Below are 72,089 nucleotides of genomic sequence, written 5' to 3'. Positions count from 1 at the left end.
TCTTTTTCTTTGGCAACTCTTCTTCATGCTGCTTCATCGTGAGCTCATGCGTCATCAATGAGCCCAAGAGTTGTTCTAGCCCCAAGGTGTTGAGGTCTTTGGCTTCTACAATCGCCGTGACCTTTGCTTCCCATGCTTTTGGCAGTGACCTGAGAATTTTACTCACAAGTTCGGGGTTAGTGTAAGATTTGCCCAAGCTTTTTAGACCATTAATAATTTCGGTAAAACGTGTAAACATGCATGTGATGGTTTCATTAGGTTCCATCTTAAACAATTCATACTTGTGAACTAGAATGTTCACTTTGGACTCTTTGACTTGATTTGTACCCTCGTGGGTAACTTCAAGCCTATCCCATATTTCCTTAGCGGAACTGCATGTAGAGACTCTATTGAACTCATTTACATCTAGAGAACAAAATAATGAGTTCATGGCTCTAGAATTGAGTTGAGCCATCCTATCATCATTCTCATCCCAATCCTCCTCAGGTTTGGGAACTCGAATGCCATTCACCACGTGTGATGGTTCTTGTGGTCCCTTGACTATAACCCTCCACAAGGCATAGTCTTGTGCTTGAATGAAAATTCTCATTCTCGTCTTCCAATAGGTATAATTTGTCCCATTGAAGAGTGGAGGTCTATTGGTTGCTTGCCCCTCGGCAGGAACATTGTTAAAGGGTGTTGCCATCTAGATCTTTGGCTAAGACGGTTAGGTCTTTCAAGAAATATACAGAGCACCCGCTCTGATACCACTTGCTGCCCAGAGATGGTCACCCAAGAGGGGGGTGAATTGGGTGTTTTAAAAACTTTTTGCCTAATTAAAAATAAAACACACAAATATATGAACTAAAATAAAGATAAAGAGATAAGAAGAGACAACCACAAACACACGATTTTATAGTGGTTCGGAGCCTTCACCGCTCCTACATCCACTCCCCAAAGCGCCTTTGGGAATTTCCACTATAATCCAAGATTACAGTACGGTAGTTTTGCGAGTTCACTACCCAACTCGTTGTTTTACACCGGGCTCACAACAAACCCTAAAACCCCCAATTTCTCTTAGGCTTGGGACGCCTTTCCCTTGTTCCAAGTCCCTTGACTGGAACAAGCACCACAATAAAAGAGTTTACAAAAGGAAATAAAAGCTCTAAGAAGCAAATATAACAATTATGAATAATGTAACCCGGAAGAATCCTTTTGCCGTTGGAAGCGTGGAAAATGTTGATTCTTCCGAGGTGGAGCGCGTAGGGTTGAGTGTGAGCTTCGAATCCCGAGCGCACAAGAGTGGTTGAGCTTGAAATCGCTTGGGAGACTTGAGAATACTTGATTTCCTTCCTTGAATGCACTCACTCCCTTGAGCTTTTCTTTCTAGCTTCTCTCTTGAATGATCTAGCTTTTTGGTTGGTGAAGAGTTGTTGAGAACCACTTAAGAGGTCCCTTTTTATAGCCCAAAAAGCAAATATAGCCGTTAGAAACAAAAAGAGAAGGATTTGAAATTCAAACCAAACCTGAAAAGCTGTCAGTCGCGTCCCAGACGCTCCGGGGACGTCTCCGCTACAACGAGGGACGTCTCGCCTACAGGATTTTACTTTTTATGTTGTCTGGGGTCGACTCGGCACTTTACGGGGACGTCTCGGCTTGTCTGCACTTTTTGAGTGGGGACGACTCCGCTGCCTTGGGGACGACTCCGCTTCTTTATCTCCGAAAGACATGTCCTCTGGAATTCCCTGAGAGAGTCGACTCCGCTCTTTCAGGGGACGTCTCGGCTCGTCTGCACTTTATGCATAAGGACGGCTCCGCTGTCTCAGGGTCGACTCCGCTGCCTTATCACCGAAAAAACCATTCTCTGGAAAACCCTGAGAGAGCCGTCTCGGCTATCTTGGGGACGACTCGGAAACTCTCCTTTTTACCTGCGGGGACGACTCGGCGTACAGTGGGGACGTCTCGCGCATATCTCTTGAAAACTGCCTTTCTGCCGCCACTGAGAGAGTCGACTCCGCTTCTGAGAGAGTCGACTCCGCTAACGCGGGGACGACTCGGCAGGTGCCGGGGACATCTCCAAGTGTGCCAGTTCTTCCTGTTTGTGCCAGAGACGTCTCTGAAACTATCAGGAGACGTCTCGGCTGTCCCTGAACTTTTTCATTAACTCAAAATGTTCTTCAATGAATTCATAAAAATTATGAAAACTTTCCTAGACATTTCTCAACAATATTCTAGATAAAACACATGAATTCCTTAATTAAATTGTTAAGATATAATGGAATTATGCTCTAGTGTTTTGTATTCATCAAAATCCATTAGGGGGTCAACAGGTATGCTTTTGAATATATGCACTATGAATACCAAGATTAAAGAAACCATCTTTGGCATATAAAATCAACTCATGCTAGTATGTACTTAATCTCAAAAGACCTTGCCATTGCCTTACTTAGATTATCTTCTGAAAGGTCAAAGTTTGCTATGCATGTTAACTAAGGAAACAAACAAGAATCAATTTCTAAATCTAAAGATGTTGTTTCCATCACTAAGTTTTCAAAAGCTTACATTGGATTTGTTCTTGGCAAATAAAATTGAAATATTTTCTGTATTTGCTAAATCTTGTAAAAGTGTTTCAAATGATAAAGGTTTCCAAACTGTGAAGGTATCATGGCACAGTGTTGAAAACCAAAATCCTGATAAAGTTTATACAGAAATTAATTATTTCAGCACCAAGGACACCTTAAGTAAAATAGGGTTAATAGAATTCTTGAAGAAATGAAAAAGACAATTGTGTATGATAGTCATCTACTTAAATAATTTTTAAAAGCTATAATCACTGCTTGTCCTACATATGATTTCTATTAGATCTATTTTTTTATGAAAACTCCTTTTGATCTTCTGAAAAATGGAAAATGAACCATTGCATATCTTTCATATTTTTCAGTCATACACGTTATGCTTGATATGTTCTTTTGAAAATAATGCCAAATCTGATAAAGATATTTCTATCTTTGGATATCATTCATCAAGCAATGCATATAGAACATTCAATGAAAAGATTCGAATTGTAGAAATATCAACTCATTTTATTCTTTATGAGACTAATGATTTATTATCAAGATACTAAAATTAAATTATATATGTATATGGTTAATCTTTTACATATAACAATCTGAAAACTTGTTAATAATTAGAACCAAATTGAGTTTTTCAGAAATACACTTAATGAAGTAAAATTGATGATTACTAAAAGACTAAATTAAGAAAAGATGAAATAGATCTTGATGAAATTCTTGCATGATTAGAAGTAAAGATCACCATTATCATTTGCTTGCTTTATGAGCTTTATATTCTATCAAATGAATGTGTAGAATGCACTCCTAGGTGCTTATTTTATTAAAGAAGATATATGTTAAATAACCACCATATTTGAAAACACTCATTACAAATATGATAAAGCAATATATGATTTGGAACAAGCATCAAAAGCATGATATAAAAGTTTGAGTAACTTTTTGATAGAAAGTAATAGTGATAAATCTATGCATCAAAAAGAAGAATTTGTGATATCTTATTTGCTCAAAGTATACATTGATGATATCACTTTTTGGTTCTACAAACGAGGATTTATATGAAGATTTTACTAAGCTCATGCAAGGTGAGTTTGAAAAATGTATGATGAATGAATTAACATCTTCTCTCAAACTCCAAATTAAGAGAAACAAGAAAGAGGATCTTCATTGACCAAAGTTAGTCCACAAGAAAACTCTTATAGAAGATTGGCATGAAGAAGGTATTCTATGACCTCATCTTGTAGAATTTGAAAAGAATGAGCAAGGTAGATCTATTGTTTTTAAAGCTGTATTGAAGCATGATAGAATACTTATTTTATCATACAGCTAGTAGACCAGATTTTATGCTCATTATGAGCAAGATTTCAATCTAACTCTAATGAATCATAATTTATTGATAACAAATAAATCATAATCTGAATTTTGATAGAAACAACTGTTTAAGATAAGTTGATTAAAACTTAGCTAGCGTGTCTTATTGATAATTATCTTAAGCAAATAAAATCTAAACTAAATTGATTTTGAAAATAAGAAATTGGTTTGACCTTGATAAATCTTCATATTGCCTCACATGCTTGTCCTTGAACCATCTTGGTTAATGAAACTATCTCTTTAGTTCAAGTGATATGTGCTTGCTTATACTTAGGCAATCTCTTGAGTAAAGTGACTCAACATTCAACTAGTGTCATATCTTGTATTGAGTCATCTAGTTAAAAATATGGTAGATGAATGTTTTGTATCTTGAAGAAACTAATGACTTTCTTTCAAGAAAGAAAAGGAGTTTGCAGGATCCTTGAGCAAGAAAATGGGAGATTTCAACTTGAAGGACACCTCCATAAAAGGTACAATAAACATTCACATGCAAACACGAGAGAGAACTTTCTTTAGCCAAAAGGTTACACATAAGAAATCTAGTAGGTATTTGACTTGAAGAATGCAGAATGATTCGGTAATTTTAGATACCTCTCTCATAAATTAGCTGAGCAAAGTCATTAACTTAAATCTTACTATGGCATGATTAAAGTCTTTAATTATTAATTTCTTGATATCATGTCTATATATGTATTGATTGACTTGTGCTTTTAGAAATTGTTTCATGGTTTGCCCAAACTAAAATATATCTTTACCTATGTCATAACCATGAACTACACAAGTTTATACTTAGAATTTTGATTTAAAATGACTTGTGAGAAGCTATGAATTCTTGAGCATAATGAAAATGTGTTTGCATGATATACCTCTATATGATACATTTGATTATTTCTTTATTCTGCTCTTTCAAGAAAATTACTTGAGAATAACAAAAAGAAAGAGAGATAAAAGAGAGATAATGGATATTATTCAAGAAAAGTAAAATCTAAGTAAAGGCAAATACTCCAATCTTAAGAAAAAGCAAAACAAGCGTAATATATTCACCACATTTGTAAGACTTGTGTGAGCATTCTTTTGGAAGGATAAAATCCGTGATGAATTATACTTAAATAGAGGGAGAGTTTAAAGTAAATATTTTAACCTTTCTATATTGCTCATCATAGGGATGGTGCCAATGGGGAGGCTAGTGGTAGTACCCGGCACTATTTGACCCAACTATTCGGTGTAGGGCATATTAGGGACGGCACAAGAGGGAGGCTAGTGGTAGTACCTCGTGCCCCTTCCAACTCCACCGGATAGGGAGCAAATAGAGTATAGAGAAAGTAAAAATGAATAACAAAGTAAATGAAAGTATATAAGAAGAATCAAGTCAAGCTTTAATCACTTGAAAACACATTTCAAGGACGAAATCAGTGCAAAATTATATTTAAATAGGGGGAGTTTATTTGAAAAGAATTGATTTTGATCCTTGACATTCTTTTTCTTATTATTTTAATGCATGACTTAACACATAATATATTTTGCATGTGGCATGATGTCTTGAATTATGAGTTCTCAATATTTTGTAATGCTCCATGCTTGGATAATTTGATTGAATGTTTGAAATACTATATGAAGTTATTTTATGGTATTATTGAAAAGAAATTTTAAATTTGTCGTTCACAATCATTTTTGAAATCTGAAAGTTGAATAAATTTGTAAAAAGGAGAAGAGAAGTATATCTCTAATTAGGCAAAATGAATTGATTTTGTTTTATCTTTCAACTTGCCTAACCTTGGTATATAATGTTCTAATTCATACCAAAACTCAACATAAATACAAATATTCTGAATATGCTCTTATATGTTTGAAATATGTATTTTCAATAGTAATGATTTAAGATGAGCTACAATGTGGAAGATACATATCTCAAATTATGATTTTGAAAGCCTCTATTGAAAATCTTTATGAAATTCAGAATCTGATTTTGTATAAAAGCTTAAACTCAATATGATTTATAGATAAAAACTACAGTTTAAGAAAAATAGAGAAATTCTAATGCCTTGATTGTTTGCCCCGATACGCATCTGAAACATATCATTTCTTATCTTTAAAGTGTACTAATATTGGTTCAAATGATGTGTCTTTCGATGATCTTGATTGCAAAAAAAATTTCTAAATATATGATTTTATTTTGATATTAAGAGAGTTATTGTGCTTCATGTATACATTGCTGAAAAACTATGATTAAGAATTTGAGCTCTATAAATATATATACCTCAATGGTAATCTATATGTTTTTCTCTCCTACATTCTTAAAGACTTCCATCAGAATTTATATATAGAGTGAATGATCTTAAAGCTAGAAATATTTCAGCTCACTCAAATGATTCTTAAAAGAAAGAAAATGTAAATGCTTTTGAAAGAAACTGAGCTTCAAATGAATCATTTTCTGATTAATATTTCTATACATTTTCTCTAAGATTAAGAGAAAGCATAACTTGTTCTTGAAGGATTAGAAAGAGTAATTGCTACAAATTTTGAATAATGCTAGATTACTCTACATTCTCGATATCATAGAATTTCAGTTTTATTCACGTTTATCATTAAAATCTGAAATTCAACAATAGAAAAGAATGATTAAAGAAGAATGCATCTTTTGAGGGGGAGCTTTAGATATTCAGTATCCTATCCTAAAGTTACTTTAATTTGAAGCATACCTTGATTTTTATGGATTGATTTTGATGAACCTCCTTATATTGCAAGACTTGCTTTAATTATATAATAAGTTTATACCTTGAGATGAGTTCTATAAAGGTTGTCTTATCTCAAACCTTGAGTCTTATGAAAATAAGCTGAAACTTATAGAAAATATATTTTTGAGATTGACAATTTTATTGAACATTATCTTCAAATTCTAAACTCTTAAATGGAATGATCAATTGAGGGGGAGAAAGAAAATTTCAGAAGGAGAGATCTTATGGAACTTAATCGCATAAATCTATAACTAAAGGAGAGAGAAAGAATACTAAATGAGAAGTGATCCTAATACTCTCCAATATGTATCATTTGAAATTTAAATCTGAAAATCTTTATGATACACCTTGAGGCTTGTTATTTGGTTAGTATATCTTATGCATCAATTATGAACCAAATTACAATTCAAACAGTTGATCTTAAGAGCCTCTAGTTCAATGAAATAGGGGAAGAATAATGTGTTGAATTTTCTTGAGTGTCTCTCAGAAAATCTATTTTGGAATTCACTAATGAGTCCTAATTGGCTTGCTCTTTAGAACTTCAATTTAGTGCCAATTCATATTCTTATATATCAAATTGTGCTTATTTTTTAAGGAATAAAAGAAAGTCTTTAAAAGAACTCTAAAAGAACTTTCAAAGCCTTGCATTTTATGAATGCTCTAAGATATATCATAAATTTCATGAATTCATATTTTGATATGTATGCCACAATATTTTTGTTCTTATATTCTGAAAATTAGTTCAATTGCTCTCATGTTGCTAAAATACTTAATATATTGGGCAAAAGATCTTAAATGAACAAGCTTTCATACTTATTATTGAAGAAAAGTTAAATTTCCATTCGTGCTTTCCTTGAATATCATTCTTGGTACTTCTTGAATTAACTTGAGAAAGATTCCACCTACACTTGATTTGAAAACTATCTTTGGAACCACATTCGATGTGTTCTCATTATAATTGGCTCTGATCTATGCTCATTAATTTTTTTCTAATATTATTGCCTTGAGTTATATGATTCATATTCTTGCAATAATTTGACATGCAAATCAGAGTACAAAAAGAAAAAGAAATATTTGAGTATTCTTATCTTTGTGCTTAATGTTTCATTATCTTGCAACCTTTTTGATGTTGTCAAAAAGGGGGAGAAATATCTAAGTATATGCTCATAATGCTGTATGTTTTGAATTGAATACAAATCAGCTTAAATTGAAATATGTTGATTGTGTTAATTGAAATATGTTGATTGTGTTAAGCTGGTTAAATCGAAAGCATTATCATGAAGTATGTTTTAAATATATATGTTTTCTAATTCATGCAACTTAGCTATGCATTAGTCCTAGAACACAATATATTTTATATTGCACATACTCCAAGTTTTGTCATCATCAAAAAGGGAGAGATTGTTGACCCTCTAATGGATTTTGATGAATACAAAACACTAGAGCATAATTCCCTTTATCTTAACAAGTTATTTGAGGATTTTAGTTGGTTAATTAAGAGTATTGTTAAGAAATGTCTAGGCAAGTTCCCATATTTTTCATAAATTTATTGAAGAATTTTTGAGCTGAAGAAAACAGATCAGGGACAGCCGAGACGTCTCCGGGTTGTCTCAGAGACGTCTCTGGCACAAACAGGAAGAACTGGCACGTCCGGAGACGTCCCCTGAAAAAGCGGAGTCGACTCTCTCAGAGAGTTCCAGAAGACTTGTTTTTCGGAGATATAACGGCGGAGTCGTCCCCGAAGCAGCGGAGTCGTCCCCATGCAAAAAGCGCAAACAAGCGGAGACGTCCCCGTAAAGCGCGGAGACGTCCCCGGAGCGCGGAGTCGTCCCCGAAGCAGCGGAGTCGTCCCCATGCAAAAAGCGCAAACAAGCGGAGACGTCCCCGTAAAGCGCGGAGACGTCCCCGGAGCGCCTGGGACGCGACTGACAACTTTTTCAGGTAGATTTGAATTTCAAACGGTCATATCTTTGTGTCTAACGGCTATATGTGCTTTTTGGGCTATAAAAGGGACCTCTTAAGTGCTTCTCAACAACTTCTCACCAACCCAACACAAGATTATTCAAGAGAGAAGAAAGAAAAAGAGGTTCAAGGGAGTTAGAGCTTTCAAGAGGAGAAATCAAGTGCATTCAAGCTTTCCCATCTGATTTCGAGCTCATCTACTCACTCCCACTTGGCAATCAAAGCTCGCATTCAAGCCAACGTGATCCACATCAGAAGAACCACCATCATCCACGCTTCCAACGGCAAAATGGGTTCTTCCGATTTTATTGTTTCTCATTGTTATATTTACTTCTTAAGAGCTTTCAAATCTTTTGTAAAACGTTTGAATATTGAGCTTGTTTCAGTCAAGGAACTTGGAACAAGGGATAGGCGTCCCAAGCCTAAGTTAAAATTGGGGGTGTTAGGGTTCGTTGTTAGCCCGGGGTAAAACAACGAGTTGGGTAGTTCACTCGAAAAACTACCGATTGTAGGGTTCGTTGTTAGCCCGGTGTAAAACAACGAGTTGGGTAGTGCACTCGCAAAACTACCGGACTGTAATCTGGAGGATTATAGTGAAATTCCCAAGAGGTCTTGGGGAGTGGATGTAGGTGCTGGGGTGCACTGAACCACTATATATTTGTTGTGTTTGTGATGCTTTTTGTCATTGTCTAACTTGCTCACTTACTTACTTAGATAAATTGCTTGCTTAACTCTTATCCGCGCATCCTTTAGTTGCAAGCATATTCAATTTACTTAATCAAGTCTCACTCAATAAATCAAACTGTTGCTAAGTTTAAATTTCACTGTGCATCTATACAACTTAGCATAATTAATTGAAAAGTGTTAGAAGTAGCCTAAAAGTTTTAAAAGACCCAATTCACCCCCCCTCTTGGGTTGTATCCACTGGGCAACAAAGCCCAATCCAATTGGATTAAGTCCCATCAATTGGGTCAAGCTCAATCTACTTGGGTTGAACCCATCCAATTAGGTCAAACCCTGATGCAGCCCAAATTGAATCCTATTCAATTTAGCTCAACCTAAGCCCAATTACTCAATCAAATTGAGTTCATTAGCAATCTAATTGCTAATTAATCCTCCAATAATTCAATAATTATTTTAATGCAACTTTTGCTTAGGATAATTTGTCAATCGAATTGACCAAATTACCCCTGAATGATTCTTAATCATCAATCAGCCATTTGATCAATCTAGAAACTTCTATGCATGTGACCTCATAGGTTCGAACCTAAGCCGGTAGTATAGGAACGTCTTCCTCTACTAATCGATGTGACCATTTAGCAATGGTATCCGACGTCCGGATAGGCCGAATGATCGCAAAGCAACATTCAAGAATTCTTGGACTATGGTTACCGTATAATTTATCCCTATGACTCCTAAATGTCAAGATGACTTCAGAGTTCTGTTAACTCTGTAATATGTGCATCCATGATGTGATTCAACTTTAGAAATCCTGTGACTTCTCACAAGGATTATCCTGGCCAAGGTTTTGCTAAATTGAACACAAGACATTATCTCCTGTTTCCAGGAGGGGTCAATTCCATCTTGACTCACAACTGACTACGCAAGTACTTGACTATACCCAGTGACCTTCCGTCACTGAATTAGAAATTCAGGTAGTCCGGTACTAAAGTACAGTAAGTTGCTTGCTAGTCACAGGTTGCGGTCTCAGGTCAGAGGGCCAAACTTATACCCATATCCACTCAGAACATCTTTTGACAGTAGAGCATTCCGAAATTGGTCACGTTTAGTGAAATGTACTCCTACACTTCACCTGTATGGCATACCAGTGTCTCCACACTCCTTGGTTAAGAGGACAACCAACGTATATATCACACAACGACCTAATCTCGATAATGTTGTCATCCTAGTAACAACATATCATTTGGTCGCGAACAAGTTTAAGGACTCAAAGATAAATCCTCCTTTATCATAACATAAGTCCTAAGGACTTCATCATATAAGAGTTCATTTGAAGATGAAATGATGAATAATGCCAAATAATACTTTATTAATTTGTCAATTCATTTACAAAATTCAATCATCAATATGCTGACGATTGACATTTAGGATACAATTCCCAACAAAATGTACATAGAGGAAGTGCTGAAAAGTTCAGCATGGAAAACTCTAAGAGAGGATTGTTACTCCTAAGGCATGGGATAAATCTCTCCAAAAGGTGTGCCCCAAAACATCTGAAGAGATTCAGCGCATGAGTAGGATTCCTTATGCATCGGCAATAGGGAGCCTCATGTATGCTATACTATGTACTCGACCTGATATAGCACATACTGTGAGTGTCACGAGCAGATATCAGTCAAATTCAGGCGAGGAGCACTGGATAGCTGTGAAAAATATTCTTAAGTACTTGAGAAGGACTAAGGATATGTTTTTGGTCTTTGGGAGAGGCACAGAATTAAAGGTAGAAGGATATACTGATTCAAACTTCATGACTGACCCTAACGATAGAAAGTCTACATCAGAATATGTATTTTTATGCAATGGAGGATCGATGAATTGGAAGAGTTCCAAGCAACTGATTATTGCAGATTCTACCATGGAAGCAGAGTACATAGCTGCATCGGATGCTGCGAAGGAAGCATTCTGGTACAAGAAGTTTGTCGAAGAGCTAGAAGTCATGTCATCAGATGCCATAACCCTTTTCTGCGACAACAATGGCACCATAGCACTGGCTAAAGAGCCGAGGTCTCACCAGAAGTCCAAGCACATAGAGCGGCAATTTCATCTAATTCGCGACTACCTCGAAAAGAAATATGTAGAGGTCAGAGAGTAGACTCCACTGATAACATGGCAGACCCATTCACTAAGCAGCTTAATCAGAAAAAATTAGAAGTCCATCTTGAGAAAATGGGACTTAAATACATGTCTGATTGGCTTTAGTGCAAGTAGGAGATTGTTAGAAGTATGCCCTAGAAGCCAACGTGGCTAACGCATATTTGTAATCTGGGGCACAAATTTCTAATTTGACACTTATTAATAAATAAGATTGGGCAATTTATTTTTCATTCATATTTGTATGTGTCCATGAATCGTCCAAGAAATTAATAGATGATGACACATATTCTCAAGGAGTTGAGAATTTGAGGCATGTGTCATAGGGATTAATTTCTAAATGCTCCTGATCGATGGATCCATCACGAGGGACGGTGATCGATCCGCTGAGATTAGTACACAGATCACTTAGTCAGATAGACGAGTCTCGAGTCCACGGTATAGAGACACTGGAGTGATTGTGCAAGTACTTGTTAGAGAACAAGGTACTGAGCGTGACCAAAGATAGTAGTCACATGGATGTCTATCCATTCGTCAGTTACTACTTATGCTGTAGTTGTATGACTGGTCCTTTGACCTGCGATGCCTCAGCTATTCACTGTGAGGTTGCTGTAGTTTGACGAGCATGTGAACTTGGGCCCTAGCCACTCGGGTTCTTGTAGAGCGGATTGGCTACAGTAGGTTCATTTTGGAATAGGGTTGTATCTAGATGGGATCTATCGACCTTGATAGAATAGGAGTGATCATATGTGATTTATGAGATTAAGTTCGATAAATTTCTGGCCAGGTATTTTGGAAAAAGAGTTTTTCATATCTCGAACTGGAAGTCGTATAAATTTGACATATGACGGACGATGGGGTTTGACGAGATATCCATGACCTCCGTCACGTCGGGATCTATGATAGAGGGACTGTATCATATGCTAACTGCACCTAGAGGTTCAGAAATTCCATTCTGCTGGGTTGCCACCACATACTGCTAGGTGTCACTAGTGGATTGTGAGACTCGAAAGCATTTACTTGGTGATCAGTGAACTCTTAGAGTAGAGCTGAAATCGTTTCAGTCTACTGAAAGGAGTTTCAGTGATATTGAGATGGAGATCTCAATATGTCTTACTACCAGTCAGAATAGAACCTACGGGGTCACACACATAGAGGATTTAATTAGTCAGACTATCATAATTGTGATTTGGAATCACAATAGAAATCAATCATCAATATGATTGGTGATTGAATTAACCCACTTAGTGTGTGAGAACCCAGATCAGAAAAGAGAGAGAGAGAGAGAGAGAGAGATTGATGGGCCGGACTGAAGAAGCTGGGCCCATCTACCATTTACAATCGTTCCCTAGGCACGATCGTGGAAAAAGAATCACGAGAGGGGGGGGGGAGTTACAGCCGGAGAAGACAGCGATCATGGGGGAAGGCGGCGGATTTCGCGAGCCAGCCGGTCAAGGAAGATACCATAAATCCTCCTTCCTTCAACGAAGATCCCCACCAATTGCATGAAGAACCTTGGATCCGTGGGCTTTGATCCGAGCTTACTCAAAGATTCCTCCTCCGATTTCTCGCCGGAAAGATCGCCGGAGCACCCTGTTGGGCGGAGGTAAGCGGGGCACTTTCCCTTGCACTTCATTTGCTAGGTTTAGGGCTGCTTTGGTTGGGGTTTGGCCGGTGAGATCCGCGGAGAAGAGTCCGAAACAAGGTACCCCTGTTTCGGCTTTTCTCTTCAGGATCTTGCCGCCGCCGGCCGCCGGTTGGCCGAGATTCATGGCAGATGGAGGGTTGATCGGGACTGTGAGGGGATTGGTGAGAGATTTCTAGGGTTTTGTTGGGGATGGGGAGTGGTGGATCGAGGTTTTCTCCTCGTGGTTCCTTCTTCCTCTCCTCTTCCTCTCGTTGGTTGGTCGCCGGCCGGCGACGGCGGTGAGATCAGAGCCACTGCAGCTGCCGTCAGGTGAAGGCCGAGCCACCAATATGAAGTCCTTCTGTTGATGTTGGAGGAGGGGGAGGGAAATCATGCCGGTTCTTGGAAGGAAGAAGAAGAAGAGATCTCCTCTTCTTCTCTCTTTCTCTTGGCCGGCCACCATCACCGGCGACTGCAAAAGTGGCGGCCGGCGATGGTTCGGCCAGTGGTGGCCGAGGGTGGGGAAGGTGAGGGCACAGCCACCATGGTTGTTGCCCTTGGACCAAAGAGGTGGAGGATGGGAGATGTACTCCCATTCGTGAAGGAAGAAGGGAAGGAAAGAACCCTTCTCTCTCATCCACCCTTCTCTTAGTCTCTTCGCCGAGACTGGCCATCGTCGCCGGCATGGTAGCGGCCACGGCTAGCGACGACATTGTCGGTGGTACAAGGGTGGGAGTCGGGCCACCCCAACTGCCCTAGATCTGGAAGGATTGAGATGTTTGGGGACCTGGTGATGGACCCCATAGTAGATGTGAATTATGGTTTAGAATATTTAAATATTAAATGATTTAGTTTGTGATTGTAACTGATGTTGTAGGGGAGGAGTCAGCGGTGCCAGGAGGTTTTGATCAGGGGACTTAGCATCCCAGCTCGTAGGTTGTGATCCGGATCCGTATTTGAGTCAATCTATAAATTTCTGTAAGAATTTCTACATCTGAGCACCTCTATTTATGCATTTATTGGATTTATCGTTGGATATATTTTTATCAGTATGTTGTTATTAATTTTATGAGCTTATATGACACATATGAGGTGTGCATGTTAATTGCTATGGAAATATTAAATAATTCAATTGGGAAGAATATTCATATTTTTGAGAATTTATGAAAATATGTGATGTGATTGAAATGTGATTAAACATGTAAAGCTAGACATGTAAAATGGGTTGGACTAACCTTGTCATGAGATAGCCTCTACGAGCTTATGCGTAGGATAGCTGCTACGAGCTGATGCATGGGATAGCCTCTACGGGCTTACGCGTGGGATAGCCTCTACGAGCTTATGTGTAGGATAGCCTCCACGGGCTTACACGTGGGATAGCTGCCATGAGCTTATGCGTGGGATTTATGCAGTCTTGGACTGGGTCATGAACTTGGTTAGTCCAAAGCCAGAAGTGAAAAGTCTTAAAACTTGGGGATCAGAGTAATACGAAAGTGAATCACATAATGTGTAAAGAGGATTTATGTATATATATTGGTTATATATACTTGTTGTTTGTTGAGCTTTTGAAATGATGAAATGAAATTTATTTGTTACTTTGATGATTTTACCATTATTACTGTATGTGGCTGTTGGGATTCTTACTGGGCTGGAAAAGCTCATACTACTCTTACTTTGTTTTTCAGAGGCACTGGATTTGTAGAGTCCATCGGGTGGGATGAGAAATGAGATCAGCATGGAGTCTGACTGCTAGATAGATAGAAATTAATTTATCTTTTGCTTGTGGACATTTGAAATTATATAATTAATCAGTACATTTTGGTTGGATTTGATTTAATTACATTAATCATTAATTTTGGTATTTATGTGAATATTGTACCTTCTAGGCCTTACATGATCTCTAGGATTCTACTTTAGGGATTATGTGGCCGTGTCACATGGTCGACCCGAGTGATGGGTTTGGGGCATGACAGATTTGGTTTCATAGCTTAAGGTTAAGGTATCCTAGGGTTTAGGTTCAGGTGAGTGTGAGTAGGGAATTATGATAGAAAAACTATCAGAGATTTGGTTTATAATCACTTGAGATTGTAACAAGAATGATATTATAATCTAAGGTTTAAAACCACTAGGGATTGTGGCCTTAGTGGCATCATAGTTTGAGGTTTAAGATCATTGAAAATTGTGACAAATTGGAATCTGAGCATATGTTTATGATCACTAGGTATTGTGACAGAAATATATCATAGCTTAAGGTTATGATCACCTGGAACATGACAATTAAATTCAGTGCTTAAGGTGTAAGATCACTGGGCATTGTGATAAAATGTATGCATCGGATTTGGTTTTCGATGAGTGTAGAAGGAAAGTATAAATTGTCTTTAATCATGATAAGAGAGGTTTGACCTAAGATAAATGTAGGAAGGTCAACAATGGCATATCGGTTATACGATGTTTAGATATTATTTAAATGACCTAAAAATTCAAAATTGATATAGGTTTTGATGTGATCATACTTTTGGTTTTGCTGCTAATTATTAGAGTGGGATTTGTACGTTGATTTAGTATTGGAGTGAGCTAAGAAGATTTCATAATATTGAAAAGAATATTTTTCGAGGTTAAATCTGTATGTGAATTATATTTGGAATTGACATGTTTGAATATTGTAAATTTGCGTATTTCTATTAGTGGATTAAATTCTTAAGGCCATATAGTATGCAAATTGGTGGAGTATTCTAATTATTTGAATTTGTATATCTGGATTGGGCTCCTGAATATTTCTTATAATTGTTGGAGATTATTGGATGTGTTAACTTGAACTCAAGTCTAGGTTTATGATCTAACCAGAAATCTTTGTCATTGTAAAATAAATATTGAGTAGAGATTTCGATTTTGAGATGCTTATGTGAGTTATTATGTGTAGCATTGATCATAGACATTAAGAGTTTTGGTGAAGAAGGATTTGGAGTTTGATAGAGTTAATTCCTACCCATAGTGATATAGGCTCAACAGTTCTAACCTATTGAATTTGAAGTAATTTCTGTTGGAAGGAAAATCAATGTAGATTTTCTAATTAAATTGCTAAGAGAATACAAGAATTACCCTCTTTAAATTAAACCTAGATATTTTTGGATTCTAAGAAGGTTGTGGAGATCACGTAGTGACCTTAAACTTGACTAAAGAATTGGGGGTTAGTTATGGTAAGTATACTCTATATAAATCGAGGACAAAAAGATCTAGAGGTTTTGCTCTAGTTCTACTTGAAAATTTAAAATTTGGATTTTCTTAGTCTCGATGCAAAGTGATACTTTGGTCAGAAATTATTTTGTGACTTTAGAGAATTTGATGAGTTAAGTGCGCAGCGGAAGTGTAGTGGTTTGAGTTATTTTGAAACCGATTAGAAAAAGAAAAAATAATAATAATAATACATTGATATGAAAGGTATTATTATGGAAGACTTGAGTTAGTTTTCTAGTAGAGGAGAATGTCGTTGATTCTTTGCCTACTGGAAGTAGTTATGGGCTCTCCTATTTTTGATAATTCTAAGAAGAATTTTGGGGCATCTCAAATTTAGCGTTAACGGATTGATAGCTCTGTGATTAAGCTTGGGCTGGAATGATTTAACATAGTTCTTCGACTCCTAGCTCTGACATTGTTAATATACCTATTTGAACAGCTTTGCGGTTTTTCTAGGATAAAGGTTGATCATTTAATCACAGGCAAAGTTAAGAAAAGAAAAATGATTATAGAATATTAAGAGCATTTGATACTAAAGATTTCTCCTATTTCTGTTAAGCTAATTATGATCTCTATGTAGAATCAAGAGAAATTAATTATTTTGGGATATAATTATGGCATTTTAATCCAAGGTTGGGAGTTTGGAATTCTTTTGAAGGAGATCAAAAGAACTTACTACATGTGGTAAATAGAAAGGATCAAGTTTTGAGATGCTGTGATTTTTGTATGTCAAAATCTTGTGAGTAGGTACTCCAAGAGGGAGACTATTTGAGATCTCAAGGATGATATGATGGATGTATATTTTTAAAGTTTGAGACTTCAAGTACGTTAATTTCACGGACGAATTTTTTTTTAGGAGGGGAGATTGTGAGAACCCAGATCAGAAAAAGAGAGAGAGAGAGAGAGAGAGAGAGAGAGATTGATGAGCCAGACTGAAGAAGCCGGGCCCATCTACCATTTACGATCGTGCCCTAGGCACGATCGTGGAAGAAGAATCGCGAGGGGGGGAGTTACCACCAGAGAAGATGGCGATCGTGGGGGAAGGTGGCGGATTTCGCGAGCCAGCCAGTCAAGGAGGATACCATAAATCCTCCTTCCTTCAACGAAGATCCCCACCAATCGCACGAAGAACCTTGGATCCGTGGGCTTTGATCCGAGCTTACTCAAGGATTCCTCCTCCGATTTCTCGTCGGAAAGATCGCCGGAGCACCCTATCGGGCAGAGGTAAGCGGGGCACTTTCCCTTGCACTTCTTTGCTAGGTTTAGGGCTGCTTTGGTTGGGGTTTGGCCGGTGAGATCCGCGGAGAAGAGTCCGAAACAGGGTACCCCTGTTTCGGCTTTTCTCTTCCGGATCTTGCCGCCGCCGGCCGCCGGTTGGCCAAGATCCATGGCAGATGGAGGGTTGATCGAGACTGTGAGGGGATTGGTGAGAGATTTCTAGGGTTTTGTTGGGGATGGGGAGTGGTGGACTGAGGTTTTCCCCTCGTGGTTCTCTAGATCTGGAGGGATTGAGATGTTTGGGGACCTGGTGATGGACCCCATAGTAGATGTGAATTATGGTTTAGAATATTTAAATATTAAATGATTTAGTTTGTGATTGTAACTGATGTTGTAGGGGAGGAGTCAGCGGTGCCAGGAGGTTTTGATCAGGGGACTTAGCACTCCAGCTCGTAGGTTGTGATCCGGATCCGTATTTGAGTCAGTCCACAAATTTCTGTAAGAATCCCTACATCTGAGCACCTCTATTTATGTATTTATTGGATTTATCGTTGGATATATTTTTATCAGTATGTTGTTATTAATTTTATGAGCTTGTATGACACATATGAGGTGTGCTTGTTGATTGCTATAGAAATATTAAATAATTCAATTGGAAAGAATATTCATATTTTTGAGAATTTATGAAAATATGTGATGTGATTGAAATGTGATTAAACATGTAAAGCTAGACATGTAAAATGGGTTGGACTAACCTTGCCATCAGATAGCCTCTATGAGCTTATGCGTACGATAGCTGCCACAAGCTGATGCGTGGGATAACCTCCACGGGCTTACGCGTGGGATAGCCTCTACGAGCTTATGCGTAGGATAGCTTCCACGGGCTTACGCGTAGGATAGCTGCCACGAGCTTATGTGTCGTGACCCCCACCCATTCCCAGCGGGCCGCCGCGACGGTCCTAGGGTGCGAGTAGGCATAAGGCCACCAGCCACCACGTAGAACCCTACTACCTATCAATCATCAATAAATTCTGAAAAATTTTGACATGATGCATGCACAAAATGATCACCTTTCCTATGGTGACCTGTCAGGATTATCGCAACACATACAACAACACTATCTGTCAGAGCAGCAATCACATAATCTGTCACATAATAAACCTGGACAATATATAGCAATACATTATCACAGGCACACAACTGATCTGCACATATATATATATATATATACCTGCTTCCCAATCTATCCATGGTCAACCCATATCCACAACAGGATCTATGACTGTAACTATACACTACATACAATAGAAAGTTTATAATATACCAAAAGGTATAAACCTCTATCTACATTATACTATGGAGCGGCACAGCTAGCAGGCAATCTCTAACCCTGCTCCTCTCTATACAACATCTGTCCTGCAACAAAAATATCAAATGGGGAGTGAGTATATGAATACTCAGTGAGTGGAGTAGTGAGTACTATGCATATGAGACAAGATATAATCATGGCTCGAGATGAAATCTCAAGATCAATAACACGATGAACATGAACTCAACATAGAGAATATGGAGTAAATCATCAATATCACCACAATCACAATCAACTCATCTGAAGCACATATGGAATAATCAAGTAAACATATATGCTACTCATGAATATGCTCGACAAATCATAATGCTGGAACATACAAATCGGGTGTCAATATGTTGAAACATTGATAAATAGCATCGGGAGGTGGGTCTTACGCCCCAGGCAAACCACAACAACTTCCTACTGTCACATGCATATGCAGGATAAGACACCATACTGATCATGTAAATGCGGGCCAGTATCCAGAACAGAATTCCATAGAAACATTTCACATCTATATACTAAACGATACCTCGCGGGAATTCTACATCCGCGGAAAGCCATACTGCACCTCGCGGGGTCTTACTATGCTCGGCGGCAAACAAAATATAAGTCGTAGGACCGGCCGATCCTACGCCTAAGGCCGTGTCCCCCCCAAGAAGGGACTGGGCTCCGTCCACCCAGAAGGCTACTATGTGCACACAGGCCGATGTCTAACCCCATCGACTATAGGTGTCCTGTAGATACTGCCAAGCCATGCATAATACCATAATGCACCCTCCCAATACTCTACTAAAAAGGAGCATAATCGAGACTACCACTCACTCAACTCCGACCCAATCATAAACTAACATCAGGATTGGGAGTGAGAGGTCAAGGAAGAGCAATGCAACTCAATATGCCATAAAAAAGGGCTCTACAAGTCTTTGAAATAGAGAAAATAAAATCAATTTACAAAAGAAGTCATTTCACAACTCGGAACCAATTTAACTACTCATAAAAGAGTATAATCAAGACTACCACTCACAAGTCTTTGAAATAGAGAAAATGAAATCAATTTACAAAAGAAGTCATTTCACAATTTGGAACCAATTTAATTACTCATCTACTCCTCATAATTCCTCTCAATGTTCCCTCAAATGCATGTACAGAATAATCAAGTATGGAGAACAAAACATAGAGGAATCTACCACAACAATTAATCAATAAGCTCAGGTGGAATCAAGTCATACTTGGCAACATTCATGAAAATGAATAAGGAATGTGCTCATAATGCAAAGTACATAACTCCCACTCACCTGCCAATCTGGCACAGCCCTGATACGTCTCCAAAAATCTACAGTAGGCAGTAGGGGACTTCCTCCTCTTGTTCCCTAACTTCTTGCCCAACTGATACATGCATTTACAATACATTTAGTCTTGTATCAAGGGCCATAATCTACGTGCCAATCATAAATATAGAAAACTTTAATTGATTCAACTCCCCTCTTTTCTAAATTCTTTCCTTTTTTTCTTTTTTCCTATCAATTAATCTTCCCCTTATAAGTATTATGATGCAAGAGTATCCCACACACACCTTGGACCAATGCTATAGGGTCAAGATGTGCGAGAAAGAGTCAAAATCCTCCTTCACTAAAAATTTCACTGAAGCATGAGTCGACCCCAACCTCATGAGTCGACCCCGACCACAGAGCCGCAAAACTTCATTTTTTGGACTCTCAGAGAGAGTCGACCCCCAACCTCGTGAGTCGGCCCCTCTGAGGCATGAGTCGACCCCAATCTGCCCCGAGTCAACTCCAGTGACCTCGAGTCGACTCCGACGCATTTTGAGGCGACTCCCACCACTTTCTCACTTTTTTTCCTCTCGGATGAACAGTAATCTGGACTGACAGTGGGTTATTTCATCCCGATTTTGATCCACTTTCCGAACTCCAATTTTTATAAAATTTATACCCAATGTTCTACACTCATAGAGGTTTCCAAAATGGTAAGATACATCATCATCGGAGGCCGATTGCCCTATGAAATAATTCACCAAAGTTGAGACTTCAACATAGTTTTTCCGTAGGAAAAACTTGTCGAAATTCGATTCTTCCTCTTTTAACCACCTCTACAACCCTTATCCGACCCCTCTAGACTACATCCACCCTTTGTATAGCCTAATTTCATCAAAAGACTAGGTAGGGATGGGTATTTACCTTTTTCTCTACGAAAAATCGAGGTCTTTGAGTAGAGGGGAAGGAGATCTACGCTTTTTCCTTCAGTTGGTAGCGCAATCAGGGCTCCCTTCCCTTCTTCTTTCTTCTTTCCTCTTCCTCTTCTTTTCTTCCTTTCTTTTCTTCTTTTTCTTTTTCCTTCTCTCTGTGTTTCCACCGCCTGAGACTCCCCCCCTTTTTCTTCTCTGTTTCACTCCACGGACACAGCACCAACCCATGAATTAAGTCACATCAAGCACTATTCACCCTTTGTTTAATATTATTAAATTTCCATTTTGCCCCTAACACTTCAACATATCTACTGTTATGCCATTAACTTTTATTTTCTTTCCATTTTACCTTTGCCACTTCAACGCATCTACAATTATGCCATTATCTTTTGATTCCTTCCAATTTTACCCTTTATATCAATTTTAAAGGACTATTTTATCCCTTTATATATATATATACATATATACATATATATATATATGTATATATATATGTATATGTATATATATATATGTATATATATATATATATATAATTTGGGGTTATTACATTATGCGTGGGATTTATGCAGTCTTGGACTGGGTCATGAACTTGGTTAGTCCAAAGCCAGAAGTGAAAAGTCTTAAAACTTGGGGATCCGAGTAATACGAAAGTGAATCACATAATGTGTAAAGAGGATTTATGTATATGTACTAGTTATATATACTTGTTGTTTGTTGAGCTTTTGAAATGATGAAATGACATTTATTTGTTACTTTGATGATTTTACCATTATTACTGTATGTGGCTGTTGGAATTCTTACAGGGCTGGAAAAGCTCATACTACTCTTACTTTCTTTTTCAGAGGTACTGGATTTGTAGAGTCCATCGGGTGGGACGAGAAATGAGATCAGCATTGAGTCTGACTGCAAGATAGATAGAAGTTAATTTATCTTTTGCTTATGGACATTTGAAATTTTATAATTAATCAGTACATTTTGGTTAGATTTGATTTAATTACATTAATCATTAATTTTGGTATTTATGTAAATATTGTACCTTCTAGGCCTTACATGATCTCTAGGGTTCTACTTTAGGGATTATGTGGCCGTGTCACGTGGTCGACCCGAGTGATGGGTTTGGGGCGTGACAAAGTGTTAGTGAGTTAATGGAAGAAGAATTAAGTGGAATTGATTGCAATTGGGCTGATTTAATGAGCCAAATCAAATTGGGTTCGACCCAAATTGATTTGGGTTCTTGATTGGGTCAATTTGATTAAACCAAGGTTTGTGCAGATTTTAAAGACCACATATCGTCATAGGATGAATATGACTTAAGTCATGTTCACACTATGCGGACTTTAAAGTCCACATGGCGTCGTTGGATGCATGCTCCCAAATCAATTAATTCTCCTAATAAGATTAGGAATCCTAATATGATTAGAAAATTAATCAATTGATTAAGTGGACACATGTCATGCATCTATGAGCACAAGGATTGGACACTTGGCATTAATCCAAGGGTGGGTTTTAGTCCCATACTCCTAGTAAGATTAGGAGAAGCCCTAAACCCAATCTATAAAAGGGGAGGCATGTGCATTGAATTGATAATCCCAGATCCCCACGCCTCCTCTCTCCCTCTCTTCTTCCTTCCTTCTCCACGGTAGCAAGGGGACCTCGTCTTCGTCTTTATCCACGGGAGCAAGGCAAGGAAGATCCACGCTTAAAGCTTCATCCCTCATCTTTCTCCATTGCGAGCAAGGTTGAAGAAGGAAGCGTTCTTCTTCAAAGAGGTATGCTGCAGATTTTTATATTCCAATATTATGATAGTCATGAGAGATCTTTGCAAGATGCTAGCACTCCGGTAAGACCTATTTTCAGATGATTAGTCCTCGTGTGAATACCTGTAGAGGCCGGACAATTGTGCGGCTCAAACAGGAACCTAGAATAGATCATCAAGCTGCGGTGTTCTACACCTGCAGAATTTTTGAAGATGAGATATTCAAATTTATAACTTATGATTTTTGTTTCAGTTTTATAAATCTTAATCAACCCTCCTCAGATCCTAATCTCCCCTCCCTAATGAGTTCAAAGATCTTCTGGATTTGGATCCAGAAAATTTTTTGAATTCTACGATCCGAGGTGCGTTCATACGATGAACGATGTTCCGTTCGAATTTCGCTGTGAACGTCGCATCGCACGGGACGTAACTCAGCATCCGGCGACAGTGGCGGTGGACCTTGCTCTCGAATCACTGCCTTGCCGAACTCGATCTTTCCATCTCAACTGCCGTCGATCTCGGCCTCACCCTCTCCGCTGAGATCCAAGGATTGCCGCCCCCGACCTCGTCGCCGCTAACTTCAGAGGCGCCATCTCAATCGGTATGCCTCACTCCCTCTATCCTTCCCCCACCCCACAAACCCCACCACCAAACCCTCCTCCGGTGCCACCACCACCTATCCCCCTCAAGCCCTAAGCTCTGAACCAGGCCTGATTTATCGAAGCAGGCACCTCTCTCTCTCTTCGTCGAAACCTCCACCTCTCTGTCGAACCCCCCACCTCTCTCTCTCTCTCCGTCAAACCCCCCCACGGCCCCACCTCTCCATCGAACCCCCCACCTCTCTCTCTCGCCCCATTGAACCCCCCATGGCCCCACCTCTCTCTCTCTCTCTCTCTCTCTCTCTCTCTCTCGCTAGAAGCAACCCCACCGGCGGCCGAGATCAACGATAGGGTGACCGGCCCACCCTCCCTTCTCTCTCTCTCTATTTGGTTAAACGGGTTAGAAGAGTAAACCCGACCTATTTAATCAACCTGTTTACTAAATAGGTTAAACAGGTCGGGCTGGGTTACCTATTTAATAAATAAGTCGGGTTCAGATTTATATTTTTCTGACCCGTTTAACATCTAACCCGACCCGTTTATGTCCGATCCGACCCGATTGCCACCCCTATGCGCAGCTTGTCTTGCATATTATGTGCTCGTGGATATAGACTTTGCTTGACATGTGTCCGCACAACGTGATCAGATGACTGAATTAGGGTCTCATCAATTAGCACATTTGTAGCCAAATTAATATGGATAAATATCATTTGATCTCAAATAAAAAGCTTTTGTCCATCTAAAAAACAAATTTTTATCATCTAATTACTAGATGTTTGCTTAAGATTCGCAATTTGGCTAATTGATAACTGAATGCACTGCATGCAGCAATTTCATAATATATTAGTATGATTTTTTATTTTCATTAACTTTTAATGTTCAAAATTTTCATTAACTTTTAATGTCATGATTAATTTTGTTATGTTGATCTTTAGATGGGAACTATATTTGAAATAATTCTAAATGATTTTCTGAGCTGTAATAGGACTAAAATTGCTACACATCACGTGGATCCAGCAAAATTAAAGATTAGCTTAGATGATACCGCTCCTTTTTCATTTCACTGTATTCCCTTAATAATGGCAATTGCTATATTTGCCCAGGATCCTACGTACGTTGTCTCTCTATCCCATAAATATGATATTCAATCTAAATTTGATTGAGACCTGACCGGAACTTGAAGGGTTGGATATGGAATCAGAATCAAACCTATCAAAACTCCGGGTTAGGTCTGGTTTGAGGTTTTTATGCCCGACCTAAACCCATATAAATTATTTAGTTTATTATATACATATGTACAATATGTATGTATGTATCTGTGTATGATGTGTGTATATATATATATACATATATATATATATACATACATACATATATATATATACATACATATATATATATATATATACACATATATACATTGTTGCTGGTGGTCCAAACCGAGAACGATTGGCACAGCGGTGTGAACGGGATTCCGTCTGAGTTACCTTGGTTGGTGTTGATTGCGCTCCACCTTCCACCGGGAAACCTGCAAGCAAGCCTCGCACCACCACTGGGGTAGTGGGGGCCCTCCGACGATCAAGTCAGAGGAGATTGGAGGAGAAGGAGAGATAATAGTAGCAAGTAGGAGAATGCTCTGGAAGTTCTTGCTCACCCCCCTTCTCCCCCCAGCCGCATATATACCAGGCTGGGGGGTCCTTTTGGGGGGTTGGTCATCGTGTGGCATGATGGAGTTGCCACTGACATGGCCGTTACAGGGCGTCGTGGGGCAGCGCTGGGTACGGCCATGACAGGGCGTAGTGGAGCTCCGCTTTGTACGGCTGTTACAGGAGATTGTGGAGCAGCGCCGGATACGACCGTTGCAGGGACTAGTGGAGCAGAGGGTCGCGGCGTGCTTCAGGGGAACAGCCTGTCGTTGTCGAGAGATTGCCGACTCGGGGTCGGATTGCTGGATCAAGGGGCAGCCGACTCGGGGTCGGGCTGCGAAGCCGAAGATATCCGACTCGGGGTCGGACTGCTGGATCAAGGGGCAGCTGACTCGGGGTCGGGCTGCGAAGCCGAAGATATCCGACTCGGGGTCGGGTTACTGGATCAAGGGGCAGCTGTAGTCTTCTTGGGCGCGCGTGCCGGTCACGTGGGGCATGGTGGCTGAGTTCCCCCGTAACAGTAGCCCCCCACTTCCGAGCCTGGAACCAGAAGGGGAACGGGTGAAGGAAGTGATGCTTCGAGATTGCCGCCATCCCTCGGAGAGGCGCGCGCGCTTCGAGCTCCCCGCCTTCTTTATGGCGTATGGCGGTTGTTGCTGACCTGGCAGTCTGAGGATTTCGGCGGACATCCTTCCTTAATGGCGTCGATTCGCCTTTGGGGCGCGAGCGACCCTTCGGCAGCCAGGCGTCCTCCGGCGTCACCGAGGCGTCACCCACTTTTCCGCCTATTTAACCGGGGGTCCTCCTCCGTCCGCCTTTCTCTTTACAGACATCTTCGAGTTTCTCCTTTGCGCTGCCGTCATCGCCGTCGGACTGTTCGCTTGCTCCTCCTTTGACGCTCTCGGAGCCGTTCTTCCTTCTCTTCCGGTGAGTTGCCCCATTCTTTAATTTAGGGCTCTCCATACTCTCCTTTTGTATTAGTGTACTCCAGTCGTTCCGGTCCTTTCTCCCTTCTTGACCCTGTCCTGACCGTAGATTCACTGGCCATTAGGGATGGGCGAAGTGAGAGCAGACCGCATTAAGTCGGAGTTGGTCGCCGAAGACCTAGATAGGTTCGTGGCTCGATACCACCTTCTCGAGGCCTGCAATGTTACACTCCCGGGGCCTGAGGAGAGGATGTCCCATCCTCCTCCAGGGAAGGTTGCCATCAATGAGGGCATTCTTCAGGCCGGGTTCCGCTTTCCCCCCTCGGACTTAGTCGTTCAGGTGCTTCGGGGTTTAAGAGTGGCGCCGACGCAACTGGTGCCGAACTCATGGCGCGCCCTGACGGCCTTTCAGGTTCTCTGCCGTATGCACGAGGTTCCCGCCACCCTGAATGTCTTTTGGGAATGCTACGGCCTGAGCGGCCACCCCCAGAATAAAGGGTGGTGGTGCTTTGCGGCGCGGCGAGGGTGCGGCCTCGTCAAGGAGGCTCCTACCTCCATTCACGGCTGGAAGGGGCGCTTCTTTTTCGTTGACGCAGATCCCTCTTGGGGAATCAGGGCAACCTGGGAGACGCCGATGAAGTCCCCGATTGGCCTATCGAGGTTGTCGAGGGAGGAATCCGATGGCGTCGCCGTCTTGAAGGAGTTGGTTGCCGAGGGCCGGCTCCCCCCGGTGGCTCGCCTTATTTCCGAGGATACCTTGGTGAACGTCGGTCTGAGCTCGGTCCCCGCTGACCGTGAGCCCGCCACCATTTCTTTTTTAGCTCCTTTCTCCTCTTTCGTCTCGTTCTTTCCTTCAGTTTCTCAACCTCCGACCACCTCGTCCTTTTTGCAGAGATCGACGACGTCATGCGGTCGGACAAGGCAACGGCTGTTGGTAGGACGTCCCTACTGGAAGCAGTCCGGAGGAAGAAACGAGCTCCTCCGAGCGGGGCCCCACCGGCGAAGAAGTCCCGCCGGCAGGCGACTCCGACGCCGACAGACGGGTCCGGACCCGCCGATCAGGGGGACGCCGCGGGCGCGGACCGGCAGTTGATGCTGTATCAGCCCTCCGACGCCAAGACTACCGTTTCTCCGGAGGCATCACCCGGGCGCGCCCGGGATGGACGGGTTGGACGTGATCGGTCCCCAGCCCAGCCTTCGACTCGGTCGGCTCCGGATGATACGAGGAGGGACGCGCCGAGGCCCCGGCCGAGTGGGACCCTGTCATTTCCAGGGGCGGTCCCCGCCCCGAGCATGGTCAGCATGACTCTTCCCCAAGCGATGGGTAAGGGTAAGGCTGCAGAACCACCGTCCGACTTCGGGGAGAAGTCGGGGTCGGCCTTCACTTTCGCCGGCGCCCGAAACCTCATCGAGACGGTGCTGCTGGAGAAGGACCGCAGGCGGGTCCGGGAGATGAGGGTCCCTGACGTTGGGGCTGCCAGCTGCGTCTGTCTCATGTCGGTGAGTGTTCTTTTGGTCGCTTTCATCATTTATAGGCTCTGTTGATCCCCGCCTGACGCCCCCGTTTTTCCTATCTCTTAGCTCGCCCAGTACATGATCCGCCTGGAGGAGTGCTACGAGGAACAGGCGAGGCTTCTGGCGAGGGCCGAGAGCCAACTGAAGGCAGTAGAGGAGGGAGGTCAGGCTGCGGCGGGGAGGACGACCAGGGACCTCGAGACGAGGCTCCAGGTGGCCGAAGAGCGGGCACTCGGCTTCGCCACCCTCGAGAAGCAACTGTTGGAGGCTCGGGAGCAACTCAAGGTTGCCTCGGGTCTCGAGGGCGAGATCAAGAAGGCGGAGGAGCGGGCCGAGAAGCAGTCCCGGAAGGCTGCCGACTACCGGGAGAGGTGGGAGAAGGCCCAGCGGTCAGCCGACAACGCCCGCAACCGGACCCGGTCTCTTGAAGCCAAGCTGGGCGAATTGGAGTCGGCCTTGGAGAAGTCCCGCGCGAGCGACCAGGAGCTTCATTCGCGCCTGGAGGAGGCTGAGGCTGCTCGCATCGCTGCCGAGGCGAAGCACAAGGAGGCCCAGGCTGATCTGCTGAGGGTCTCCTCCGAGGCGGATGACCGGATTGTGGCGAAGGTCTTGGAGGCAAAAGCTCAGATTATGGAGCGAGCAGAGGCGGCGCTGGCCGAGAAGAGTGCGGAGATCGGGCGTCAGGCGGTACAGGCTTATCGTCAGTCCGCCGAGTTCACCCGTGACATGTCGGGGGCGGTACAGGCCTATCGTCAGTATGACGAGTTCGTCCGTGACATGTCGGACGCGGGGTCCGACTCCTTTGTCTTAGGCTTCGAGGAAGGCCTGGCAAGGGTGTCGGCTAAGTACCCCGAAATTGACCTGAGTGGGATCTCCCTTCTCGACTCCCCTCCGGCGCCATTGCCTGTTGATTCTCCAACCGTCTCCCTACCCCTTGCAGACGTGCCGGGCGTTCCCGACCCGGGGGTTCCTCCAAGCTGACCCTCTGTACTTTTCTTTGTGTGTTGGCGTTTTGCCAAGTTGTATGGGTCTCGGCCCTGAAACAATGAAAGTTAATGCAAATAGAGTTTCTTCATTTCACTTTCGTCCTTCTTCTTTCTAACTCTTGGTAGCATCTCGCTGACTCCCGACTCTTGAAATTCTTCTGGCGCTAGGCCAGGTATCTGAGGGTTAGGCCTCAGGAAATTCTTCCGGCACTAAGCCAGGCATCCGAGGGTTAGGCCTCAGGAAATTCTTCCGGCGCTAAGCCAGGCATCCGAGGGTTAGGCCTCGGGAAATTCTTCCGGCACTAAGTCAGGCATCCGAGGGTTAGGCCTCAGAAAATTCTTCCGGCACTAAGCCAGGCATCCGAGGGTTAGGCCTCAGAAAATTCTTCCGGCGCTAAGCCAGGCATCCGAGGGTTAGGCCTCAGGGAATTCTTCCGGCGCTAGGCCAGGCATCCGAGGGTTAGGCCTCAGGAAATTCTTCCGGCGCTAGGCCAGGCATCCGAGGGTTAGGCCCCAGGAAATTCCGCTCGTTGGTCGGCCAAGGCTGGCGCAAGCCGAGGCGACCGGTCGGGGCTTCAGGCTAGTCTGCTCCCGGGATGATCATCGGGTTAGCCTGGCATCCGAGGGCCGAGCCTCGGGAAATTCCGCTCGTTGGTCGGCCAAGGCTGGCGCAAGCCGAGGCGACCGGTCGGGGCTTCAGGCTAGTCTGCTCCCGGGATGATCATCGGGTTAGCCTGGCATCCGAGGGCCGAGCCTCGGGAAATTCCGCTCGTTGGTCGGCCAAGGCTGGCGCAAGCCGAGGCGACCGGTCGGGGCTTCAGGCTAGTCTGCTCCCGGGATGATCATCGGGTTAGCCTGGCATCCGAGGGTCGAGCCTCGGGAAATTCCGCTCGTTGGTCGGCCAAGGCTGGCGCAAGCCGAGGCGACCGGTCGGGGCTTCAGGCTAGTCTGCTCCCGGGATGATCATCGGGTTAGCCTGGCATCCGAGGGCCGAGCCTCGGGAAACTCCGCTCGTTGGTCGGCCAAGGCTGGCGCAAGCCGAGGCGACCGGTCGGGGCTTCAGGCTAGTCTGCTCCCGGGATGATCATCGGGTTAGCCTGGCATCCGAGGGCCGAGCCTCGGGAAATTCCGCTCGTTGGTCGGCCAAGGCTGGCGCAAGCCGAGGCGACCGGTCGGGGCTTCAGGCTAGTCTGCTCCCGGGATGATCATCGGGTTAGCCTGGCATCCGAGGGTCGAGCCTCGGGAAACTCCGCTCGTTGGTCGGCCAAGGCTGGCGCAAGCCGAGGCGACCGGTCGGGGCTTCAGGCTAGTCTGCTCCCGGGATGATCATCGGGTTAGCCTGGCATCCGAGGGTTGTCAGGCCTCAGGAAATTCCGCTCGTTGGTCGGCCAAGGCTGGCGCAAGCCGAGGCGACCGGTCGGGGCTTCAGGCTAGTCTGCTCCCGGGATGATCATCGGGTTAGCCTGGCATCCGAGGGCCGAGCCTCGGGAAATTCCGCTCGTTGGTCGGCCAAGGATGGCGCAAGCCGAGGCGACCGGTCGGGGCTTCAGGCTAGTCTGCTCCCGGGATGATCATCGGGTTAGCCTGGCATCCGAGAGCCGAGCCTCGGAAAATTCCGCTCGCTGGTCGTGCGCCTGTCGCTTGCCGCCCGACGGGATTTCTCCGTGGCCAGCTGCGATCGTGTTTCTCCTCCTCCCCAAGCGTTGCCTGGGGAACACCAGATGGGCATTAAATGCTAATTGAGGGGTTACCTGGGAAATCGGATCGCCAGTTGCTGCTTGCGAGGAGTGTCAGTTAAGCGGCCGCGATACGCGCGTTCTTCGAGGCGGATGCGGCCTGGGCGCGAGCGGAGATACGTGGACCTAGGGGTACAGGCCACCCGGAGTGTCCTGCACAAAGAATGCGATTAAGGAGAATGACGCTTAGGAAATCGCGGGAAGATACGCCTCGAGAGCCGGATCGGCTCCGGATTCAATGCGCCCGCATTTATTGGAGCCACCCGCATCGGAACGACCGGGGGGCCGCAGTTTGGCTATAAATATAGGTGCAGGTGCGATGGAGCCTGCCAAGCCGGAGCTGTTCAGATTGCCATGGATCGTGGGCCTCCTCTCCGGCGCATGGTTGAGAGACCCCTATCGAAGGAACGGGAGGCGCGCCCTTCGCGACTTCCGCCAACTAGCCGTTTTATCTGGGATCAACAAGGAGGTTCTCCCCGGCGGAACTCCGCTCTAGGCGTTTCATCCGGGATCACGTCTCCCCTCCTTGAAGTTCGGCCTCCCGATTGAGCTCCGCACCAGACGCTTGATCCGGGACCGCGCCTCCATATGCTCTTCTCCCTTGTATTCCTTCTCTCCCCTAACACTGGGGAGGACCGGAATATCCCTTGGAGGTGGCGTTCCCCTGGAGGCAGCGGGAGCTTCTTCTGCGGCGGCTCCTCGTCTTTTTCGTGAGGCGTGGATGGCACCTCTGGGTAGGAGCAGTGTGGACTTCTCCTTCGTCCACTTCTTCTTCATCCGCGCCGGCTCTTCGTCTTTTTCGTGAGACGCCGATGGCGCCTCCGGTTGGAAGCACCCACTTCCGGCGGGATTGCAGCCGCTTCAGATGGAGGTTTCGGGATCCCAGATCTTCAGCTCCTCGGAGTCTCCACCTCTTCTTTACTTTCTTTACACCCTAATTCCCCTCTGGGAATTCCTTGTAATCATACGAGCACGCCATTGTAACCAGAAATTATTGAAATGAAAAGTGTTATACATTTTTGAACTGTCTTTCTGGCATTGTCGTTCTACTGGTAATACATCCGCAGGTTAGCGGAATTCCAGCTTCTTGGAATTTCTTGACCATCTAGGGCCTCCAACTGGTAGGAGCCAGGTCGGTTTACCCAGCGAACCCTATACGGGCCTTCCCAATTTGGCGCTAGCTTCCCACCTTCCGCAGGTTGAGATGCTTTAGCTCGCCTTAGCACCAGATCTCCGATTCTGAAAAGCTTCGGTCGGACCTTGGAGTTGTAATATCGGGCCACCCTCCGCTGATACATCGCCATCCGAACCTGCGCCATTTCCCTCGCTTCTTCCAAGAGATCCAGGTTCCCTCGGAGTTGCTCCGAATTGGCCTCGGGTCGGTGCGCGGCCACCCGAGGTGAGGGGAGTCCGAGCTCCACGGGGACAACGGCTTCCGTGCCATAGGTTAGGATGAAAGGCGTCTCCCCGGTAGGGGTCCGATGCGTGGTCCGATACGCCCAAAGGACATTCTCGAGTTCTTCGACCCAAGCTTGCCCCGTCCAACCGATTCGCGCTTTGATTCCTTGGAGGATTGTCCGATTTGTGACCTCGGCCTCGCCGTTGGTTTGGGGATGCGACACAGATGTGAACCGATGCTCGATCCCGAACTCCTCGCAGAAGTCACGGAAATGCTTGTTGTCGAACTGTCGACCATTATCCGAGATGAGGACCCGAGGTACCCCAAATCGGACAATGATGTTCTTCTTCACGAACTTCCGGACTTGCGCCTCCGTGATAGTGGCCAGCGGCTCTGCCTCCACCCACTTGGTGAAGTAGTCAATTGCAACAATCAAAAATTTCCGCTGAGCTGAAGCGACGGGGAATGGTCCGAGGATATCCATTCCCCACTGGGCGAAGGGCCAGGGTGCAGTGATTGGTACCAAGGGGACAGAAGGGACTCTCTGGACGTTGGCGTGGCGCTGGCAGGCGTCGCATTTCCGTACATGATCCTTTGAGTCCTCCAACAAGGTAGGCCAATAATAGCCTTGCCTCATGATCTTGTGCGCCAAGGACCTAGCCCCCAAGTGTGATCCGCAAACGCCTTCGTGGACTTCGCCGAGGACGTAGGCCGCTTCCGAGGGGCGGAGGCACTTTAAGAGGGGGGCGGTGAACGAGGTCCGATACAGCCTCCCTTCATAGTGTACGTAGTGGGCGGACTTCATAACAAGTCGCCGAGCTTGATCTTCGTCTTCAGGGAGGATCCCTTCGGTGAGGTAGGCGACAAGCGGGTCCATCCAAGACGGCTCCGGATCAATCGCCATCACCGCTCCAGCCTCGCCGATGCTCGGGGCATCCAGGGTCTCCAGGTAGATCGCCCTCGACAAGTTGTGCACGTCTGCGCCCACTAAGCGGGACAACCTGTCGGCCCTGGCATTTTTACTTCTCGGGACCTGCTGGATGTCGACACTGCCGAGGTCGGGAATGAGTGCTTGCACCTTCCGGACGTAATTCTGCATGGTCGGGTTCCGGGCCTCGAACTCCCCACGGACCTGCCCGACCACCAGCTGGGAGTCGGTGAAGACCTTCAGGCGCCGGATGCCGAGCTCCTTGGTGAGTTTGAGTCCCGTGACTAGGGCCTCGTACTCCGCCTCGTTGTTGGTCACTGGAAATCCGAACCTCAAGGCATACTCGGCTATCACTCCATCAGGACTGGTAAGGACCAGCCCGGCCCCTCCACCTTCGGGGTTCGACGACCCATCGATGTGAAGCGTCCAAATCGGGAGGTCGAGGCTGGGTGTTTCCGGCGACCTAGGTTCCGCCTCCTGCACCGTGCACTCAGCGAGGAAATCCGCGAGCACCTGGGCCTTGATGGCGGGTCGGGGCTGGTAGCGGATGTCGAACTCACCAAGTTCTACTGCCCACTTCACCAGCCGTCCCGCATTCTCAGGATTGCTGAGGATCTGCCGCAGCGGTTGATCGGTCAAGAGGGTGACAGAATGGGCCTGGAAATAGGGGCGAAGCCTCCTGGTCGCGGTCAGCAGCGCGAAGGCGATCTTTTCAGCCTTCGTATACCGCATCTCGGCATCCCGTAGGACCCGGCTGATGTAGTACACAGGCTTCTGGAGCTTTGCCTCTTTCCGAACCAGTACCGCACTGACTGCGGTTGGGGAGACCGCCAGATAGAGGTAGAGCATCTCCCCTTCTTGCGGCTTGGACAGCAGGGGAGGAGACGCCAAGTATTCCTTGAGCTGGTCGAATGCTGCTTGACATTCGGCCGTCCAGAGGAAGTCTTTCGGGCGTTTCAACACCTTGAAGAAAGGTTGGCAGCGTTCGGCCGATTTTGCCACAAATCGTCCGAGCGCGGCGACCCTCCCAGCGAGCTCCTGAACCTCCTTCACTTTGGTCGGAGGGGACATATCTTGGATGGCCTTGATTTTGTCCGGGTTGGCTTCGATCCCCCGCTGGTTGACAATGAAACCGAGGAACCTCCCGGCCGAAGTGCCAAAGGCGCACTTCGCTGGGTTCAGCTTCATGCAAAACTTCCGCAAGGTGGCGAAAGTCTCCTCCAGATCCGCGATGTGCTGGTCTGCATGGCGGCTCTTCACCAGCATATCGTCCACGTACACCTCCATGTTCCGGCCGATTTGCTCTTTGAAGATTTTGTTGACGAGGCGCTGGTAAGTGGCGTCAGCATTCTTCAGACCGAAGGGCATTACCTTGTAACAGTACAGCCCCCGGTCTGTTATAAAGGCAGTTTTCTCCTCGTCCTGTGGAGCCATCATTATCTGGTTGTAGCCGGAGAAGGCGTCCATGAAAGACAGCAGCTGATATCCGGAAGTCGCGTCGACCAGTTGGTCTATCCGCGGAAGCGGAAAGCTATCCTTGGGACACGCCTTGTTCAGGTCGGTGTAGTCAACGCACATCCTCCACTTCCCGCTCGCCTTCCGGACAAGTACGACATTTGCCAGCCACTCGGGGTAGCTCACCTCCCTTATGAATCCTGCCTCCAAGAGTTTGTCTACCTCCTGGTCGACCACCCGGATCCGATCCGGGGCACAGTGTCTCTTCTTCTGTTTTACTGGTCGGTGGGTCGGGTCGACGTTGAGGGCGTGAGAAATGACCTCCGGGTCGATCCCAGGTACATCGGCCGCCGACCAGGCAAACACATCGACATTGGCTCGGAGGAATTCCACCAACCGGGCCCGAGCTCCCAGGTCGAGATTGGCGCCGACCCGGATCGTCCTGTCCGGGCGACCTTCCTCGAGGGAAACTTCGATCACACCCTCGGCCGGCTCCCCGTGCCGCAAGGCCACCTCGTCTCTGGCGTCGAGGGACTCGACGCTTAAGGCTTCTATGGGCTTCTTCCCTTTGAGAGTTGCTAGGAAACATTGCCTTGCGGTCGGTTGGTCACCTCGGACCTCTCCAATCCCGGCCGCCGTGGGGAACCGCATGAGCAAGTGGTACGTAGAGACCACCGCACGAAGGGCGTTCAGTCCGGGTCGTCCGAGGATAGCGTTGTAGGCCGAGGGAACACGGACGACCAAGAACCCGAGCCGCACCGTGGCTTCTGCGGGTGCAACGCCCGCAGTCACAGGCAGCTCAACGACACCTTCGGCTGAGATAGCGTCACCAGTGAATCCTATGAGGGGGGTGGATGTTTTGTGCAACAATTGTCTGGACAAGCTCATCTTTTGGAAGGCCTCGTAAAACAAAATATCAGCTGAGCTTCCACTATCCACAAGAACACGCCTTACATCATAGTTTGCCATAGTGAGGGAGATCACCATGGCGTCATCGTGGGGGGTCTGGGAACGCGCCCGGGCCCGCCTCTCGTACCCCGCGCAGCTCCGATGGGAAGGTCCCGGCAGAATGGACCGTGCTCGAGAATCTTCCTCGCGCCGGCGCTCCTCCCCATGGGAGAGGAAGGAGCGCGGGTTGAGGAGGACAGGTGAGCGCTCAGGGAGCAGCGGCTCCTGGGCCCGCTGCGGCGCCCGAGACATCACACCCTGCAGGTTCTGCACTGCCTCCGCGAGGGTGCGAACCTGCTGGGCTAACTGGTCGAACTGAGCGGCTTCGACCATCTGAATGGGAGGTGGAGCGGTGGAGTGTTGCTGAGAATGTGTTGGAGACGCAGCGGCCTCCCGGCCGGAGGCGCGAGAGGCCCCGCGACCGGAGGCATTGGAAGCTCCACGACCACCTCGCCGTGCCATTACGATCGCTCTGAGATTCGGGCCCTTCCTCTAGCGCCAACTGTTGCTGGTGGTCCAAACCGAGAACGATTGGTACAGCGGTGTGAACGGGATTCCGTCTGAGTTACCTTGGTTGGTGTTGATTGCGCTCCACCTTCCACCGGGAAACCTGCAAGCAAGCCTCGCACCACCACTGGGGTAGTGGGGGCCCTCCGACGATCAAGTCAGAGGAGATTGGAGGAGAAGGAGAGATAATAGTAGCAAGTAGGAGAATGCTCTGGAAGTTCTTGCTCACCCCCCCTTCTCCCCCCAGCCGCATATATACCAGGCTGGGGGGTCCTTTTGGGGGGTTGGTCATCGTGTGGCACGATGGAGTTGCCACTGACATGGCCGTTACAGGGCGTCGTGGGGCAGCGCTGGGTACGGCCATGACAGGGCGTAGTGGAGCTCCGCTTTGTACGGCTGTTACAGGAGATCGTGGAGCAGCGCCGGATACGACCGTTGCAGGGAGTAGTGGAGCAGAGGGTCGCGGCGTGCTTCAGGGGAACAGCCTGTCGTTGTCGAGAGATTGCCGACTCGGGGTCGGATTGCTGGATCAAGGGGCAGCCGACTCGGGGTCGGGCTGCGAAGCCGAAGATATCCGACTCGGGGTCGGACTGCTGGATCAAGGGGCAGCCGACTCGGGGTCGGGCTGCGAAGCCGAAGATATCCAACTCGGGGTCGGGTTACTGGATCAAGGGGCAGCTGTAGTCTTCTTGGGCGCGCGTGCCGGTCACGTGGGGCATGGTGGCTGAGTTCCCCCGTAACATACATATATATATATATACACATATATACATATATATATATAGACATATATATATATATATATATATATATATATATATACATATATATATATACATATATATATACATATATATATATATACATATATATATATATACACACACGCACACATACATACATATATATATATATATATATATATATATATATATATATATATATATATATATATATATATAGATACATACATACATATATATCTATATATATACATACATACATACATACATACATACATATATACATACATACATACATATATATATATATATATATATTATTGCTACACATAAAAATCTGGATAGAAAATATTTTGATTGTAGAAATACCATTAACTCTATGTGTGTTATCAATATCTCTACGTGTGATTCGTTGGAACATGAACTTTTACCTCTTTCCTAGAAATAAATAAAGAAAAGAGGTTGAATGTATTGAATAGATATTTTTTTTTTATTCATCGATGAGTTAAACCCGATAGTTATATGAGTGAAACAAAACTGCTTATAAATTTGCAGAAGATATATAAATATATATATATATATATATATATATATAGATATATGCATATATACATATAGTCACATAAATATTTAAATGCACACACCTGTATACAATATTAGATTTATTCATATATCCTTCAATTTAAAAAATATAAAAGTAATGACATGTAATAACATGTTTGAGTATTTATCCTTTAATTTAAATAAGGTATATCCTTTCAATTATTAATTCATTGTTGTTACGCAGTTAACTGTCAAGTGCTTGTCATTCATGAATTATTTTTATTGGAAATTTAAAACCTTTTTAAAGCATGAATTGTTTAGCTTAATTAACTCTTCTAGATATGGCATTTGATATCTGATTTCTACTTTCATCCGACTTTCATCCAACTTGAGTGTCACCTCACACTTTTATTAGTCCAACCGACCAGACCCATCCCTTAATAAATCCAGTAAGGAATGAAAGTTGTACCCAAAACTTCAATAGGTACGAGTCTAGGTTTGGTAAAACTTAGACCCAATCTGACCCAATAAACTCCTAATCCTACACTTCCTTTATTTTTTGACAAACTCAATGGATCCTGATGATTTCATATGCTTGCATCTTTGTTTTGATAAATAAATATGCAGTCATGTAGGCACCTAGAAACAATTTTACTTAAAGAATAAAAAATTAAAAAGATAATATTGACTTGACAAATATGGACTTTCACCTTAGAGATAACTAAATAAAAAAAAATACACTCATTAGAGAAATAGACATGATCACCTTAATATCACATAAAGTTGGTAGGTATCAATGACCATATATACTTACAACTTAGGAATCAACTAATAATTAGGGAAACTAAAAGTATTTTTCTCTATGATTTCCATACCATAGGCAGATGCTAATGGTGGAAATTGCACCTTATAGACCCATAAATATTTATATAGCAACATAGGAATCTAGAAACAATATGCAATATTATAAATCTGCATTAAGACCGTGGATCATTGCAATCTCTATTGCAATTTAGTGTCTTAGTGACTCCTAAGTAACTAAAGTTTTTTAAGGAAATTTAAATAGTTTGCTTTTCTACTTTGAGTCTAAAGAAGATCATATGAAAAAGACCCCAAATAACTTGAAGCCTTTAACTACATGGATCTTGTAAGTTAGAGATTCTCTTTAGTAATTAAAATTTTCATCAGGGAATTGTATACAATTTTCTGCTTGCTCATCCTCTTGGGCTTGAGCAAGAGGCTATTGAACTTGGTCACCTTTGGCTTGTTGAAGAGTACTACCCCTCACCAGTCCATTTCGTGCTTAGATCACCAATTCTTTGCGGCAGTCATAGATTGGTGTGATATATATGGGACACTTGTGGTTCAATTGGTCCCTTGTGTACTAGTCGATCGATCAATCATGAGCTTTCAAAAAAGAACTTGTGCTCTAAGGAACAATATACAAACTTTCACATAGAACCGGTACTCGGTATGTCAAACTAACCCCCCCTATATATTGGGTGCAACGACAATATATAAACATGGTACCTGTATAGGTCCAATGCCTAGATTGCAAACCTTGATGTTTGTACCATCTTAGTTTGCAATCCATATCATTTATTTATTTTAGTCTCAGTCGGTGGAGCCCCTTTATTTTTTAACTATAAAGTCCTAATTTACTACTCTGATGCACATAAAACATGTTTTACTTATATTTCCCACTTAAGTTAATCCACAAAAATTATAGTTATTCTATGGACATGGATTGTTCTTGCTATACACACTCCAGCAACCTTCTATTTCATCCAATGAAGCCAAATTCTATTAGTGTGTTGTCCATTCCTCTATAGAGCTTAAGAGCAACCCCTTGGTCACCATGCTTGGAACTTTCTCTTGGCCATATATTCCCATGCATGCTTTCTCATATGAAAGGTTTAAAGTGGTCGATGAGACCTTATGATAGACTTCCTTTTGCTTAAGATAGTATTTCCTTTGGTGCCTCCAATATTGGCATGCTTTCTTTTACACATCTTTAAGTATAGACTTTAGACAAGTATCATATCTAAAAAGCATGTTGATTATCTACAGGGCTATTTGTTTGAATAGAGCTCCCAAAAGCAGAACTTAAGTTTGATGAGTTTGTCGAATACAATTCATGTTGTAGTTCCAATGAATGTTTGCTTGAAAGTAATGAATGTGAAATCTTGTTGACCATGGTGAGGTAGAAGTTAGCTTTGGTTCACTTGGTTTGGTCCTGCTTTGATTGGGTTGGGTGAAGTTGTGTTTGACTCGGCCAAGTTATGTTAGGGCAAGACAGCTCTAATCCAGTTGAGTTTCATGATCAAGTTGGGTGAGGCAAGTTCAGTCAATTCTAGATAACTGGGACTTCCTGTTTCGTGGACTCTTTCATCCAGTTTCAAGAATTTGTGTAAGCTACTACATAATCCAAAACAAATATGCGTGAGACACTTGGATACCTACTTGATTCTTTGGTTATCACGTCAAAGGCATATTTCAACAACGAGTTTGATACGCTGTAATGCTGTCAGAAACAAGCTTTTGTTCTACTATTAGAAATTAGTCAAGGATGTAGGTATTGAAGGAATCATGCAAACTGTTATTTGTCTCATATTTTTAAGCTAATTGGAAAGTTTGGATGATCTTTTAGTGTTTTCTTTTAGCAAAATTTAACGTATAAGATATAGTTAAAGTTGCTTTTGGCTATGGTTCCCATATCTCCCTTGGTTTTCCTCGTCATGTCAGACTTTTAGCACATGTCTGAATCTGATTCGTGTGTCCGTGTCCACAAGACATGCACCACCATTAGGCTCCTTGTTTTTATTCTCTCCCAGTCTTTAAAGCTTGAAAAAACAAGATGGTAATTTGGAAGTCCAAATCTCGACCTTGGTCCTAATCACTTAGAAGAAGGTAATAAGTTTCGGTTGAAAGTTGCAACTTCAGGGTTAAGTCTAGTTTAGGGTAAGCAAGAAACAAATGAGCCCAAGAAGCTAGTCTTGATGGTTGATCATTTTAGAATCAAGCCAAAGCTACCATTGGGATGCCCTTTTATCTTTGATCCATCAATCTTGGCTAATAGCTTTATAATTAATTTTTCACAAGTAGTACCATTTAGCCTTTTAGTCTCTTAACATTTGTCATATTCTATGCTTACTGAATTAACAACTTACTCAAATCAACTTGTTTTCTTCCATAATTTCTTATAGTTCAGTTGGTATATCATCTTATCCTAGCCCTTTATCTTTTATATACATTTTAAGCTGCCTTAAGTATAATTATCTGAATTGTTTGGCAGGACATTCACATACTCCATAATTGTTGCTCCTCTTATACTATTCCCTTAGTGTGCTTCAATAAAATTGGTCCCTTTCTTTTCTAATATCATTATAAACTATTTTGTAAATTGCCATCACTTTTTTTTTTTGAGCTCATCCTTTAATAACCATTTACATTATGTATTCATTCTTTTGATTAAACTTATAAATAATATTTGAAACTGCAATAAGACATGATGTATGCTACAGAAACTCTAATTTTGATATATTTCCCCATTCTCATGTATTTTTCAATATTCATGTATGTAATTCTGATTGATGTATATTTTTTCTGGCTATTGTCTTAGCTAGTTTCATTGATTTGGTGGTCTGCCTTCTTCATAAGCCACTGTATCATACATTCATTTTTTGGGCATGCATAAGACAATGCTACATATAATCCCAGAATATTGATAAGAGATCAAACTTATCTTAATGGAACTTGCAATAATGTTTTCTTACATGAACCAAGAATTAAGAATAACAAGTGTCCCCTTTGCAACCCCAAATATGGTTCCTGTTATTCTGCAACCTCTATTATAGTCCTCATTTACAAATATTGCTGATAATTTTTCCTTGACTCTCACCATCTTTCATCAAAGGGTGTTACCCTCCCCAAAACAGTGCATTAGTTATTAACTTTTCTGTCCATCTTTTGAATATATCTTGGCAGAATGTGTGCTTTTAGCTGCCGATGCATGCCATAGATGTTATAGAATGCCGACAAGGGATCCTACCAACCATAATCTTCTACCAGCTGTGTTGCACATGTTTTGGAATCTTGTTCTCTTATGTACCAAAGCAGAATCCATTGCTGACTCTCTACTTTCAAGATTCATCCCATGATAGTCTATCCATTATTTCGTTGTTGGATTGCAGAATCTGAAATCAAATCTAGCATTATGGAAGCTTGGCACATTGCCGCCTGCTGCACTAAAAGCATTCAGAGGCAACGTTTATCGTATCGACGCATCTTGGCACATGCTAGGCTTGGGTTATCAGGACAGTGGACAGTGTAAGCCGTGGCTGGAGATTGGCTTTAAGCACCTCCAGCCATTCTGGACAAAGCTTGTAAACTGCTCCAATGACTTCATAAGGAACCGTTGTATCTTGGAGCCCCAGTAAAAGGCCAGAAGGCAAGACAGGATAAAGCAGGGAGGAGGGTGGTATGAGAGATGTAGCCACGATCAACTTCTTGCATCTCTAAGTCTGGCCCTTCATTTAAGGATGCCAAGGACTTGGTCCCATGAGTAATGGCTGCATCACTGGTGGCACAGGAAGTTTTGATTTTGTGAAAAATGATCATAAGAATATTTCTTACCATTCATAGCTCATAAGAATGTGTATATAATTCTTTTTCTTACCTTGTCTTTTCTCTGGCCCTGGGCTATCATCTGTAGGTTGTTCTGGTATCTCATGATAAACCTATGCAAATTTGTAGGTTGTGATAGACTATGTGTACCATTCAGCCTGCTGTAAAAATTCCCTGTTTGCGTCTCTCTTTTTAAGATTAATTTGGTTTGCTCAAGTGAATTCTCTGCTGTGTTTTAAATAGCATCAAAAAGATTAGTTTGAACAAGTGGATTGGATGCAATATAGTCTTTTAGCAAGCTGATGATGCAAAATACTAAGCATCTTGTTTATTTACTGAATAGTCCTAGATGTCACTGGCTTTTAACAACATTGCTGTCTTTTGTGCAACCTGTGCTCCCAACTAGTACATTTAAGTGAGAAGCTGCAAAATTTCCAGTTTCAGCCTTGCCACTTTCAATTATAGTTGCAATGTAAATGCCTGCATCTTGATGTCAAGTTTGAATGCATGACAGTTGAGAATAAAGATTCCAGTCTCTTTAGTTGCTTTTTCCCCCCACACCTCTGGTCCTTATTGAAGGTCCAGTTGGATAGTACTGATAATTACCTGGTTGCAGTAACTTCTGTGTTGAAGATGCTATTTAACCCAAAGAACCAAGAAGCTAGAGCAGGCATCAAATAGTGATGTGCCAGTCCCTAGTAATATTGGACTATATGTACAATTGCAGTCGATGGCATCATCTGGGCTGAACTGCACTTTGCTGATGTACCAGGATGAATTCAACATCCATGCATTTGAATTATCCCTTAAGTAGAGCTGTCAAACAAACCAAGCAGGTAGAGCTCGAATCGGTGCCTGATTTGAAGCTAAACAAATCAAGCTTGAACTAGCAAAGCAAGCTTGAAATTGATTTCAAGTTGAGCTACAAATCTATTGGTACAATAGAGCTCGGCTCAATAATATTTGAATAAATTTATATTTCTATTTAGATTTATATTTATATATTATATATCTTTTAGATAATGTATCGTTGGATCTGGATTTCAATCAGGGTGTTTTATTTATTTTGGCAATCAATTAAATGTTAAATTGGGAGTTAAACAAGCGAGATTGAAACAAGCTTGAATCTAGCTATGATTCAATCTTGGCCGGTGGTCAATTCAAACTTGAATTAATCTATCTCAATTAGATTTATCAAGCCGATCAACTAGTCTTTGACTCATTTCGGAAAGAAACTCGACCTAAGCTTGAAATAATGGTAAACAAACTAAGCTTGATTCAAGAGTTGAAGCTCGTAATTAATTTCAAACCCACGCTCGATAAACCCAAGCTCGATTACATCCCTACCCATTGTCTCCCTCAGCTGCTGAAATGGTTTATTTGGCCATAGTTTAGGTTACACATTTGAAAAGCCTCCCCCCTTCCTCGTGTAACTAGAGTAGAGGATGATCCAGTTAAAAGCACAGTTGAGGCTTGAGGCCAGTTTTAAACGCAGCTGATCGCCGAAACATGCGACCGGCTGGTGATGCAGTTGCATCCAACCAAATTATAAGAAAATCAAGCATCATGCTTCTTTCACCTTCTCAGTGCAGGATAAGAATATGAGAGCTCTAGAACAGCTGCCATATTGGTGAAGAACAAAAGAAAGGGCAACCAATTAACTGGACTTCTATAAAGATGATTCCAACCTATCATGCCATTTTCCTATTTTATCATCTGAATGGCTATGAAGGGCTGCCATCTGTCCATCCGAGCATTCAAATTTTCTCCACTGAAGGATTTGATCTCTGGAAGTTTTTCCGAGGAATATTCTAACCAGATTTAACAGCGGCGGCGACGACGGAAAGTCAGACCACACTGATCAGAATCTCTCTCTTTGGCAAATCCCAGAGGAAGCTTTTGCTCACCAAGGAGAATATATTCACAGCACTAAGAGCTGCAAAGTGAGGGGCAAATTTAAGCAGGCAAACCTCCTAGTATGACCTTCTTACACTGGCATGAGAAGGCCTAAAGAAAAGAAACAGCACATTCGTTTCCCCCAAATACAATCTTCTAGCCTATTAGCCCAAAAGGAAATAGCATAAAGAAACAAACCAAGACCTGGGGCACAAAAGTGAAAAAAGGGAGATCCTTTCCTCACACATGTGCAAACAGGACTAGCGTGGGAAAGCACATCCCACACTGCTTGCCCCTCACCTCTTTATAAGTCTTCACAAGCTGCCACCAAATAAACCACCACAAGCAAGATCAGGTCTCCGAGCTTGATCACCGGAGTGGCGTATCTCTTCCTGCTTGACTCCATCTCTCTGAAACACCAGAGAACTCCAAAGATCAACCGAGGCGCATCATGGGAATAGAAAATTGGTGAGAGAACTTGAGGTACTTCTTATATGGATGCATCAGGAACTAAACTACACTTTTTTTTTTCAAAAAAGAAAATAGCTTATGTCTTTTATGGTAGTGGAAATATCAACTTTCGATCATTATCATATATGCGTGCATTCTTCAAAATTATTTAACTTTTCTTTTTCATGTATAAATCTTGGACAGTTAAAACATCTAATAAAATGCTTACATGAGAAGTGGCTGATGATCAAAGATAACTCCATTGGCTAGAAACACATAGGAAATGAATAGATCATATTTATCAGGGATGATTCTTTTACGGGGCAAAAATATGTCATCACTTCAAAGAGTACTTCATGCACTTGCTGTAGCGAACAACTATGAGAACAACCATCAAGTGACTTTAAATTTCAAGACAATAAGAAAAAATAACTGATGATCTAGTTTATTCAGTGCTAATTCCCAGATGAGAAGAAAAAACTGTATACAATTCAAAGTGTGACGCTATGGTGCCTGCTCATCATACAATCTTCTGTTATCTGTATATTTTAAAAAGTTGGAACCAAAATTTCATCTGATGATATATATTAGCTACTCACTTAATATACCCTGACATCATCGATAATTATTTATCATTTTCTATTTAACCTTCTAATGCTCTGGTCTCTTTTGTAGGAGAGGGAAGAATACCACCACAATAAGCAGTGTCCTTTAAGATAGGTACTTGTCTGAGTTATTTTTTGTTATCTCCATTAAATAGGGGATTAGTTCAAGAATGTTTTCGGGTTCATTTTACAATCATTTTGCATATAACAAGACATAAAAACCTAGATCTTCTGCCTCCATGTCATCTTAATGAATCTTTACTTTTTGTTTAAATGGGCAGCTGTCAACATCTACATGTAATGTAATAATCATAATTAGAATCTGCACCTCTGTAATCATTCAGCACTCCTTACTCTCACCCAAAATTTGTTAGGCTGTATCAAGCCTTCATTGATCCTAATAAATTTATTTGCTGTTTCAATGAATTTTTTGATTATCTAAACCATTATGTTAGAAAAGCTTTCTCCTTACTCCCTTGCTTGAAACATAGAGTTAGGCATTTTAGATATGCTGCTTACATGAAAGAAAAATCTCTCATGCTCTTTTCCAACATGATCAAATTATGTGCAGCTTGTTATAGTTTTCAAAGTAAACTGCAGTCTTGGACTGCACAAATAATGAAAACAATAAAAGAGCAACATATTATTTTCTGCAGAGAGAAGAAACGCATATAACAGATCCTAAAGCTAGTTAAACTTGATAATGAATCGGGTAGAGTTTTCCACCGATGGAGAATTTGAGATGGCGGTTGCAGCAGCTGCATATTCCATTGCCTCAATGGATGAAGAAAGTTCCCTGAACAAGAAAAGTCCACTCGAAGAAATGGAAATTTCTGATTTATCCAAAAGCAAAAGAGAAGGCAAGACAAGCACACGAATATATTCCTGGTTCAGTAAGGAAGCAAATGATGACAGCAAATCAACAGGTAAATCTTGAAGATTTTTTAGAAATGTTTAGCAACTTGGAAATAGGCTAAGTTGGATATTATTTATGGTCTAAAATTTAAGCAGCAATATTACAAATGTACAAGAAACCTACATTTACCCATCTGCTATCAACGGTAAAAAACAATCTGATATTAAAACCACTATTTCCCCATTTCATGCATTAGTTCCCTCCATGCTTCAGGTGACAAAATTACAAGGAAATCATCAATTTCAGACCAAAGGATGCAGAATGATTCAACCATTAAGCGCAAGAGTACAGAAAAGTCAACAGGTACCATCCTAACCATTAAAAATGCCACAACCTTCACTGATAAGTATATAAATGACACAGGTAGCAAGAAATTTGGAAGTGGAAATGAAGCGAGACTAGGGCCAAAAGCTCAATCCGCCATAAAACCTACAATTTCATCATCTAGTATTGAGAAAAAGGAGGGGAACTCAGCTAGGTCCAACAAATTGGAAACAGAGGCAGATGCTTGGGAGAAGGCAAAGAGAGATAAGATAAAAACACGGTAATAACAGTTCGGCCGGTTCTGTAGATTTATAGTTATCTTGATAGTGCTACGGCATCATACCTAAGTGTCCGGACTTGTGACTACTACAACTACTTTCAGGTATGAGAAGATGAAATCCAAAATTTTGGATCGGGAGACTGAGAAGAAGATAAAAGCAAAGCAACGGCTGGAACAAAAACAGGTCTACCTCTTCTTCTTCTTCTGTTTGTTTTGTTTGTTTTGTTTTGTCGTTTTAGCCAAATCGATAACCATAACCATCAAGCCTCGGACCACATATTCAAGTAAGCTTTATGAATCAATTGTTTGGTCATTCTTCCTATCAAGGGTTGCATCGCAATTTCTTACAACTTTCGTTCCTGTATCAAAGGTCCTCCATTATCTTTCTTGGCCTTTTGAGACAAACTTGGCCCTTACCTTTATCAAGGCCTTCTAAAATCTCTATTGCTTGTGGCAGTACCATCTTAATGTGGTCTTCAACACTTTGCTTTAAGCTATGCTTGTCCTGTGAGTTTGGTACCTCCTTGATAATCATTCTTCCGACTGTATGGCATTATTTGTATTATTTTTGCCTCATAAAACCACTTCTTAAGCCTAATAGGAATGCATCAATCACATAGCATCCCAAAAGCACCATATACTTAATCCATCCAACTCTAATTTTTAAGATATAATTAACTATTTATTCTAAATCCAGATAACAACAATTTTCAAATTTTGATATTGATCCATCATTTACAATTGCATCGTATATATTATGTTTTGGTTCTACTAGTTTTAGACTGTTATCCTGCAAAGTTCCTTGTAATTTTACTTCAGTACTCAACCTTATCCTCCTCCTGTAAATTAGTATTATATCATTTGCAAAAAATGCACACCAAGTTGCCTCCTTTTGAATATCATTAGTAAGTTCATCTGTGACAAGTGTAAAGAGTAATCTTGCTAGTGCTAGCTCCTCTTTCAAATCCAATTCATTTGAAGTTCAGTCATCTTACCATGACAACCAGCGATCACTACTCCAATATACATATCCTTCAAAATATTCATCCAACCTTTAGGCACATCTTTCTTCCTTAGGTTTTGTTTGAAACATGGAACAAGAACCCAAAAAAAAGTTCCTCTAGTCAGTCAGTTCACAAGCAAAACATGACAATATGGAAATGGAAAGAGATGAAAGCTTGCATTTCATCCAATATACATATCCTTCAAAATATTCATCCAACCTTTAGGCACATCTTTCTTCCTTAGGTTTTGTTTGAAACATGGAACAAGAACCCAAAAAATAGTTCCTCTACTCAGTCAGTTCACAAGCAAAACATGAAAATATGGAAATGGAAAGAGATGAAAGCTTGCATTTCATCTTTCTCTCAGTAAAAGGCCGAAGACATGAAAAGAAATTGGAAAACCAGTTCTTTTAGTTGTTTGGTTCACAAGAAAACATGACAATATGGAAATTATTTATCAATTCAGAGAACCTGCAGTTTCATTTTCCACCAAAAGGGGCCAAAAACTGCAGAGTTCAACTTCTCTAGAAACTTAGAACAAACCAAATAACTGGAACAAATTTTGCTTCCCGAGGAAAGAAAGAACTTTTTGTCCTTTTCCTTTCTCATAAATTTCCTATAATCAAATTGACCATAAATGCCAACTTTTTGTTATCAGCACTCATGATACCTTATTATTTCCTGTGTCCAAATTGATAAAACATCATGAAGATTTCTTCTATTCTATCTAAATATTTCAGTCAGTTATCAAAGAAAAAATAGACTTTTTATTAACCTTGCAAGCACCAATAACAGATCTAGAATGGACCATCTGGTTCAACCAGTAAACTGGTGAAACGGTGCCCTATTCAGTTGGATTGGAACCCCTAAGAGTGTGAATTTCGTTGAAATGGCGACTCTTACAATTTCAGCAAAGCAGTTATAACAAACTGATACACATGGACCAATATGCCTTGTTTTTTGATTTCTTTCAAATCCTTCAGTGCATTTTCATCATTTGATGGATTTAGATATTGAAGAGAAAAAGGAAACTCTTGATCATCATCTCCGCAAAGAGCCTCAATCTTAAGAGCAGAAGATGGCGGTCATCACCTCCAATACAAATGATGGTCAGGAACCACTGTGGCTACTGGGAATGCCTTAAGGTCATAGACATGGGTGAGCTGACTAGCTGAGAAAATGTGGATCTTGGCAAAGACATGCTCACCAGAGCCAAGGAGGTTAAGGGAATGTCCCAAGACCAATAATGTGGAGTACAGGAGGCAAATGGTGTGGCAAAAACAATGCAAGGAGGCATTGCCACTCCGGGTGAGGTCATTGATGAGGTCATGGTTCGGATGTTTCACTCTAATGTTCCATATGTAAACAGCAAAATCCAATTCATCCCCTCATCAGGGAGAGACTCTCACCCCCTTCCCACTTATTGTCTTCCCTCGATCCTCACTGCCTCAGACTCTCTATCTAGGTGTGTGCTTTATTCAAGAAGAGAGAACATTTGACAGATGGGTGTGATCCATCAATCAAGATTATTTAGAGATAATAGTCTTTTAGTTTGTGCACTGCTCTTCCTTCTCTTTCCTAGTAATTAATTCAACAGTGAATGGGGATACTTATTAAGAGGAAAGTGTACTTATAGGATCAAGGTTAGACACATGTTTGCATTACATATAGTGCAGAGTTTTATATTTTTATAACATACTCTCTATTCTTCGACAAATTTATTTTTTAATATTCTAATGGTATAGCCTGTTGACCCAATGGTTGAACCAGTGAGCCAACTCCGGTCCAGGTCTGATTACTTCCAAGCATAAACACAAACTAGTTGTCAAAACTTCATGCAATCCCTTGAGTGTTGTTCCATCACTCAGTACAATAACTCTATAGGATGGCAATTTAGTTTTTATCCACAACCACTGATCAATAATGTACAAGATGTTCTCACACATGAATAATATTGCTACAATACTTCTCCTTTGACCTAGAAATTTCCCTATAATCAAGATCTTACAACCAAATTAACCTAATGCTTCTCATAAACATTTAACTTTATTGCCTCATCATTTACATCCTTTTCAAGGCCATTCATACTTCAACAACTCTTGGAAATAAATATTCTATCTATCTTTGACCCCACCACTTTTACCCAAATCATACTTTCTTCATTCTTAATGCATCCAGCCTTATATTTCTCTAATTTGTCTCTCCCTCGGCCTAGCTAATCTGTGTGCTTATTTCTCACCTTTTTTCAGTCCTATTATATACTTCAGTAATTCAACATGCCCCTTATCATGTTGACATTTTCTTTATCAAATGTCGTTGAATTGTAAGCAAGTAAATTCTCAAAACCAGATATTTTTCCACGTTCTGAACAAAAACATCACAATAATAGCATTTCTATTCATAATAAGTGCTTTAAATGATTCTTTACTCGTATAATGGATTTTTTTGTAAAGCTTTTCTTCATGAGAGACAAGCCTTCTACTTGCTGACAAAAATGTAAATGCTCAAATATGACTCTGTAACCATCAACTCCTCTTAATCAGAAGCAACATTAAGCTCAAATTTCAATAACTGTCAGCCATCTGCCAACATACATTGAACAATTTTTCAACAGAATATGCTAGAAGTTTCTTCCAATGATATTATGAATCACATTGTATGTTGTGACTGGGTCCAGTATTTGAAAAGAAACAAACAGATTCTTCTCCCAAAAGAATTTATCATTACCTTGAATAAGCTCCAAACAGCCTCCAGTACAACCTTTTCTGAATGCTTTCAAAGTTCTCCTGATCAATCATTACCTTTTTTCTCTACAACCTCAAAAGGATTACAGGGATGCATAAATTACTTCAGACAAGCTCCCCTAATAATCGGAAGAGTTCAGTCCTCTGTGTACAAAGATGAACCTAACTGCATACAGCTTTATTTTTTGATTCCAAAATATTGAAAATAGCAGGTTTATGATAACTTAGAAGATTTTTTTTCAGTTCAGTGATCATTTGTTTGTTGAGATTGCAGAGAGGACCAGAGCCGAGACGAGCAAAAGCCTTGGAAGAATATCAAAATGAGATATCAAGAATTGATAAAATTTCTGCAGAAGATAGACTGCTTGTAGACAAGAGAGAAAGGAATGATGAACTTAAGATAAGGGAGATGGCAAAACAGATGAGATCAACAGGGGACATTCCTCATGCATGTGTCTGCTTCTGAGTCACTAAGGTGATGGTAGACCCCAGTGTCCTCGATGATGCTACTTCATCTTAGCCAGTCGCGGGCAATTTTTCTTGCAAATCATCAATCATATAAAACTAGGGATAAATGCTGTATATTACAAGAGATATATTTATATTTATGGATGACTTTTATCAGAAGTGCACCTTTAAATATTTCTGAGCATGACCAAGAAGGGAAAAAGGGTTGAGTGGTTCAAAACACGCAACAGAATAACAGAACCATCAAGCAATAGGAACAACCGAAGACTGCTGCTGTCAGGTAGAGAATAGGGGCGAGAGTGGGGAGTTCCTGAGGTAGACCAACGGATGACTGATGTTAGGTCAGTACTAGAGGAAAGGGGAGGTCTCCTCATATCCTAAAAATAGAAAAATGTGTCTTATAGTATACATAGTAGGAGGGAGGCAAAAAAACTTCGGCAAATGCATCCAATTGAACAGACAATTTCTCATAAAAATGAGAATACAATGGCGTTCCAACTCTTGTGCATTATAGATGTTGAATGATATGAAACTTCATATGTAGAATATACAATGTAAGCATGCACAAGAAAGCAGAAAAAAATCAGTTGCGGTAAAATGAGCTGGTAGCAGCACCTATCGCAACCTGATTTGAGGTAGCAAATACATTTAGAGACCAAAGAATAGTTTTCTCTATGCTTGGAGACCCAAGATGAACTCCCAGATTGTGAAGGCCCGGTTCATTGACCGGCCGCATACAGTTGGGCCAGTGGGCCAGGCCCATTGGCCGTTGCGGCCTCTAACTCTCCGAGGGAGCTATAAAAGCCCCGAAAATCCTCCCTCAGAATTAGGGTTTTCTGCACCCACGTCGATGCCGCCAGAGAGGGTCGATGCGGCTTATCTCCAAAGCCAGGCGGGTGCCGCCAGAGGAGGAGGCTGCAAACCATCCTCGAAGCAGCTAAACTCTAGCCTTCGCCTCTTTGATATACCAATTGATATTTAAAAAAAAAGGGAAGGGGAGGAACCGAGGGAGAGGAAAAAGGAAGGGGAGGCACCTGTGGCCGTCGGCATGCCTTCGGCCATAGGCGCTGCCAGCCCTCGGTGGCGGCCATCTTGAGGGCCGGAGAGCGCAACCGTTCCTTGTTCCTCTTCTCTCTTCAGTAAGAAAACAAAGAAGGAACAGTGGAAAAGAAGAAGAAAAAGGGAAGAAGGAGAAGGTGCCGCGGGCTTTTCTTCTTCTCCCGTGTGCGTGTCTCCTTTGCGGGAAGAAGGAGAGGGCCAGCCACCATGGACGCCGCCGGCCATGGTTTAACTCCTCCCGAGCTCACCCTCCTCTCTTCGTGGGAGAAGAAAGGAGAAGAAAGGGGAAAGGAGAAGGCGTCGGGAGAAGAGAGGAGGAGGAGAAGAAAAAGAAAGAAGAAAGCAATGGAGAAGCTTTGGGAAGAAACAGGAAGAAGAGAAGAAAAGAAAAGGAAAGAAAAAGAAGAGAAAGAAAATAAAAAAGAAAAGAAAAGAAAGAAAAAAAAAGAAAAGAAAAGAAAAGAAAGAAAAGAAAAAAAAATAGTGGGCCGGGCTATTTTAAGGAAGAAATTATATGGACCATAGTTACACCTAAATGTAAAATTGGGTTATTGGTTTCAAGGCCCAATAACTCAATCTAAAACTAGAAAACCGAAGAAAGGACCTTAATGGGCCACAGGCTGAATTATTAAAATAGGCCTGTAATCAGATTTGGGCTCGGTCCGAGCCAAGCAGTAATGAACTCAAAACTAAACTGGGCCAATAACTGAATTAGGCCAAGGGTCTGATCCAGATTTTAACTAAACTTCGAGCCTGAATGCAAATGGGCCCAGAGAAAACAATTGGGTCAGATCTGAACCGGGCAACTGGGTCAGACCTGAAATAGAAGGCAAATAAGCCCAGACCTAAACCAAAAAACTGACTAGACCTAAACCGAAAATGTGGGTTAGACCTGAACCAAAAAATTGATTAGACCTGAATCAGGAATTTAACTGGACATAAACCAGAAGTTGAAATTGAATCAGACTAGGAATCCGAAAATGAAATTGAGTCCTACAGATGGGATGTAAATGGGTTAATTAAGAAAAGAATCTAAATAAATAGAAATTGAATGTGCAGGTGACATATAATCTGATGATAATTGCTAGGTATTGGAGATTGGCATCTAAGCCTAGGATTTGGTGAGCAAATTGATGTAAGTAACCCTAGCACAATCTTATTGATTTCAAATTACTGTTTAATTGTAAGTATGAAATTATGAAATTGTATTTGATATGATGTATTTTCTCAAAATTATGATCAAGCATATGATTGCATGTGATTCATGAATTTGATCAAATTGCATTCCTTCGTGAATATATGATTGAGTATGAATTATGGTTATGATAAATTGCATGGAAATGACATTTGTGGCATAATCATGAATTTTATGCATAACGATGTCATTTATCATTTTTCAACCTATTTGTGATGATTATGATTTATGAAAGAAAAATAATATAATTTATAAACTCTCAGATAGATATGACCGCCTCTATAAATAGAGGCCAGTCGACACCCTGGAGCTAGCATCCAAACAATAACAGGCCCTCTGCCAACGGGTTAAAGTTGGTAACGAATAACAGAATTAGTCGACTAAGATAAACAGGCCCTGTCACGGGATTATAGTGACCATAGCAGCACATCCGTCTGAGAGTATGTTTCATAAAGTGTGGATAGATGGCAACATTTTTATATGACTTGCATTATCATGATTATGAACTTTCATGGATGGAACATACATTGCTTTACGACCTGATTTATGTATATCATCTATTAAATGCTTTATTTTGACTACAAGCATAATTATGCTTGATCCAATAAGATAGTACTTGGTTACTTACTGAGTTGTGTAGCTCATATCTTTTTATCTATTTTTTTCCTATAGATAAATAAGATTACTAGAAGCGGGGAAGAACAAAGAAAATGGGGTTTGAAGAATAGATACAAGACTTCATAGATGTAGCCATATTAATAAGTTTGGATTGTAATATTGCAAACTCAAGTATATGATTCAGATGCTCTGTACCTGCTTCCTATTGAATTGCAAATGAAATTGTTGAAATTTTATCTTGTCGTATGTAAGAATTATTGTTAGCATGGGCTTCGTATTAATGTGGGCAACATCCTACAGTAGCACGGCCGTGTCACGGGCCGGACCTAGGGCTCGACATTCAAAGCCCAGATTTAGGACGTGACATTTAGTGGTATTAGAGCTTAGGTTAAGATTACTTGGGATTGTGACGAGAAAAACTATCAGAGTTTGAAGTTTAAGATAATTGGGGATTATGACAATTAAACTATCAAAAACTAGGTTTAAGATCACTTACGATTGTGATAGAAATAATATCAGAGCATGATAGAAATAATATCAGAGCTTAAGGTTTAAGACTACTAAGGACTGTGGCATAAGTGGCTTCAAAGTTGGAGATTTAAGATCATTGAGGATTGTGACAAAAATTGGAATCAGAACATAGGTGTAAAACCAATAAGGACTGGGATAGAAGTGTATGAGAGCTCAAGTTTAAGATCTCTAATGGATTATGATAAAAATAAAGGTATTGTCTTAAGTGGTAGGATCATTAAGATTCATCGGAAAGTTGGCGAGATGGATAGAAATTAAGCAAGGAGACAAATGTCCTTGTTATTGATAAATTGTGCTATCTTATCTGAGATTTGAAATGCGAAAATCAGAATGCTAGCAAACTGTGCCAAAATGTAAATAAACTATTTTTGGTGATTTCTCAATGGAGTAACTTGTATTTTAGATTATGTTTTTTGGCTAATGTTAAGTAGAGTACTAGCCATAGAATATTAAAGTACATTGTGATTATTGGTGTATTAGTATATAAGTGATTTTGGAAGTTCAACTTGATATCGTTGTACTACGGATAATACTTCTAGTTTGAAGTTAATTATTTTGATGGCAAGATAGGGTTCATTCGTAAGTTGTTTAAGGCTTGGACAATAAAAGATTTTATATTCTTCGGGGATGAAATCTGTGTGACAATTATGTATGAAACTATTATATAGAAAGAAAATATATTTGAGAATGAGATTTAAAAGTTTCTCCTTTGTTTACTTGGAATATGAAAATTTAGATCTTTTCAAATTACAATGCAAAATTAGTATTTTGATTGGAAGTCATTTAGTAAAGTTTGAAAATAATTATCAATCTTGAAGAATATCTTAGGCTCAAATGTTCTATTATGGATAAAGTGCAGTACTTTATGATCCCGCGATAAATCAATTAAATGAATATTAGTTGATGTTATATATATATATATATAATTATATATAATTATGTTGTAAATTTTGGATGTGATTCAGAATTAGAGGAATTGGAACAATTTAGTTTTGGCAAATATATATATATATATATATATAAGTCCGGGCTATGAGTTGATCTTGGATTTTGTATCACCATTGATGAAATGCTAATGTGATTTCATGAGAGACTTAAATAAGTTTAACAAAAAAAAAAAAGATTTGGGATGGTTGAATGTGCTTATAAGTTAATTTGAAATTGTTTAATTCATCGGAGCATAGGATTAATATCCTTAAAAAAAAAAGAAATCAATATCAAATTGTAGTCCTTATCTTTTAATTCATCGGAGCATAGGAGCCAACTGCAAGAGCTATTGGATAAGGGATTCATCCAAGAGAGCCTCAGCCCATGTGCCGTCCCAGCTCTACTTACTCCCAAGAAGGATGGTTCATGGAGGTTGTGTGTGGACAGCCGAGCAATCAACAAGATTACAGTGCAGTACCATTTTCCAATTCCTCGACTTGACGATATGCTGGATTTACTGCATAGAGCCATCATCTTCTCAAAGTTGGATCTTCGAAGTGGCTACCACCAGATCAGAATCAGACATGGGGATGAATGGAAGACGACATTCAAGACCAAGGAGGGACTTTTTGAGTGGATGGTTATGCCCTTTGGTCTTTCTAATGCGCCAAGTACCTTCATGCGAGTCATGAATCAAGTGCTGAAACCATACATTGGCCGCTTCGTAGTTATTTATTTTGATGACATATTGATTTTCAGTCGTAGCCGTGTGGAGCATCAACAACATCTTCGCCAAGTGCTTCGCACTCTCAGATCAGAAAAGCTATATGTCAACTTGAAGAAGTGCTTCTTTGCCGAGCCACAAGTTCCTTTCCTCGGGTTTATAGTTTCAGCCAATGAAGTTTCTGCCGATCCAGAAAAGGTTAAAGCCATTCGAGAGTGGTCTATACCATGCAACATTCATGAAGTAAGGAGCTTCCATGGTCTGGCATCCTTCTACCGAAAGTTCATAAGGAACTTCAGCAGCATAATGGCCCCAATCACAAACTGTATGCGAGCTGAATTCTTTCAATAGAGTCCGGCAGCCACCAAAGCCTTTGAAGAAATCAAGGTACTTCTAGCTCAAGCTCCAATTCTTCGACTTCCAAATTTTGAGCAGGTATTTGAGGTTTCTTGTGACGCATCCCACATCGGAATTGGTGGAGTTCTAAGTCAAGGCCATCCCATCACCTTCTACAGCGAGAAGCTCAATGATGCAAAGCGCCGATACTCCACATATGACGTCGAGTTCTACGCTGTGGTTCAAACTCTTAAACATTGGAAACACTATCTCCTACATCGGGACTTCGTCATGTACACCGACCCTGATTCACTGAAGTACATCAACTCCCAAAAGAAGTTAAGTGCACGGCATGCCAGATGGGTGGAGGTGCTGTAGCAGTTTACATTCGTGCTGAAACATAGACCGGGTGCAGAGAACCGTGTTGCTGATGCTCTCAGCCGAAAGTCACATATCCTAACTCTATTGGAAGCTGAGGTAATAGGGTTTGAAGATCTGAAAACCTTATATTCTACATATGCACAATTTCAGTCTATTTTTGCAGGAGTCTCAGCAGGAGACAGACGGCAGCACCCAGAATTTTTTGTGCACGATGGTTTCTTCTTTCGGAGCACTCGCCTATGTGTCCCAGAGTCTTCACTTCGAGATCACATCATTAGAGAGGTTCATGGTGGAGGTCTTGCAGGACATTTTGGCCGTGATAAGACTATCAGCATGGTGGAGGACCGATTTTATTGGCCGACATTACGGAGGGACGTTAGTCGAATCATCAAGCAGTGTCGCACTTGTCCGCTTGCGAAAGGATCTAAGACTAACGCCGGCCTCTACTCTCCACTACCATTACCGAGCTCACCATGGGAGGACCTTAGCATGGACTTCGTGCTAGGGTTACCCAAGACGGTACGAGGACATGATTCTATCTTTGTCATTGTTGACAGGTTTTTGAAGATGTCGCACTTTGTGCCATGTACAAAGACTTATGATGCATCTCGAGTTGTTGATTTGTTCTTAAAAGAAGTGGTTCGTTTACATGGGCTCCCGAAGACTATTGTATCTGATCGTGATGTCAAGTTCGTTAGCTATTTTTGGAAGACACTGTGGGCGAAGCTTGGCATCCGTCTTTCTTTTTTTAGCACCTATCATCCCCAAACCGATGGGCAGACTGAGGTGGTCAATCGCAGCCTTGGAAACCTTCTTCGATGCTTAGTCCGAGATCATATTAAATCTTGGGATTTAATCTTGCCACATGCTAAGTTTGCCTACAACAGCAGCGTCAACCGAACTACGGGGATGTCACCCTTCGAGATCGTGCTTGGGCTAAAGCCTAGGCAACCTATTGATCTACTTCACCTACCTATCAACACAAGAATCAGTGAAGGTGGTGAAGATTTTGCAAGGCACATACAGGACATCCATGCTGAAGTACGACGCCGATTAGCCACCAGCACTGATATGTACAAACAGCAAGCAGATCTGAAACGACGTCCTCTTGAGTTCCAAGAAGGAGACCTTGTACTTATTCGGTTGGGTGCTAAACGTTTTCCCCACAGGAATTTTCAGAAACTTCAACCTCGTCGAGCTGGTCCCTTCAAGGTATTAAAACGGCTAGGACCTAATGCTACATGCTTGAGTTACCAGATGACTTGTAGGTCAGCCCCATTTTCAACATTGGAGACCTACAACCATATGAAGGACATCATGTTGAAGTAGAAGACCCCCCTCCAGTGCCGCCATCCCTACTACGACGAACAGCTCCAAAAGACACCATTAAAGAGATTTTGGATGATCAAATCGTGTCTACTCGTCGAGGTGGATATCAGAAATTTTTAGTCAAATGAAAAGGCCGACCAATTTCAGATTGTTCGTAGTTGAAGACAGAGGAAGTCTAGCGGCTGAACTCGGATCTCTTCGAGCTATACCAGTCGCGAAACTCAACGGAGTCGAGTCTTTTCCCAGCCAGAGAGAATTGATGCAGGAGCATCCTCCTCACGCCATAGTCCATGAATATTGGGTCATGGTGTTTGAGAAAAATTGAGTCCAAAGTCGTTTGAGTCCTTGTAATAAGTGAATTTAATTCACTATAGCTTAGTGTCTTTGACGCCTAATTAGATTGAGTCTAAGACGTCGAGTGGGTCATTGGTTAATTAGGAGTAACCACATGTCAATTGGATCGAGTCCCACAGGAGTGGTTTTTGATTTCATGCGCAAGGAGGATTCCAATTGCTTGCGGCTGAAGTCCTTTTCCTTCTCACGCCAATAAAGGCTTCCACATGCGGATAAGCCTCATTTGGTAAGTTGTTTAGGAGATCAATTAGGAGATTGAAGGTTTAAAAACAGTCCTTATCTAGTTAAGAGTCCAACTAAATTCGGAATTCTAGTCCTTATCTTTTTCCAGCCTCCCTCTCTATATAAAGGAAGGTTTGAAGAATAAAATGCATAAATATTTGAGTTCATTCAAAAGAGACTCTTTGTTTCGTGAAGAGAGACTCTTCTTCGTTGGTGTGATGCCAACAGGCTGAAGGAAAGGGGTGAGACTCCTCTTCTCCTCCTGCCCAGTTGATTTGGTTTGGGTGAGACTCCCACAACCATCTCTTCCTCATCTTTCTTTGAATCAAGTTTTTTCTTTGTTTAAATCTTCTAGAATCATTCCATCATCATCTAGCCTTTCTCCCACATCTCCCATAATCCAATCCCATCACTTTTCCCTAAGAATTCATGTTCGGATCAAGTTCCACGAGATCAGCCCGTCCGTGAAGTTCAGGATTTTCTGAAAGAGTCGACTCCTCCTGACCAAGAGTCGACCCCACGTCGTCTCGAGTCGACTCCAACTTCATCGAGTCGACCCCAAGGATCCTTGAGTCGACCCCAATTGGAAAACAGAAGAACTCGTTCTTTGGATTCTCTGAGAGAGTCGACCACCAGCCTGTCACGAATCGACTCCGACTACCTCGAGTCGACCCCAGCCTGTCACGAGTCGACCCCGACTACCTCGAGTCAACCCTAGCTTAATACGGGTCGACCCCAAGTCTGCTGATAGCAAAGAAAGCCCTCTGCATCTCCTTCCGCCCCTGCGCCACATTCAAAGCCCAGATTCGGGGCGTGACACATATAACCTTACATGTAGCCAGTACATGAGAAAGTGACGTTCAAAGCCAATAGCACTTACTCTAATCATTTTTCCTTATAAAGTGTCCAATAAGATCCTTAATGAATATACAATGCCTAAGATTTCAGACTCTAAATGCTTGATTACCTGTTCAAAAAAGAAAATTATGGGTCCTGGTAGTATTAGAACATGTAGAGAAGGCTATATGAGAGTCCTAGATCATCAAAACCTGAAAGTCAACTGACAATACTTAAATGACATGGGGCTTGGTTATCTTGAGAATTTCAAAATTAAGAATGGCAGGTTATAATCTGTCATGTAATTGGAACTCTGGAATTAGTCTAAAACTTGTTCATAAGATTTAAAGTGATTTATCATATTAAAGCCTCAAGAAAGATACATTCTAATGAGAAAGTTACATCAACAGGGACAGAATAGCCTTCAGGTGAATGCAACAACATCGAAACATTGACTTCATTCCAATAGTCAATTAAACAAACATAACTTCAGTAACAATGTAACAGTTACCACATATAAACATTAACATGGTGCAGTGACGTAGCTAGAGACCATAAATGCTGTACATTGGAAGCTTGACAAAGCCAAACTTGCCCTTGGATCCCCCCCCCCCTCTCAAATAACCAGCATAGGCATTTTGATCCAAAGACAACAAATTTTGATGAAAACAACAATTTAATTTGGTGATTGGCAGTTCAGTTTCCATAGTGAATATCATTGATTTTGTATTTTAAATTGAATGAAGTTCCTCATGATACCATTTATTTAGTAAGTTAAAGATAATGGATTTCATGATATTCATGTTTCAGCATACTAAATACATAGTGGTAGAAGACAACATAATTAAGAGATATTTACCTAAATGTAGCCACAAGTAATCACTCCAGTTCAGATGCCTCCTCAGAATCAGAAAGGGGTAAGAGAGTGCAGATCCCAAGCATATGCCCATTAAGACACACATAATACTCTATGCCATCATCATAAGCACCCAACCTGTGACATGCACTTTGGGGTATCATCTTTGCCTGCAGCATGCTCCACAACTTTGCCTTACAATATGGACAAACCTCAGTGGCATGGAGCTTGGCATCCCTGTCAATTAGCATCTTCCTAACTCTTGAAATGGAAAATGATTTGAAGACACCACGGAAAAAACCAACATCACCCTCCTCTCCTTGATCAAGATGCTCGCAAGGGTCTGATACATACAGCACATCTGACCTGCACTGTGGAAGAAGAAAACTTTTCCCTGATGTCCTGGAGAATCGTGTTCGGTAGACAAAATGACCCGGGATATCAATGCTGTCAGACAGACCACCCTTGCTGCACCCTGAACAGTAAATGAGAAGCTTCCCAAGCGCTTTCCAGTTCCCATCAACATTATGACTGCCACTAGACTGCAAATCTAGCATCATCTTAGGGGCCCGGGTTCGGCAGAACTCTTTCCACAACACTCGCTTTGCAATTTCATCAAACCATATGCAGACACAGGAAATTTTCGCAATCAACTTAGGGTTCCAATTAAGGTGTTGGAATACTAAGAATATGGCATCCTCACTTAAATGGCCTTTTGTGCATACACATGTTGCTGAGTGTGTACAGCGATACTGCTTCGCTACCAGCATTGTTACAAACTGTTAAAACAAGCAGCTGTAATTACGTTTTCATTGCTTGATTATGTTTAAATTTCACCAAAAAATCATCATTAACCATTGATTTATTCCATTAATGTTGTCGTTATCAATAAAATCTTATATGTTTATGAATCTAAATAACTTCAGTCATATAAAATGCTAATGCATTATGAGGACAAAGGACATTCAACAAAGAAATGATAGGAAAATAAGAAGTGCCAAAACATGGTTAGCTAAGTCCAAAAGTAATTGCTACAACTAAAAACCCTGATTGGTTAAACCAAAAATATTTTTGTTAAGTGCAATTTACTATGATTTTAGGGTCTAACTGGAACTTATATAGAACAATTTGTGCAAGTCAAATCTATTGACTAGGTCCAAAAAGCAACTAATTCTTTTACAACATGCCATCTTAATCAAGACAAAATCAGGTAGTGAAAGAGTTTGGCTGCAGTCAGGTTCTACAAGCAAAAAATTCAAATCGTTCAAATCCATGAACAGAAATTTAGTTGTTCCATACTTTCTTTCTATATGCCTAATATAAGGAAAACCACAGTATCCACTTGGAAGGTGGATTATTATGGATGACGAACTAACTTAGGCAGGTTTAGTGGGAATAGGTTAAAATGGAAAATGTCGACACCAAAAAGTTCGCATGCCTGAATGAGAGCAGAGAAGCTACTCTCAGAGGTAATTCCATCCAAATGGACAGAATATAAAGTATAAACTTTTGCTTGAAAAATCAGCTTCTATTTTTTTGATTTAAAAAAAAATCAAATTACATGACTTTAACATCATCATTGACAATAAATCGCGAATCCCTAGAAATATTTTTGAAGATTTCATTACAAGGAATCTTAAATACTCTTCATTATGGTGCAGATTATTTGTTGCAGTAGTTCAATTGCTGTTTACAGAGATGCTAAACTGAATAAAGTATTTAAAGTAGCAATTAATCCAATTTGCCTAGACTGTAGAGAAAAATGCAAGGAACCCAGGATAGTCAAATTAAACAAACAACATCTGGAGACTGGACATAATTAGACATTAGTGTACCATTTAATGGTGGAAGATAGCTAAACTAGCAGTAGGTACTTTTAATATGCTGACAAAAGAGCTAATTGACTCTAGGTGCTGGTATGTAAATGAAAATTCAGCTGCAAAAGACCAAGCAACATACTATGCAAAGAAGCTTCAAAACATTTGTATTTTGTACTTCAGTCTACCATGTTCATTTTTCCATTATTCTTGCTACAAATTTTCTGTTCATGGTAATAACATTCTAAATTTTAAAACTATGATTTGAAACATGCGAAACATAACTTGGCAGGATTGCCTGAATATAGCAAAGCTTCGAAAGAATGTATAGAACTCCACAAAAAGACAAGCTTCGACCCACTCGCCACAACCATCATATACACCTGTTTGTCCACACTCCAAAGATTATAAGCTTATATGTTAGAATTATTACTATCATTTTCCAAGGACTAAAGAGATATCGTAGATCGCTGTAACTTGTTTTGCAACTCCAATGAAGCACCAACTAACCAAATTAGATTGTTCTTCCATTTAACAGATGGATGTAACAACAACCTTTCCATCCAAACCTTGGATTGCATTCTCCTCCCATTTACAATACCACAATCATTCACTTATGTGCCAAATAATCAACCTACAAACCATGTTATCCTCCTTTTGAAATATGAAGTTTCTATATTTTTCTCAAATTAAACTGCCATAAGTCTCCCACTTAGAGCAATTCAATACTTTCCTAAACCCCCCCAGTTCAGATTCTTTTGTAATTTGTATCATAATATTTTCTTTTCCCAAATAACCGAGCAACATCGTGAACAGGAACAAAGTCTACGCTATATACCAAGTCCAGTAATATTAAATCTGTTCCAGGAATAAGCTCTATAAACACATCAATAAAAGATTTATAAGCTTTTCCTCTCCAAAGATCTATCTGCGACCTCAAATAACAAGAAAGGAAAGAATCTGAGAAAAAAAAGCCTTTTCGATTTGCACCTAGAGTCGAAATTCCGACATTCCTAACATCCTCAAGACTTTTCCACATTTAGCAATTTCCGACAATATTCATAGTGCGTGTAAGATGTGATGTACATCAAAATTTTCCCTCTTCGATCCCTGAAACCAATTTCCATCACCCAAATCCAAAGCATATGGAATAAAACTAGATAACCACATGAAAAAAAATACTAAAAATCAAAAATTTAGGGTGGAAACGACATTTTTAGGAACTTAAACCAAGAAAAATAATAACAAAATTGTTTCTAATACTCATACAATTCCTCACCTCAGCTAGAAGATAGCTTTACTTTTCCTTTCCCCTCTTCGAAGAAGACAACTCTATCTCTCTCTCTCTGTCTCCCTCTCTCTCTCTCGCGTTGTGTGTAATCCCAGCAAAGCACAGAGGGGTAGCCCAGAAAACTTTCATAGTGAAACAATTAGATAAATGACCCCCATACCCAACAGAATGAATGTGATATTTCCTTAAAGTTTGGGGGTATTTTAGTCCACATGGGGCGAATCCAGCTTGCCAGGCGTCAGCTGCGATGGTCTCTGATTTGTTGTTCCCTGGCGAGACAAGATTTCCAGACGCCTCCAAGTGGAGAGAATTAGACTGAGGTGATCTTATATTGTTACGTTGTGACGGCGGAACACGGATATCGGCTTGTTGGTCGAATCGCGGAACACGGATATCGGCTTGTTGGTCGAATCATGGCCTTTAGCTTCTGTAATCAGACGACGCTGACCATCTGATGAATGTCCGTCTTTTTTTTTTCCTTGTACCTGGGGATTAGGCTGCTTTTTACGTGGAAACAGATAAATGTGGAGTCTCGACCAACATCCTCCTCATGGAAACAGATAAACCAACATCCTCCTCAAGGCAGGCGCTGGGCCCAGATAGCATTCTCTTTGAAAAAGATTTGACAGCAGTAATTGAGTAGATTTGGAGTTGAAAAAGCATGGCTGGGGAAAGGCCGCTCCCACCAAACCATGTATATCTATAGAAAGGCAAACGAGACCGCTGATTAAGTTGCCTCTTATATAGCTCAGCATTTTAGTGGCTTTATTTGAACGGCCCACGAGGCGGTGCCGGAGTTTCTAGGTAGTCTTTTATTTTTTAACTTTGTTGGCCGCATTCATATCCGTAGGATGTGAGCCACCGTTGTACCAAAAAAAATAAAAAAATAAAAATGTAGAGTCTTTCTTCTCATGAATGAAATGATTAAAAAAAAAAAAAGAACCCAACCAAATAAGGCTCCATTATATGTTAATGAATGGCTAAGCATAGCTGAAGGATAGCGTACGAGACTATGCTGCTTATTTACCTTCTATGAATGTTTAATTTTTCTTAATACAAAGAACACTTCAAGGGAAAGAGAGAGAAAGCAGGTTGTTGACAGGCTTGTTGGATAGTATATTAATCCATATCCACTCCATATTTACTCCTGACCAAGCTTATTGACAGAAATTTTCAGAACTAATGCAAATTTTAAACCTTCTTGAAACTATGTAAACATAACTATAACTTTCTTGAACTATAACTTCAATCATACGCTAGGTGTCACAATCTTGAAGGACTGAAACGATTACACTGAAACAACAAGCAGACATGCAGTCTAACATTCTATCAGTAGTCTTGAAAACACTCATCCTAGATACATAAATCTCATTTTAAATCAGAAAATCCACATTCCGTTGAGTATTGCCAATATAAATGATGGGAAGTTAAGAGGACAAATATGTATGCTATAGAGGGGGATTGAGAATGTTACTCGACAAATAATTGCTTATTTACCCACTTTTACCCTTGTATTATTTCAGCCATCAATTTTGTCAAAAAACCAATTGTTATAATGAAATGGGAGATAGTGTTGTAGGGGGGGGAAATCAGCATTTCATTGGAGTACTTGTGAACAGCTAGTTGCCACAATGGATCTGGCAGATCTAACTTAGATATCTCAGAGATGCGGCTAACTCCTAGAACTGTTAAAATTAATACTATAAGATAATGAACTGAAACATAATGGTGTATGGGAAAACAGCATTTCATTCAGATATACTTGTCGCCACAATGACCTGGCAGCTCAATTTCACTTACATGAAATGATTAGCATTTACGTATCTCAAAGAAAATGATATTACTTGCAAAATTAACAATGCTTCAAATATCTCATGTTCGCTGATTTAACGAACTGAAGAAAAAAAAACTTGTAAAACTTTAAGTCTCGGAGATATAGGAGCCCTTGCACAAATCCAATTCGGTATAGATCTGAAGTTGCATCCTCCAATTAGAGGTTGAGGTCATTGAAGTGCCAAACAACTTACTGAAATAGAAAGAATACAGCAAAATGAGGGAAAGCATTTTATTCAGATAATCTCAACCTTATATCTGCAAGCTTCTTAACTTGATTTGCAGTATATATGAGAGAAATCAAATTAGTATCTACGTCGGGGAAAGAAAAAAGAATGGAAATCTCAGACAAGAAGACTGGCATCAAACCACACATGCAAAACCCGGTAAACCTTTTTCAACCCAAAGCTACCTTTCTTCAGTTTACCCATTTATATACATGCACAAGCCTGTCCACGTCCTAATTCATATGTACCAGTAAAATCCAAGCTCAATTACTGTTATTTTGAGTTTTTCATGAGGAAACATCATCTACAAGTATCACATTCAACCACCATCACAAAGTAATCATGGAACTGCAACAGCAGGAGCTAGTTTGTTTTCTTGGAGAGAGATCACAGTTTCAAAAGCACCCACCAAGGCCTTCACCTTGCTCTTCCTAGTCTCCACAAGCTTACTTGCAGTTTCTTCAATCACATGATTGAGCAAACCTTGGGTGTCTTTCTTGTCCTGTACATCTTGATGTCTCAATACAACAGCCCGAGCATCTGAAGTGGGAGTGTTTGGGGCTCCTGCACAAGTTGCTCTCTGCTTCCTAAAGTTTCTCCTCCCTACTTCTTTACCATTCTGATTCTCGCTCACAACTTTTGCTGGTCTGAATCTAAGTTTTCTCGGACCATTATCCTCAGACTGGAGATTAACTACCTTGCCCCTCTGAAATTTTAAATTGCACAGTCTAGTAGATTTACCTTCAGAGTGAACACTTCCAGTTCTACTTGGTGTCCTCTTGTTTTTACCCTTCGAAACATCAGTTTCCCTCCTCTCAGTTCCCTCTTTGACCGTAGCAGGTACACTCACTTCGCTTACTGTAGACTCAGAGTCATGTGATGATGCAGATGGTGAAGACCTTAATGACGAAGCTGATAATGAGGAACGTGATGATGGATATGATCCAAGTTTGCTGGGTTTTCGCTTTATGGTCTTCTGATCTGACTTCCCTGACTTCAGCTCAACAGTGTACACAGTTTTCTCCTTGATTTTCTCGGCATTGCTATCTACCTTTCCAACTTTTGCTTCAGTCTTCACCAGGGAAGAAGGCTTCATGTTCCCGTATTTCTTCAACTTCATGATTGAAACCCGATTAACAGGAGACTTGGTCAAGACAGAAGCTTTCGGTGGTTTCAATACTTTCCCCTCTCCAATTTTTGACTGGCCTGGACTCTTAATGCTCTTGTTCTCCAGGTTCCTTTGACCAGTTAGGCCAGTTGTAGAAATTGAAGGAGAAGTAGTTTCCTTTTGTTTCGAAGAGGTTGCAGGTTCAGCAGATGCAGCACCTGCCTTCGGAATTGATTGAGCACTTTGCTTGATAATTCTATGCGCCAAAGGTGCAATGGTTTTATTAACAAATGATGGCCTCTTCTTCATGGTACTCGTTAGCTTAACAGATGTGATGGTTTCCATGACAGGTGATGCAGTCTTCTTGACAGATGCATCAGTTAGTTTCTGCTTGATGACTTTAGCTTTAACAGAGTCCTCAAAAACATTCTTTTGTGCAGTCTTCAGCTTGTTCATCTCTCTCCTTTTATTATCACCTGCATTCAAAATCTTCACCTGGCTTTGTTCTTCAGATAATCTTGCTGCTTGATCAGCTGATATATTCTCAGCAGATGTAATGCTTTTCTGAATGGATAATCCTTCTGCTTGATTGATTGGTGCATGATCTGCACACACAATGTTTTCCTGGACAAGTGACTTTATGATTTCAAGCTCTTCTGATGATTCTTCTACTAGACTGCTAGCGACATGCTCAGTGAATGCAATGCCTGTCTTGGTCTGTGATGAAACCACAAGCTTCGTGCTAACATCCTCCACATACGGTTCTTCTACCCGAGCGACAGGTGTATTCTTAGCAGACACAATATGCTTCTGGTTGTCTGATGTCACAGGCATAATCTCTGCAGATTCTTCACATAACCCTTCTACTGGAAATTTGTGCTCATCAGGTGTGTTGCTTTTCTGGATGTGTGATGAGGTCACTGGTTTGATGGTTATAGATCCCTCCTCCGATGATTCATCAGCTAGATTTGCGGGTTTATGCCCAAGAGATGCAACTGTTGTCAGGTTGGGCGATAAGCACTTTGGCTTTATGCCTGAGGATTCTTCACCGGATACTTCAGCTTGATTGGTAGATGTATCTGAAATCTGAATCACCTTCTCAGGTGGCAGATCCTTCTGCATGACAACTTTATCTCTACTTCCATACATTGTTTGAAATTGACTGTCCTTGAGCTCCAGTCTCTTCCTTCTCTCTCGTGGTGTCAAAACCTTTGCTTGATTTTGTTCTTCATCTGGTTTCCTGTTATTGCCGAGAAGTTTGGTACGTATTGGAAGCCCTTTCTTTGCTTCAAAACCATGCTTAATTCCATATTTACAGAAATCATGACAGGAGCCAGTTGAAGCTCTGAGGTAATTAGGAACAGGCTTTTCACCACTGTTTGAAAGAGATGGTGAAGCAGTAGTACTTGCTTTTCCTGCTGAATTTCTCCTTACCCCACTTCTAGGCTTAATCACCTCAGGGGTTACTGAAGTGGTACCTCTCTCCATCACTTCTTCACGCATCAAAAATAAAAAGATGAAAGATGACTAGTATGAACAGTAATAATATCTTCACTTCTGCAGGACACCTAGGTAAGCACAGAGCAAGTTCCTGGTACTGCAACCAAATAGGAAGATGCATGAAGGTTAGAGAAATAAGGAAACAAGCATAGTCACTAAGCTCTTTATATTGCTTTATGCAAGTACATGACTTTTAGAGCATTAGCTAAGGCTCAAAGATTTCTTTGCTAATTTAGGACTGACTCATCAAAATTGCTGAGGAAAGCTAAATTTGAAGCATACTAACTGATGCAATTAATTTAGCAGATATAGACTCTCAACAAGCCAGAATTTCATTTACAGCACAGATGGCCATGCCGCAATTGAAAATTCAATACAACCTGCTTTTATGAAAATTTGTATGGAAATAACAATTACCCTCTCTATTATCATCTAAATTAACGGAAGTCAGTGTATCATATGATACCAATAATTTGGAATAAAAACTTCTTGAGCAAGCAGCAGGGACAATGTTATTAATAATGCATCAGGCTGCTGTTTGTATCTCATTACATTAAGACTCTTGTTTGTTTCTTATTCCACTCAGTTTATTTTATGAAAGCTAGTTATAATGGAAATCAAACTCTTTGTGAAGAAAAGTTGAAGAGTTTTATGAATAGACCTATTGCGAAGTTCTAAGTCGGAGACTACAGTGGATGCTCCGGCTCCTTGACAGCATTTCTTCCCAAAACAAATTGGCACAAAATTTCAGAACTTATTTACAATCCCATAAAAACCCAGAAATCTACAATACAATATAGAAATAACCAGTAAGAGATCATATGTAAGGGAAACGAGAACAGGAAATGCCAATGGATTTTTTTAAACTCCATTACATAAATCGTCCCAATCTGAAATATGTTTAAAAGCATACTTTAATCCAAAAGCATAAGAATTTCTATAGAGCACCTGCCCATAAGCCAATAGTCCTCAAGTTATATTTGAAAAAAAAAATCAAATTATTGCATCGTAAAGAATCAGTTTCTCAGTAAAATCAGGAAACAGAAGGATGACCTTATTTATCCAGTGATAAGGAACCCTAAACCTCATAAGACCAGTGACATTTTAAAAATGTGAGAAAAATTTAAATATCATGCCAACTTTTAAAAATGTCCACGAAATGCTTCTGCAAAACCATGGACCCTCATGATGGAAGGAACCATCTGAGGAGGGTGCCAACTGGTTGAGTTGGTAAAGCCTTTGTTCTTGACATTCCAATCCCACCCTCACTCCATTCTTGGCCAGGCTTCCACCCATGCAATCTCTTTTTGGGGAAAAAAGAGCACAAAAATGTTTTTCAGGCTTTTCAAATATGTGCTACTGCAAAAGGATTTAAAATCTTAAAACATGTCATTACATTTTCCTCATTCTGCTATCCTTTAGTTGCTCTGAAGTTAACAAAAAAAAAAAGGCCAAAAGCTACTTGGAAGAAAAATACATCGAAGTTAGCATTGATCTTTTTCTGCAATCTTCTGCACCTAAACTATCGCAAAATCTGAAATTGCTCCTTTGACATAAATTTATCCCTTTTATTCTAAAGTATCATTAAATTTAGTTTATCCCATATTAACATGAGAAGCGGCACTTCATACATTTATTTCTCTTTTTTAAACTACAGTATATGTCCACATTTATGAATTAAAAAAAACAGAATAATTGAATGGAAACAGCTGGCGAGCTACTTCACATAATTCTGCTAGTCCTTCCATCAGGAAACTTGCGGGTGAAGGGGCTGTTGTATTGGAAAAACAAAGAGAGAAAGTAACATGATGTAGATGGAAAAAGATAATCTTCCCTTCAATGATGCCTTCCTTATAACGAACCTATTTAAGGATAATTCAGTCTGCTCAGAAAATAAATTTATCTGTTTAAATAAAACATTTAGTCAATTCCTTGATCCAAACAAACTACAAACTTTAAGGAACAATAAATTTCAGAACCAATCACACATCATTAACGCCTTTCTATGGTACAACAACTACATCTATTTTCATTCAAAAGAACTGCCATCAAGATCCGAACTTTCTATACTTCTGCTCGAGACAATTAAAAAGAATCACATGATCAGCATTCAAATACAAGAATCAGAAAGCTACCTCTATTTGATTGAGTTTAAGCCCAAAAAATGCCCGTCAAGTTGAAAACTTTCGTCCATTTTCTCGACCGTCATGGATCGAAACCCATCCCCCCATCTATAAAACCATGAAAGATAACAAAAACAATTAAGAACAGATGAAGAAGCCCGTCCGGAAAAAAAAACCTGAGAGAGAGAGAGACAGAGAGAGAGAAATTATAATGCCGGAGAGAAAAGAAAGGAAGAAAAGACGGGCTTTCTAAGGGAGGACCATTAAAGTATGTACCGAAAAGGAAATACGTATCAAGATCGCATCTTTGTGGGAATACCACTCGCTAGAATGCGAGGAAAAGAGCCTTCCTCCACCGAGAGAGAGCAACAAGCGCCCCTTTTAGAGATCGCGTGTGCGACAAAGAGGGCGTTATGGGAGTGCTGCGCGTTTGTTGCTGCAGATGAACGAACAGCGAAAGCGATAGCGATAAAAGCGAAAGAGAGAGAGAGAGAGAAAGGAGGCGAGAAGAAAGGAAGGCGCACCGGCCTCGGAGATGGGACATAGAAATGGCATCTCTATTTCCGGAAGGGAAGGAGACGGTGTATTAAACCAATAGGCGTAGTTCGGGTTGTATCTTTTGTGCGAGGGAGGTAAAGCATTTGCCTTCCTTGGCACGAATCCACCGTTGGATCATCCATTGATCGCTTTGATAGTTGTGCAGATGGATGGATGAAGGTGGTCGGAACGTGTTGAAAGCATTGCATGGGGTGATCTAACGGTGGATTCGCACCAAGGAAGGTGGATCCTTCTTTCGGGCGAAAGATATGAACCCAACCTGCGTGCATAACGGTGGGCCCAATAGTGAGGCCATTTAAATATATATAAATATTATACACGTTATACACGTGCAAAAAAATAAGAAACTTTACATAAAAATATTTTATTTAAAAGTAATATATATATATATATATATTAATTTATATTTTTCAATCCATGAACCTCCGAAAAGAGTTTTTGATAAAAAAATAAAAAAGGTAAATTAGATTTTTTTTTATTTTGCTATAATTTTAGAAAAGATATATATATATAATTTTTTTTGGTACATCAAAAAGGAAAAGGGAGGAAGGGACAAACCCACCCCCGCGTAGCAGTCTCTACTGGGTCCCCACCCTGCCATAAGAATGTTCGATGCAGGCAGAAATGATCGTGTGTTAGGCACTCCGGCCTGTTTTACTCATATCCTCTCCACCCGTGTGCCGGCTCGGTGACCTCTCTGACTCGAACATAAATCCACCGTATGAGTACGTCACATCTAGCACCACCAAGGCTACCAGCAGACTAGTAGCCCTTCTAAACTCCGTATCCGAGTAGAGAGCATCCGGTCTCTTCAATTTAATTGACGCCCGCCCGTTTCGAATTCGAAACCACTTGGTTGGAAGTAAGGCTCATTTCGCTGAGCAACCACTTCAAGATATATTTTTCAATATAAGGTTAGGATAGAAAAAGTATGATAAATTTAAAATTCATAATATAGTATCATTATTTTTTTATATTTTTTTTTGAAATTTGGCGAAGGCAAAAGCGTTGAGATAAAAATTGGATGCCAATCAATAAAGGGGATAAGTCTACTAATATTAATACAAACGATTTGAAATCAGATTTCTATTTTCACAATAATCTATAATTTTGTAAGTTATTATTATTTTAAAAAATTAATAATAAAATTATTGTTATCTTTTAGGTGTATTTAAGTGCATTATGCAAGTATACCTTAAATGCATGTTGAACAGTTCAGAAGTTTGCCACAGTTTTGAGCCACGTTCATATAGTTTTGCCTAGAGAATTAACAACTAATCTTTACAAAGTAACTAGTACTAGTTAATATTCAAAATTTGATTACAATAAGATAATAGAGGTATGAAAAAAAATAAATGTTAGGTATGCAATAGTTTTTGAACAATAAAAGCCTTGCAACCAATTCACACATAAGAATTTATTAGATGAAAAAGATGGTTAATTAACATTAGAGTTGAATTAGAGTAATTAACTCTGTAACCTAAACTAATTCTGCTTTCAATATAGATTCTAGTTTTTCCATGGCAATAGAATTAAAGAGGAGAAAGACGCTTGCAAGTTTATAGTGATCAATTAATAATGTAAAGGAAATGGATTGTTTCAAAATTGCCTTTAGCAGGTCAATCAAAAGAAAAAAAAATATTTGTGGAAGAATTAATTGCTCAAATAAATAAACCAAACCATAGTTCAAGCGGTTGATATTCATCATGTATAATCTTGTTAGGATATTTCAAGATTTGCGTTGGCAAATATATCCTTGGCAATATATCGATCCGAAACGCAAAACAAAGCAAAACAAAAACAGAGCGTGATTTGCGTGGTCTCAGGGCAAGAGAAAGCCATATTAATTAGTTGGCCCACGAGGTCGCACATGCCCCTTCGTTGACACGTGCGAGATGGTGGCTTGCAAGTTGGGATGTCTCGTGAGCTGGCAAGTCAGATGAAGTACTGCCGGTCAAAAGGGAGGTCGGGATTTCTTTTTGCTCATAGAAAGCCTCGGATTCTTCTGCAGACTTCTTTTTATTATTTTACAACCTTAATTTAATTTATGATTGAGCTAGGAGGTGCAAGTTTTTAAATGGTAATGGATATGCAACGAAGATATCAAGAAATTGTTCGCTACTTAATTATTTCAACAACATTATTCTCTTGTGATGGTTTTATTGTTAATTTAATATACATTATCCAATGTCTTACTTTATTGTGGCTCTCGGAAAAAGATATATATATATGGGT

The 72,089-nt window shown here is 41.3% G+C and overlaps 3 protein-coding genes across 13 annotated transcripts; 1 reads left to right on the top strand and 2 right to left on the bottom strand.

Annotated features, from left to right (window-relative positions):
• Positions 1-43,007: 43,007 nt before the first annotated feature.
• On the bottom strand, positions 43,008-62,780 carry LOC103696203 (EID1-like F-box protein 2). Of its 4 annotated transcripts, none has more exons than XR_602364.4 (4): positions 62,494-62,780; positions 59,401-60,176; positions 45,079-45,237; positions 43,299-43,707 (listed from the first exon to the last, which is right to left on the bottom strand). XR_602364.4 is itself a non-coding variant. In XM_008777739.4 (3 exons), exon 2 carries the CDS (start codon positions 60,165-60,167, stop codon positions 59,421-59,423), a length of 747 nt encoding a protein of 248 aa, XP_008775961.1. In that variant the 5' UTR covers positions 60,168-60,192; positions 62,494-62,777; the 3' UTR covers positions 43,008-43,707; positions 59,401-59,420. The 4 variants fall into 4 exon arrangements, 2 of the variants coding, with proteins under 2 accessions (XP_008775961.1, XP_008775960.1); XR_602365.4 differs by having other exon boundaries at positions 45,079-45,148; XM_008777739.4 differs by lacking the exon at positions 45,079-45,237 and having other exon boundaries at positions 43,008-43,707; positions 59,401-60,192; positions 62,494-62,777.
• LOC103696202 (uro-adherence factor A-like) lies at positions 43,682-54,539 on the top strand. Of its 5 annotated transcripts, XM_039116766.1 has the most exons (7): positions 43,692-43,780; positions 44,423-44,467; positions 45,009-45,278; positions 45,482-45,812; positions 45,915-45,996; positions 49,835-50,035; positions 52,955-54,539. In XM_039116766.1, the coding sequence occupies exons 3-6, from the start codon at positions 45,056-45,058 to the stop codon at positions 50,024-50,026; spliced, it is 828 nt and encodes a 275-aa protein (XP_038972694.1). In that variant the 5' UTR covers positions 43,692-43,780; positions 44,423-44,467; positions 45,009-45,055; the 3' UTR covers positions 50,027-50,035; positions 52,955-54,539. The 5 variants fall into 5 exon arrangements, 4 of the variants coding, with proteins under 4 accessions (XP_038972694.1, XP_038972692.1, XP_008775959.3 ...); XM_039116764.1 differs by lacking the exon at positions 52,955-54,539 and having other exon boundaries at positions 45,482-45,571; positions 45,632-45,812; positions 45,915-50,452; XM_008777737.4 differs by lacking the exon at positions 52,955-54,539 and having other exon boundaries at positions 49,835-50,452.
• Positions 62,781-64,236: 1,456 nt separating the features above from the next.
• On the bottom strand, positions 64,237-69,841 carry LOC103696204. 4 transcript variants are annotated; one of them, XR_005507232.1, is made up of 4 exons: positions 69,573-69,841; positions 69,309-69,472; positions 64,837-67,270; positions 64,237-64,531 (listed from the first exon to the last, which is right to left on the bottom strand). XR_005507232.1 is itself a non-coding variant. In XM_017840396.3 (2 exons), the coding sequence occupies exon 2, from the start codon at positions 67,174-67,176 to the stop codon at positions 64,906-64,908; it is 2,271 nt and encodes a 756-aa protein (XP_017695885.2). In that variant the 5' UTR covers positions 67,177-67,270; positions 69,309-69,519; the 3' UTR covers positions 64,547-64,905. The 4 variants fall into 4 exon arrangements, 1 of the variants encoding a protein (XP_017695885.2); XR_602367.4 differs by having other exon boundaries at positions 69,309-69,404; XR_003383271.2 differs by lacking the exon at positions 69,573-69,841 and having other exon boundaries at positions 69,309-69,519.
• Positions 69,842-72,089: the final 2,248 nt, after the last annotated feature.

The sequence above is a fragment of the Phoenix dactylifera genome, unplaced genomic scaffold (assembly GCF_009389715.1).
Source record: "Phoenix dactylifera cultivar Barhee BC4 unplaced genomic scaffold, palm_55x_up_171113_PBpolish2nd_filt_p 000138F, whole genome shotgun sequence".
In the NCBI taxonomy this organism is placed as follows: domain Eukaryota; kingdom Viridiplantae; phylum Streptophyta; class Magnoliopsida; order Arecales; family Arecaceae; genus Phoenix; species Phoenix dactylifera.
Note: the sequence above shows the minus strand (reverse complement) of the source record. Positions and strands in the feature narration are given on the sequence as shown.

What these genes read in the sequence shown, in the direction of transcription:
- LOC103696202 (XM_039116763.1), top strand. Translation starts at nt 45,056, where the DNA reads ATGAATCGGGTAGAGTTTTCCACCGATGGAGAATTTGAGATGGCGGTT. An exon ending in TGATGACAGCAAATCAACAG is followed by an intron (nt 45,279 to 45,481) that starts GTAAATCTTGAA and finishes TCCATGCTTCAG; the next exon opens with GTGACAAAATTACAAGGAAA. An exon ending in AGAGATAAGATAAAAACACG is followed by an intron (nt 45,813 to 45,914) that starts GTAATAACAGTT and finishes AACTACTTTCAG; the next exon opens with GTATGAGAAGATGAAATCCA.
- LOC103696204 (XM_017840396.3), bottom strand. Translation starts at nt 67,176, where the DNA reads ATGCGTGAAGAAGTGATGGAGAGAGGTACCACTTCAGTAACCCCTGAG.
- LOC103696203 (XM_008777739.4), bottom strand. Translation starts at nt 60,167, where the DNA reads ATGCTGGTAGCGAAGCAGTATCGCTGTACACACTCAGCAACATGTGTA.